The 72,089-nt window shown below is 37.5% G+C and overlaps 2 protein-coding genes across 2 annotated transcripts in view; one reads left to right on the plus strand and one right to left on the minus strand.

The window, feature by feature from the left end:
• Positions 1–4,397: 4,397 nt before the first annotated feature.
• Positions 4,398–45,329, minus strand: LOC134528948 (ionotropic receptor 21a-like). Its single transcript, XM_063362616.1, has 8 exons — positions 45,320–45,329; positions 44,049–44,133; positions 19,999–20,185; positions 16,471–16,619; positions 15,828–16,245; positions 12,245–12,519; positions 9,905–10,282; positions 4,398–5,088 (listed from the first exon to the last, which is right to left on the minus strand). The coding sequence occupies exons 1-8, from the start codon at positions 45,327–45,329 to the stop codon at positions 4,428–4,430; spliced, it is 2,163 nt and encodes a 720-aa protein (XP_063218686.1). The 3' UTR covers positions 4,398–4,427.
• An 11,132-nt stretch (positions 45,330–56,461) lies between these two features.
• Positions 56,462–72,089, plus strand: part of LOC134529572 (gamma-aminobutyric acid receptor-associated protein) — a 20,442-nt gene continuing 4,814 nt past the window's right edge. The window contains exons 1-2 of the mRNA XM_063363799.1: positions 56,462–56,718; positions 61,744–61,941. Coding sequence (XP_063219869.1) covers positions 56,629–56,718; positions 61,744–61,941 — 288 coding nt within the window. The 5' untranslated portion in view covers positions 56,462–56,628. The remainder of the gene's footprint in view (positions 56,719–61,743; positions 61,942–72,089) is intronic.

The raw sequence follows: 72,089 nt of genomic DNA on the forward strand, positions 1-72,089 counted from the left end.
TCCTGAAACGATGTGGGATGAATAATACTTTTATTTCAGTCAACACACCCCACACCCCCTGTCCTAAGGAGGTTAGACATCCCTGTGTTATGGTAGGAAAATCCTACCTAACGAGAATTCCCCAAAAGGCAGGACAACTGCAATACTCGGAGTCTAAGAGGTTGCATAACTCCTAGGCCCCAGGAAACCCGAGATTCTCAGGCGACCAAGCCCTTAGCAACAGCGCATGGAGCGCTGATTGGCTATAGATGATGTCACTTCAAGTCTGTGCTGATTGGCACTTGATGATGTCATGCTGGGTTCGCCTGGTGTAAATACGGGTGTGTTAGCAAGCAGCAAGCAGAAGGTGCCTGGCTGCCAGCCAGAGGCTTCGGCTTAACATCGCTCCGAAGAAGACCACAGATCGTCACGCTGCCGCCATCGCCCATGACGCCCGGAATGTCACGACAACACGAGGCCGACAACTTAGAAGAATCTGCTCTAGGGGCAGAAGGGAATCGCTGCTTCGTCACGAGAGACAGACACCAACCGGACTCTGCCTGTAGCAGTCGAGCTGTGAACTCCGGAGTCTATCACCTCCATCAGCAGCCGAGGTGGGACTTAGCCTAATTATTTCAACAAGCAGTAAGTGGAACTTTAACTTTTCGCACGGGACCGGGACTTAGCCGCAGACGACGTAAAAAGAAGTAACGGGCTTAGCCTCAGACGTCACGACTCGCCACTGTTACTCGCCAGGAGCGAGTAGCAACTCGCTCGACGAGTAATTTTGTGAAAAGCTGCTAGTCAAATTTGAAGTCCTCATGGGTGGGCAAATACACCCTGAAGGAAAATATTGCAGGGAGCAGACTTTTGTTTAGGGACACTCGCTCAGCGAGTGGAGAAGGAGCGAGTCGGCGCTACGAGAGTGAAAGTCAAGAACTACATCGTCCGCATACGGCAAAGAGGGGTTTATAGGTAGCGTTGACAGATGTACCCGGAATTGACTTTGTAAATAGACTAAGGAATTGATAGAGACAGGACTGACACGCCAGATAACCAGAAATAGAAAGATGACGAGTTGGCCGCGTCTCAAATAGTGTGTAGGCGAAAGCGCCACTAGGATTTGACTTCAAAGTTAAATATAATAAAAATAGAGGGCGGACAAAAACTCACGGCGTTGGATTATGTCATAGTTAAGGTTATGTTTTGAATTATGTATCAGATAAAGATTGTGTACAATCGAGGAAAGTTAAGTTTAGTTTGGAATTCAGGAAGTAACAGTAATTTAATTCAAAGAATATTGTATACCAAAAATTACATATTTTGCTGTCATAGCTAAGATAATCGCTAATTGTCAGGATTATTATTTGTTATTTCGAGATTTTTGCATCAAATTAAAAGTGTTGTAATTTATGTTCACAGAGATCGTCAGCCATTTGCAGATAACCTGTTTCAGCTATTGAAGCAAACGGTGACGAATCAAAACCAAGTTTGCATGTTTGTTGTCTGCCATATTATAACCAATAAAAGCGTCTTGTACACAAAACTGTTTAAGTTTCTTCGCAAGAAAAAAACCCACCCTATCTCCCTTGGCAACTCTTTTCGAGTCGCTGCAGGAAATAACACCTGTACCAGCTCTACTGCTACCCCCCCCCCCCCTCCAATGTTGTTGAAAACTTAAGATGTAATTTTATTATTTTTATTTTGAGTGACATTTTGCAAATCTTGACGGCGTCCGAGTGTATATATATATATATATATACACATAAAGTTTTAATGCATAATGTTGTGGTGTGTTAGATGAAAACATATTACCTGTGTAATGATAATACTGTGAAAAGTAATGTTTATATTGCATGCAAACACAAAGCCTGTATACTGCAGCTGTACAAAACATTTAGAATTCCCTATTCTATGATAAAGTAAATGAGTTACAGATTATTGTATCTGATCTCTTATGATCTTCCTTTTTGTAGACTTCAATGTTTTAATGATTTTCAAGAGTTCTCTAATATTGTTGAGATGAGCAATATTAATGTTTTGAGTAATCTGCCAATAAATCTAACATGTCTTAATACTAATTTCTTTCTTTGGTATTATTACCTTTGTACACCATTTCCCTTTTAAGTTTATGAGAAGATTAAAGCAAGGTAGTATAAACAAGATGGCACATTTTTCAATCCAAGATGTTGGGGGATCGAGTCCTTTAAAAATTTTCCTTGTGCGCACTGTGCGCATAAAGGAACATACTCTTAGGCGCATCTTACTACACATTCCATCTAAGATGGCACTTTTTCCTAATTCCAAGATGGCGAGGATGGAGTGCATTGATTGCTTTCCTAGGGCACTAGTTGCGCATAAAAGAACATGTCTTTGGGTGTATCGTGCCCAAATTTCTCCATCAAAGATAGTGGTGTACTGAATTCAATATAATGGAGAAATGTAGTGTATTTAAGGCTTGCTCGTGTACTTTGTGCATGTAAAGGAACGTATAATAGCAGATGGGAAGCCAATCCAAGATGGAACTTCCTAGCGGTTGACTCTTGCAATAAAGATGGTGGCGCCCTCTGCCAATGCTTTTTTGAAATTTCAATGTGGGGTTCTTTAGCAAATGACACTGTTACTAAAGATAGCCGACCATGGGGCTGTCTGGTAGCAATACCATGAATTAAAGATTGACTACTGTGGCACGCTCTGGCAACACCACCATAAATTAAAGATGGAAGACTGTTGCCATATATCTGTCAACTATTTTTGAAATTTAATCCTCTGGCAAAAACAACTGGAATCAAAGATAGTGCCCTCTCCAGCAATGATCAGAAATAAAGATGGCACCTTCTGGGAAACTATTTTTAACATAGCACTACCTGCCATACATCACTACTACTATTTTCTTAAATACACATTTTGGAAGCATGTATACCTTATTTATTTTTTATCCAACTGGTCTGCTAGCCGAGCGGTTAAAGGCATATGTTTTCAAACCACTACATGTTGTAGCATTCCTCAATAGAGATTTTTATAGAAAATAAAATTCATTGTTGACAGTGGTGCCACTTACCTTCAAGCATTGGAACTAAGATAACCACCAACAGACCAAAACAAGTTGGCGGCCACCAGCAGATAAAACAAGATAGTGGCTGAGGTCAAAATCTAACTTTAAAAAATCGAAGAAACGAATCACATATCCAATATGGCGGCCATAAAGAACAGTGCAACAGTGAAATCTCAATTCAAAGATGTAGAATCGGAAGTTTCGTGAAAAAACAATATGGTGGAATCAAAGATGACCCTCAAGGTCGTGGCTGATGGCATCATGCAAGAGGGCGGAATCAAATATGGCCGCGACCTCCCTGGTTCCCCATCCGTAATCAGGTGTCCCAGGACATACAAAATACACCTACTCTCTTTTCTCGTTTAAGTAAACTGTTTCGTCGGTCACATCTCATGCCCGACACTTGATTGTATGATGAAAAGATAGATTGGGGCGTGAATTTCAAGCTCTATTAACGAGTTAAGGCAACGTTACTCGCCATTAGAAACGACGAGCGGGGATATGAGGATGGAAAACTGACGGACAGTATGGGTGGGGGCAGCAGGAGTAACCCAACAAAACTCACTTGCTCGCAGAAACTTTCGCCACGTTCCCCCTCTAGTGAGAAACCAACTCCAACTGTAATTGAACTCATGTCACCTTGGTGGGACGCAAGTCACATGACCAGTCCACCACCGCAGTTCAATAGTTGACGCTGCACTGCTAGTAAATCGTAAGTAGGAAAGTCATCAAACAGACAACTTAAAGTAAAATTCAAATTGGATCCTCAAGCTTGTAGAGTTACGGCCGATTTCACAAGTAATTTTCTGAAGGAACGAACGATTCAATAACAATATTTAAATAAAAATAAACTTCGTAACATGCAAAGAAATCTTTTTGCCATTAATAAATATGTATTGATTTGTATTCAGAATTTTCACATTAAAGTTTTGTCACTCAAAGTAAATACACAGTTTAGTTTATATTGCATTAATACAGCTGGAAATTTTATATTAACATCTTGGCATTTCACTGTAAATATTTATAAGCTTTTGAATTTCTTATTTTTGTATACTAATGTAGGTAGTGATTTGAAAAGCAAGTTAAAAATGTATGCGCTAGAAGACTTTTCTTTCAAAAATTAATGATGTTTCATTATCATAGAGTTATTGACTGAAAATGGCAGAAATACAAATTAGGCTACACCGCATAATTTTTCTTCGCTATATTTGTTTTTAATGAGCATTGTATTATAAAATATATAGATGTAAATTAATGACTATTTAACATTGTCACTTTCGTTACATTTTCGAAAACAATGTTTTAATAATGTTAATACTAGCAAGCCTGTGTTTGAAGTATTACAATTTTCACATGATTTAGAGCATTCATATCTTTAATTTAGCACTAATAATTAAAATTCATTTTTCTTGTAAATATCAAACAGTGGATTATTTATTACGAAGTACATCCAGTGTATTTTCTCCGCAATCAAAGTGCCGATACCTATTGCATAACCCACTGTAATAGCTATCAAAATGCCATGTATTTTCGGGAGATCCATAAAAGCCTTTGCAGGAAAATTGTCTTCTGGTTGCTCGTTAGTCCTCAACACGTCGTGAAGCCATTTCTTAACAAGGCCTGCTTCAACAATGCTTAATAAAATATCATCAATTTTTGACTTCAATGGAGAGTTTTTTTGAAGCCCAAGAGCAACTGGCATATTTATAACGCACTGTTGCATAATGTGTAAGTTTGTACGACCACTTCTTAGTTCATTATTTTCATAAGTGGTGGTGTTTAGATGGTCTTCTTCGACTTGGTTTTGTGTGTTATGTAACTGCATTTTTTTACGAATAGCTTCTGTCAAGAAATATACATTATCGTAGTATGCAAACTGGCCTCTTGATGTTCTTTCAATTGCTTCGTTTGCGTCATTTATCACTTCAAATTTTCTTCCGATTACTTGACCAGCTCTATCAAGAGATCTGAGAAAAAAATACTTGCTTTGTAAATCCCATCCTCCACACTGCACGGGACTGCTTGCCAGCTGATATAGCGTGTCTATCGTTATTCTGGAATAAAGAAACACGACAACATTCAGTGGCTGTTTGGATATGGACATGAACACGAAATAACTTTAGAAGACATTGTTCCAGTGAGTGCTTCGCTTTAGATACTTTACGAGTTACATTTCAGGGGCCAGGAACATGGAGTTCGAATCAAGGAATGAGTTCAGATAAAAGTAAATTATTTTTCGAATATTTTCTCATTTTACTTCTAGAATGCATTAAAGGATATTAAGCTTTACTGTAGAGTTGAATTAGTGGATACGGGATAATTTTGAAATCTAGGTAAAATTGCAGAGTGGTGTTACGTCGAGAAAAATTAATTAGCTAAACTTAACATTACTTAATGCTAAACGTAAATATTACGATATTTACGCGACCTTGAATAACTTAATTCCAAATATTTATTTATAAATACACTAAAACTACTTGCAACGTAGATTTATTGACCTGAAATCTACAACAGATAAAAGGTTAATGGGTAGTATAGCCCCCTGATTATATAAAGTGACGCGACCTTCAGGGTTAATTAGAAACCCTGTGGTGAGGTGCGGCCGACCATTAAGGAACAAAATAATTGTTGAAGTTACATATTTGAGTATACTACACTTCAATATGGCTACTGGTTGATAAGTTCAGTGCTTTGTACTTCAATGTTCTGTATGCCATGCACCGAGTTGGTGGGGGAAATAGGGGGTTGGGGGCAGTGGCGCAACAACTAAATTTTCAAAGGGGAGGCAATATACCTTTTTATAAAGAATCATCGATCCCCCCTATTGAAGCGGGGGGTCCGGGGGTCCTCCCCCGGGAAAATTTGTATTTCAAGGTGGAAAATGGTGCTATTTAAGCAGTTTTATTATCTAAAAATTGATTACACAGCACTTTATTTGCCCACGTTTGCCCCCACTTCAAGGTTTCAGAGGGGGAGGGGGCAAAATACCCTTGCCCCCCCCCCTGTTGTTGCGCCCCTGGTTGGGGGGGGGGGGTTGCAGCGTGTGTGGTTTGGAGGCACAAAGTTGCTAATAGAGTAAAGAATGTTTCGAAATTCGTGATGCATACGTTAGGATGTGTTAGACCACAACTTTTATAATTTGTTTTTAATTTCTAAGTTAATTATTACGAATTTCCAAGTTAGCGGCCAATATATCTTATCATCGGTTTATTGGAGGCTGGTTAGACTAAGAATATAAGCTGCGTTTAGGATTTTTCGCCTTATTTTATTGAAATAATGTTTTTTTTTAAATCTAAAATTATGTACCTTTTATGCATTGTCCAGGGATCGAACCGTGGACGTATATCGATTGAATCAATCACTTTTTCATAAAGTAATTTTGTGATGAATTTTGGAACTTTCCTTGTATTTCTAACTTAATAAATACGCAATTTTAGATGTTGGCGAAGATGGTCGACAAGCTGGCGGATATCGTAACAGTTGACTGGTAATAAATAATACTTAACTCTAGCGGGTAAATATTAAATTAATATGGTGGCAACGTACTCTATAAGTTGGTGTGTGTACTATGTGACCTTGTATAAATTACTGAAAACAAGATCGCGCCCGCTCCCTCTGGCAGGTCACGTGTGTTAAATAGCACACCTGGTATCGTGCACTGAAAATAAAGATGGCGGCAATGCTCTCTAGTCCGAATGTGTTTTTTATATACCAGATTTAATTCTCGGCCTGCTAAATGTCTCGATGGCCGTGCGGTCGAATACATATGTTTTCCAACTTATCGGTGCTAACTGCTATGGTCCGAGCCACCTCGGTTCTATTGTATTATGTATAAAAAATTAATTTAGTGTGTTGATAAGGACCACAACAACATTGGCAGGTAACGGAACATCGACCTTACATGCATAAGACAGAACGATGCTGTTGCTCTCTAGTTAACAAATAGCAGAAGCAAATATGTCGGTATCCAAGTTGGCGGCCTCCAACAGAATTGAAAATACCAAGACGGCGTTCATAACATCATCCAATATGGCAGCCTCCAGCAGACGACAATAAGATAGCGGCTGTTTAGTCAGAATCTAAAAAAAAAAAAAAAAAAAAAAAAAAAAAAAAAAAATGTGACTTTAGATCCAAGAAGACGGACCTGTCATTAGAATTCAATATGGTGACTATTACGAAAATTGTAGGCCCTAATGTTTGTGGAGTTGGGCTCTCGATGTCAAGATGGCAGAATTCAAGTTGGCGACTGAGGTCAAAGGTGATTGTTATCAAATATGGCCGTCGTGACGTCATTATTTAAGATTGTGAACATCGGCTTCAGCTCCGGGTCCTGGACCCTGCCACATGAGGAAAATTTATATACTACTACTGTTGTGGCATATATTTCCATGACAAAAAAAATATTCCAGTGGACACCAATGAAATTAAATATTATTTGTAAAGACGTACAAAGTAATTTGCCCTTTTAACATGAGCGTTGGTCCCAAGAAGTGGGATAGTAAGTACTCTCTCTCTCTCTCTCTCTCTTGAGAGCGATTCTCATTTGTCATTACAAAACATTTTATGCAGATATTACAAACTAGCGGTTGGCTAAAGAGTTAATTTTGAATTACGAGTTCCGCTGTTCCAGTTCCTGTGCGATAACAAGTTATTAAAACCAAACCATTAACTTTTTTAAGTATAGTTTTTTTTCTTTGTATTTTCCTCATAAAAATTCTGTATAATTTACTGCATTTGTCTTGTACTTTTGTAAAAATAAAATAGTTAGCAACTGATTTCCAAAAATAAATTGTATTATAATTTTATTTTACTGCTGCGAATCCTTTCTGGCCGAGATCGCCAGCTCTGCACGCTCATGAGGCGAGGGTCGTTTGTTCTATCCAAACAACTTGGCAACCCTCATGTGTATGAGCACTGAGTCGGTACCAAGAATTTCGAATCCTATCTGTTCTTGGAAGTCCCCACACAATAAGGCTCAGTCTCACACTCAAAGTTATTTTCATTTCTTTTCATTTTATCGTCATTAGTATTATTTAAAGGCTATTTATGACATTTTAACATGGCAGGGTCTACCTCACTGGTGCGAAGTTAGTCCCCACTTTTTGAAATTTAATTTTCTAATTAAGTTGTTTGATCATCGCTGGATCAGATTTGATAAATAAAATATTTCGTTTGTACAAGCGTGTAAACTTGTGAAAAAGAATATTGTTAGTTTAAATTTATAGTTAGCCTTCACCTTCCCCCCTTTTTAAATATGTTACGAGTATACTGGAGGCGGGGCCGCGGGGTGGGCTAGCCAGCCAGCTGGCCCGTTAGTTGCGGTTGGGGCGCGGTCCATTAGTGCTACAGTCTAATTCAATTAGCAACGGCGCCTGAAAAAATAAACTCCCTCCCCCACTGCCTCTTTCATCGACGCTTTCTCTTTGAACTCTCTGCGGCTCTAGGGGGTTCGAAAGTTCTCAGAGCCCCACTTGTGTGAAGTGACGTAACTATGACGTCATTGTTGTGGGAGCTTCAGGTGTCAAGTCGACACTGATGACGCGCCACTACAAAGAGGTGCGAGATCATTCCAGAAGGGGGTGAGGGTTAAAAAGCGTGACGTCAGCCTCCGAGGCAGTGAAGTGAAAAGGGCGAGTTACCCCTTGGCGAGAGAAGGTGGACGACGAGCGACGGACTTCGTGTACGAAGACTGGTGCATCGGGGACCGAAGCATCCGGGACTGTGGTGGGTGTGCGGCGGACGAGTGAGTAGTGCGACGCAGTGTGTTGGAACGAGGTGCGAGGTAAGAGACAAGCAGTAGAGAGGGCCACTGTCGAGCCTCGCTCCAGTGGGGAGAGTAAATTGTGGATCTTATGATAGAGCGATTAATTTGTAGACAGACCATTTAATTGTTATAACTTAGTAGTGTAAATGTAATAATAAAACAGTATTTAATTAATTGATCCATTCTTTTCGAACCTGTTTTCCTCGTAATAATATGTACGATGGAAATGAAAACTCGAAGTTTCTCTCTATGTTGATTTTGAATTCATCGTAAGATCAGATTTGTTCAATTGTATAGCTATATAATTTCATGAGAAACAAACAATTAAAAGAAATATTCCTTTAAAAAATTGGTGGCTAGCCCTCCAGTTTTAAATATCTCGAACTTCTACAGAAGATCAGAATTTTTAAAATGTACATTGTTAGATCATCGTTGGATCTGGTTTGATCAGTCTTAAGTTTCGTTTTATCAATAAAAGGTATCGCGGAAAATATAACATTTTTACGAAAGTGCGAATATCCCCCCCCCCCCAACACATTTTAAATAGGTACAATTTTATAAAACATAGATCGCCTTGCATTTGTTGTTCTGGCACGAATATTTTCAACCAATAATCACCCAGTGTAATATAGTAGTGGATGTAAAAATTCGCGTAATTGTTCGTAATTATTATTACTTGCGCGCCATTTTAACCTACTATACAACACTTCGTAAATATCTGTTGATAATGTAAGTGAATGAATAACAAATTGAATCGTGTTCATATTACATAAATAGCCCTTAAATAATAGAAATGACAAAAGAATGAAAAAATTACATTTCGGTTAAGACCGGGTTAAGCCTCTGTGCATAACTGTGCGACATAAAAGCCTGTCATTTTAATATCAAAAACAACCTTGTTTTTATTTCAACAGTTAATAACATTAAGTACTTTAAATAATCAGAGTATACTAAACATTATGCTATTTTTACCTGGATATCAGTAATATTATAATGTTACGTTTCATGACACCTGAAATTTTAAGCATGTTGTGTTGTGATCATAAGTAACAACTTTTGTGAGATACTGTAAGAACGTATATTACCTCCCTCTGCGCCGTGCTTACCGGAGAGGAGGTTTCGTCAGGATGGCGGTCATGCTAGCTCTGTAAGCGACAACAATAAGAAGGCAGTAGAGGTACCACCAGCCAGTGATCATTCTCAAAGGTCCAGCCTCAGGCAGTCTCGGTAGTGAGACTAAGAGCAGCATGCTGTATGCGTACAGTAACGCCTTGTCTAGTTTCCCAAACAAGAACCTTTCCCTGGAAGGAAAACCCACCAGGTGATTTTTTATGTTCTCATAATTCATGACGATTTTCCTGTTGAAAAACAACTCTGACTTGAGATGCTTCTTACAAGCGATTTTCATATGGATTATTTCCAGTGCATAGAATGCGAGAACAGCAAGCATGAGCGTTACAAAGGTGCAAATCCACATATATGACCTGAAACATAGAGATACAGAACAACTTTATGTGTTTGTACAGCTTACATAAACTGCTGAAATGTTTACTCGCGCTTTACTTGCACCACGACTCAAATAAAGCAGTTTCCCCACAAGTAGGTTGTCTATATAATGTAGTTTATGGAAATTAATTTTAATCAAGTACTTAAAAATGTCAAAAAAAAAGCTTTAAACAGTTGTTGAAGCAGTAAAGGCTCAAAATTAAAAATTGGTAACTAAGTCTAAGAAGAAGTATTTTTTTTTTACAAATCCACGAAATAACGCAATTATTTAAAGAAACATAAATAATAGTTACAAACATTGTGAATAATCTTCATTTTAGTTTAAAGTTATTATGTGTTACAAATATTTATGCGTGTGTTGAAACACCCAAGCAAAATTAATATTAAATATTTATCTGACTTTACAAATAATGTCCATTCGCCTTACTTATTAAGAGTTTCTAAATTAAAAATAACATAAGGAAAATTAATTCTTAGCTTAGATTTTCTAAATTAAAAATAACATAAGGAAAATTAATTCTTAGCTTATTCAAATTTAATAATATTTTGCTGTTAAACTTAAAAACCAATTATTACAAGCAATGTTTGTTGCTGGAAAATTTTTTAAATCATTTTTATTTGGTTTTAATATTAATTAATTAATTTACAAAAAATTACATATAACATTAGCTAAGTAAATTTTAATGAGAACATCCTACATGTTTAAATGAACCAAGAATAATACCAATTGAATCAAAAACTGTATTATCAAGTTAACTCTGTAGACGAATCAAACCCACTATCCCCCTAATAGAAGCCGTGCATCCTACCACATGACTCAACACGCTTCTTAAACATGTTTGCATTAAAACACTAGTTTTATGGCTAAAACGTGGATATAAGTGTAAAAAACACACATAAATAAATTAATTAGATTAAATTTTCACACGTTACTAAACTATGTTCATTTGAAGCCCAGTTTATTGTTACCAGATAAACGAGAACATTAGTTATTTTATACGCTTGAATACATTTGACCAAAATTTCGCTTACTTTCCTAATTATTTTGCTTCGAAATAAACCCATTGATATATAAAAATATAAAATTCATAGTTATTTATCTTATGAATTGGAATCCTTGAAGATATAGTTTAAACCAATAAAATCGTCAAATTACCATCGAATAAAAATCGAACAATTAAAAACATAAAAACGAATAACCTCCAACAGTACTACAAATAAATTCAAATAAAACTAATAATTATATTTGCATTGATTCTTTTCTAAATACGAGTAACTAGACCAAACGTTTTATTTTAATTTGAAACACTGCTTGGATCTAACATCGTCGGATGCCAAAAAATATTAGTATATACATTGCATTTGATTAAATATAAGAATTTTGTACCTCAAAAAAATAAATGTTCATATAAGCAATGTTATTCGCTTCAATCTAACAGAAAGAAACGATGATCTTTGAACAACATTCTTCATTGAAAATGATGTACTTTTTCCTGTTTCTACGTGCTGTACTACGTTCTACCCTTCTCTCTTTTAGTGCAGCCAGCATGTAGTGCTTACTCTTAGTTCAAGACCCCTGCACGTAGAGGTCTTCTTGTGGGGTTCAAGATTATAGTGGGCATCCAATTGGCTACCAACTCCGTATTGGTAGATTTTAATCAAGCCTAGGCAAATATAAGTGGCCGAGTTCAAATACATTACAAGCACATGTGGGACCTGTCAATTACATCCACGTTCATTATCAATATCAGAAAAGTTTATCATTAAATCTCTGATGTGCCGATTATGTCCTGTGTCATTAATCATGTAACCAAATATACGTCATGTTTTACCCAAAATTATAAAATAATATAATATGCACAAAATTCCCATGGTTAACTTATTCTTTATTTCTGAAGGCACAGTACATGAACATAATTCTCACTAACGTTTGTACTCACTTGAAAGGAAGAATGAGAGTCTTCCATGAGTTATCCGTCGTTGATTCTGGCGTAATGAAGGTCAAGCAGAGAGACGCATACGGAACTGTGAGATCCAAGTAGTCAAGGTGGTGTGAAGTGTAGTACAAGTTGCCTAAAACTATGTCTGCATCATTATTTGCCAGAGCTCCAAGAACGTTACTTAACGAGCCATTTGGCAGGTTGTCATTGACCACATTGACGGTTTCGTAAATGTCAAACTCAAAGTTCATCGATTTCGCTATTGTTTGCAGAACCTGAAACCAAATCATGTGATGGTGAAATTAAGAGTGGTTTTCGGAAGTAATGGCATTTAGACACGCGATGCCACATTGCTAAACGTAAGTTAGTTGCTTGTTTGTCAAAAGTAACGGGAACTGGATGTGAGGATGGCCGGACTGGAGTCCCTCATCACTCTGCAGCACCTTCGTTCCAAGCCTAGAGCGAGGTCCGACCCCCAGTGGCCTAATATCATTTTCTTTTACTGATTCTTGCAACGGGGGATATTGATTTAAAAGGCTTTTTGACATACGCTAATGCTGTATTATATCGTTATACTTATTTAAGTATACTTATATTAATATATATTTATTATATTAACACTGTTTGAGATTAAAAAGAACTACTTCACATGTTTTGAGGATTCGTAAGGATCAAAATCTTGCAAATTTATGATGGAATTGGAATTATATTGACATTCAACTCTTAGACTTAACAAGAATATTTTTACGAGTGGAGTCAAAAGTTTTGTCATTGGACAGCAGTGACACCACTTTAAAGAAAATATCATTAACTCATCTAACATCACCATGTTTTTCGTTTGTTCACATGCAAGTTCGAACTTTATGACTGATAGTTAATTGGCAGCTTTTATTGATTGAAAATAGTAATTAATTTGAAGACCTTACGATTTCTGAATTAAGAAAAGATTATTTTATTTTAAATTGTTGTTAAAAATATATGTGTTCATTGTGAATATCCTTTTCACTTCAAGCTAAATTAATATGATTTTTTTTCTGGATGGAACTGGCATTAAAATCAAGCGTTGCTTCAGGCTCAGAGACAGAGCTTGAGTATCCAATGCAATTAGCGAGACTAGTAACCGAGACATATTTTAGCATAAAATGACAAAGGAATAATTGACTTAATTGACTAGACTTTACTTGTTAGTGAATCTTTAAGAAAACAATAAAGTATTGAAAACATAGAAAATCTGCTGACGCTATAGGAAATGGAAATATTCCCATGTTAAATAAAAAGACAATATGAAAGAAATATATACCTAGTATAAAAAAGTGCTTCATAAAAGCTGCCTTCAAAGTTTACCTAAAATTAAGTTAACAGAGAATCTTAAAGAAAAATTAGAACATTGCAGGTGACTATAAAAAGTCAGAGACCTCAGAGTCAGTTAAGAGAAATACTACATCAGAGTATTTGTCTTTGAAAACTCTAGAAATATGGTTATGAGGAAACAGTAGAAGAACGATAACAATCACGATTAAAGAACATTGCACAATCGTGAGCTTTTGACCCACAATATCACTAGCTAATTACAAAATAAAGTGAAAGTGATACGGTTGTTCGAAATCCTCTGTATTGTGCAGCTAAGTGCCCTGAATAATTCGAGAAACGTCTTATAAAAAAGGAGCGTGTTTAACTCTGTACCTACATGTGATAGAAGTAAAACTTCTTTGGCAAGTCAAACCTCGACTCGTAAGTGTATCGTAAGGCGTAATACGGCAGGGGGAGAGAGAGAGAGAGAGAGAGAGAGAGAGAGAGAGAGAGAAAGAAGACAATTTTCTAAATAAACATGAATTATCACAATTATTTCCCACTTCAAAATACCTGCTCAGGATATAAATGATTATTGATCAATCAATAACGATTAATTAACAATAAATATTACTCACTGTTGAAATAATCACACCATAAAATGTTAAATTAAGATTTTCACGACCCAGACAACAGCATTAAAACAATTATATATACAATTTATGCACGTTTTAAAAAGTAAATCGACCTCGATAAATTTTATTCTTAACCACATTTATTATATTACTTAGTATTACTCAGCAAAACCATTTATAAAATTTAATAACAAGATAAAACAGCGTGGGGTTTTTTGGCTTTAATTTCTTTTTCAAGTATTCAAGAATCCTAACTTGCTTGTATTCATTATATATTTGATTAAAATAGAAATAAATTATTAAACATTAATTAACAATACTATTATTCACTTTAAAATACAGCTCAGGATTTAAATAACTATTGATCAATCATTATTGATTAATTAACAATAAATAAACTCAATATAATACACTATATAATACAACAATAAATGCACAAAATAAATACACCGCTGAAATACTCACACCATTAAAAAATTGTTTAGTAAATATCAAAGCTAGGTTTGGTAATAATAAATTAGTTTTTAATTTGATTTCATATTATGCATATGTAAGATGTGATCGATCATTTTAATAGACTGGTTTTGTATTTCTGCAAATATAACCTTATCATTGAGTTATAGTGCAACAGATTCTGCCAATGTGGTAGATATATATACTGCAATGCTTTCATTGCATTGATAATATTCTGCCGTCGAATGAATGCACAATGACACTTGCATTAATAATATTGCATTGATATATTGCATTGATAATATTTTGCCGTCGAATGAATGCACAATGACACTTCCGCCGCTCCGCGACGTGATAACTAAACGGCACGGACCTATTTCATGGCAATTCTTTACATTATAACCATATCGCCACAAAGTGAAAATAAAAACAATTTATATTCTACGCAGGGGATATGTTTAAACTTTGTTTTAATAGTATATTCTTAGTTGGACTTAACATATTGACACACTCGTGGGCTCATAATTATAATACGGTGTGTTATTTAGTTAATCAAATAACAATTCGTGACAAATAATTACCATGTGAAACTAAAGCGTCAAAATCATTATACATGCTTATGTTATTTACACGTTTAAAACAATACTCATATAATAACACTTTTTAACAATACTGATTCCATTTTAGGTGCACAAACAATGTTTCATTAAAATTCGGCCTTGAAATTTTACTTCCATCGTGCCCAAAGAAGTTTCATTTCAATAAAATTAAATTCAAAATCTCTCATTCAGAGTGATTATGGCTGGCCGATAAGAAATGATCTCTCCACTCCCCTGTAATTACGAAGTCGTGGTCGCTAAAGACTATTGAGGCATGAAGCAGTGACGGAATGCAGAGGTGAGCAAATAAAGAGCACCCAGAGTAAAACCACCTGCTCACAGCAGCGTCTGCATTGTTTCCCACTTGCGGGATTCCGGACTTGACAAAGCAAAGAGATTGGCATCACTTCGTCTAACGAAGCTGCGCTACAATGCGGTCACAACTCTCAGTTATGAGCGAGCTATCTGATACAACACTTCCTTTCATACATACTTTTAATTTTACTTACAACTAAGACAATTGTTACATCTTGCGTGAGTACATAACACCAAATGTTATAAGTAAAATATTTTATTGTGAAAACAATAATAGGTAAGATATTTTACCTCTATTTCTAATCCTTCATAGCCGATAAGATTGTTGCCTTCAATAGTTTCAACATTTTGAAACTTAGTTGGGGATGTCTTTATGGAACCTGGCAAGTGTTCAAATAATGCGATTCGTAATTTTTGGCCACGAAGATTCGAAGTTTTTTCTGGAAAGAGTTGTGTTGCGTATCTGAAAAGTCCACGACTCCAAGTGTTCACTCGGAAAGGAACAAGACTTTGACGACTAGAAAAGGGAAATGGTAAACTTGTAAGTTCGTACCACTTGTATTTCCCATTGTCATACTGATTACTTTCCTCATTGAAAGAAACGAATATGACATTAACAATTTTCTTCCAGATGTGGTGAAGTTTTGAGTCAAATAGTTGATGATCATGTAACAAAATGAAATTTGCTCTTGTATTTAACATTCGATACCTGCAAATGATATTTAAATTTATCATATAACGTGTTTGTTGGATATCATACTTTTATAAAGTTATTAAAATAATGTAAATATATTTTTTCTCTCTTTTTTAATACTTAACGATAGTGGTGTGAATTAACAAGCATATGTTGGGTGAAATAGTTTTATAAATTGGTACTAGGTGTCTGAATATTTTTCAGCTATAATCATTTTGCATCAAACATAAAAACACTCACCTTTCGCTGAATTTTAAAAACCGGGACATCTGATTTCCATTCGACAATAAGATTATATAGATACTACAATTGCTTGAATAAATTTTTTCTACTACTCTCAGTGTAATATAATTGGGACTCAACAAATCTTCTTTCTCGTCTACAAGAACCTGGAAATAAAGAGTAGCACAATTATACCTCAAATTTAAGTTAAATTCTTGTAACGAACGTTTAAAAAAATATTAAATTTGCAACGTTTTTACTGTATAAATTAACAGCTGCTGTTCAAATAACTGTTGAACTGTATATATTATAAAAGAAAAGGAAAAATAGAATAAATTACCATTTTGGCAGTTGATGCTATTTTAAGTAATATTTTTGCATGCATGTGTTGTACATTATGACAACTATTTTGTATAAATATTTAAATATACGAAAATATTTAGTTACCGCTACACTGAAACATGGTCAATCACATGAAATGTCATACACTGCAAAGAGGTAAAATCAGGGCCTACTGAAGTTAGGAAAATATATTGAATAATCCTATATTATTGACATGATTTAGGGTAGTAAATTACATACTTTATTTGACAAAAAACCGATAAACCAACAGGCCAAAATACACATTAGAAATCTTCTACACATTTTCTGTGACAATGGTATTACATTAATCCAGTATATTCCAATGTAAGCAGGGACACTGGCACTCTTCTCACAAACCACAACTATTGTAATGATGCAAAACAATGCAATTAGTGGTTATCCCGTTTAGACTCAATGCACCTGCATCGTTCTAGAGTTTGATGGAAATTATGCTTCCCTTCCATATATGTTAATTGTTTCTGGACGATGTTGAAGAACCCGTAAGGAGCTACGAAAAACACGTAAACTGTCTTGATGCTGTATTCCGGGAATAAAGCTGTTGCCAAAATAAAGATATAATCACATTTTCCAGTAGTAAATAAAACATTGAGGTCATGTTATGTCAGCCAAGTATCAATACAGACCCAGACCAGAAAAAGTATTTACTAGAGGTACCATAACAGATTGACAAGACTGAAGCAAAAGATTTCACGAGTCTGTAACTGTATTTGCTACAATATCAATTACAAATTCTAATAAACTTCTGTATTACCAGGTTTCAGCCAAATGATGTCTTCACTTGTGCCCGGATTTTACAACAGAGATGGAATGTTGTAAACTAGACCTAAATATAAGTGAGGTGGGAAATTGGTGCTGTTCTTTGCCGGTTTTTAATGTAAAAAAAGACAATTATTTTATTTCCTCAAAGTTTTTTCACAAATCGGAGAGTAACTTCTGCGATAACCCTCAGAGAGTTATTAACAATTTGAAGATGTTTGCACACTTCCATCACTACTGTTATAGAAGACATTTTATTCTTTCGACAGATTTTGCAGTACTAGACTGGCTGTTTGATTCATGAACCCTGAAGGCAAGGCATATTGTTGTATTCAACATCTAGTTGAGTACTACTCTGGAATACAGCACATGCATGGTCGTATTCAGAACAGTGTAGAAGTCTTATCTAAACGGTTATGTGGATAAGACTGTAATCATTGAAACACCAGGAAAATAAGGTTAGTGAATCTTTAGAAGTTGGGGAGAATGAGAGTCCAGACCCTTGTGAGTGTTGAGAATTCACCTGAGCAGAGTGATGATAGAATCAGAGAAGGCCAGCTGAAGTTCCCAGGACTTTGATTTTTGCTAGAGTGTAAACAAGCATAGTGCTGACCTAATAGGAGAAAGTATCTTACCTTAGCAACTGTATGAAAAAATATTGGGTTCAGTGGGATATCCCCACTCTAAATAATAAAGTCCTCTGCAGATTTTTGAGAGAATACAGATGGGAAACAGACACAACAGCTGATATTGCCTGAAGATAGGAGACCAGATGTTTTGATGGAACACCACAATATACTGCGGCTGGTGGACATGTTGGCATCAATAAAGCCGTTAGCAAGGTCCGAATATTATTCTACTATTAAAATGGAAGGTAAGTCGTAGATAAATGGTGTCGGCTGTTTGACAATTTGGTTGTGACTAACTTAGCGTTCAAAGGTTATTTGAGGACTCACCATGGAGTCAATGAATGTGCTTGTTACAGTTAAAGAAATAACACTGATATTAATTTCAAGTTTGATTTTAAGATTCTTATTTTAGGATACTTGTAAATATACAGTGTAAACATAAAGTTATTGTTTGGTAATGTATTCTGCGGATTTGTCTTGATGGGCATTTAAAGTTGATTGCATTCCCAAACTTTAACAAAGTGTTATTTAGGTTTGCTAAGAGCGAGTTTTGTTACGCTTAATGCCTCTAAATGGTTTTAATTCATCCACAGATACAATGGAAATTAAAGATATATGCTCTTCTGATGGAGATAATTTATAGTAACAAAGTTATGTTTGTAAATAGTGTGGAGGGATTTGGTAATAATATTGTTACATACATACCAGGATGCAAGGCCGCAACATGTGCCAGGTACCGGAGTGGCCTGGCGGCTCCACACAGCCGCTGATGTCACGAGCGCATATATTCTGAAGATTAGAGAAGCCCGGTCCCACCAACCCCCCCCCCCCTTCCCCTGAGCACAATAGACCCTGGTCTTTCTTACTCGGCGCTGTTATCTATCCCCTAACGCGTGCTTAAAATTCCACGGGCCACCACATGAAGTGGCATGAATAAGCGCCGCTATTCTGGATGCATCGCGTCGGCCCAGGATGATGCAACACATCACAACCACTCCAGTCAGTTCCAGAAAGTTGGTACAAAAGCGACAGCGCCGGCCTCTATGGCAGTTCAGTTCCAACAGGCGAGTGGAGTTAAATGCGAGTTCCGGTGAGGAGGGCTTAGAGACCCTCCTTTTGCGAAGTGTGAGACCGAGTGGCGCGAGACTGTGTGTGTGGTCAGGTGTGTGGTAAGGGGTGAACCACTGTTGAGCTTAGTTCCAGTTATGAGTGTGAACTGTTGACTTGACAGATACTTAGTGATATGTGAACAGATATTAAGTGTGGTGATTTAATTAGTAATATAAATATTAGAAGCAAAAAACTGTATAAATTTAATTGGGATATCCTTACGATCCAGTTTTCCCCACACGTAAGAGTGTGTGTGTGTGTGTGTGTGTGTGTGTATATATATATATATATATATATATATAATTTTATATCGCTAGTTAAATACCCATGTGTACTTTTAGTTTTTTTGTTGTCTTGCTGCAAACATTATAATTACATATTTGTACAAAATAATTGAAGAGCATTGGCGCTTAAGAAACTTAAAAAAAAATTATTTGTGTTATTTTGTATTTAAATATTCCTGATAGTTTAGCCAAAGTAATTTCTGGCGAAAATTTAAAAATCGATAAAGTAATATATTTAGTTTGATATATGATTTATTAAATTAAGAATAATTTTATTTTATTATGGCAAATAGTAATTACATCAATTACGAATCTAAATTTTCAATATTTTAAACCGAATCTGTGTTTAAATTAAATTGAAGCTTAAGACTTCTACAACCTACCTTTAAGTAAGACAATTTTAGGTTGCCAAAAATTTTACTGGAGAAAATGTCTTGATTAGCTCGGTCAGAAATTAAAGCGGCACAGCTCCCTTCACTTTTATGAAATATTTCAGAAAACAACTCAGCCACCAGTTCTTTGATGTTCCATTTACCCTCCGATATCTGGGAATTATGCTCCAAAATGTTTCTGAAATAAGGAAAAAAATGTTCTTTAAAAGTTATTCACACACACATTCAGGCACAAGCTAACCAATTAAACATAATATTTATGTTGACTATGCCGTCAACTGGGTGAATTTGGGGAGAATTAATTAACAAAGAACAGGTGCGTTGAGCTACAAACACAATTTTATTTAATAATGTAAACAGCGTGAAAATTTCAATAACAAACATAAATCAAAGAAATGCTCTTGCTTGACAATAATTAAATTCTGGCCAAGACATGTTACGATCGCACCATACGATGGGTACTGTAACACATGGAATGTTTTCATTATTACCTAAGCAATAAAAAAATATTTATACCCACAAGTAATAAGACATATACGGAATTCAAAACTATGGGTTCTCAAAATATTTTTTAAACATTGAATTCCAAACAACTGTTACTTTTCAAAGATTATCAGTATGCATTAAAAACATTACAAAAAATACTTATACGTGTTTCAATGGTTAACAGGTTGGATTTTAATTAATAGAAATAATATTTATTACGTTCAATCAAACGAGAATTAAATTATTTATAAATTATTACATAAAACTTCAAATTTGTGTTCGAGTCACTGAGTAAACACTCACAATCATGGCTAACTTGATTTGGCCAATATTTAGCCAAATAAGCAAGAGTTTATCACCAAACTGTTTTACTCGTATAATAGTTATGCCCTTTATACACACACACACACACACACACACTTCTGTGACTCACTAAATTAAATTTTTGTGATCTTTAAACGTCACTCAAATTGTATTTTAGTAAGAAATATGTAACAATTAAAAGATAATTGTGTAAACGATTTCAAGTTTTGTAATGAATAGTTTCCGTGTTCAGAGCAGTCTGTGGAAGCCGTCAGGAACTGCCAGCCAAGCTAACGGCTGTCAAGAATACCGACGAGAGTTGCCCCAGTGTGCGTCGGTGAGCACAAGGAGGACAGATTTTCTTTCGCAGTTCTTTTTATTCATGGCAAGGAAAGGGGGCCAGAAAAAAAAATGAATATTGACGCCTATCCACTCGAGGAGTGGGTCAGCCAATTACACAGTTAGAAGGCATGGCCACCATAACTTGAAGATTATTTTGCATTTTTGATACAAAGAACATGTTTGTATTTTTTTTTCAATATGAATGTGAGTTAATGTGTTAATGCATAGTTGTACAATTTTTAAGCTAGAAAAATAACCGATTCGCAGTGGAAGCCTTCTGTGTTACTTTTACACACGCTCGTCTTCTCTCTGAGTAACTGGGTGGTGGAGCGTGCTGAAGTGAAACAACATTTAAAAACTGAACTTAATAGAGTAGACTTAGTTTCTCCTGTTGCAAGTTGGAGCTTGCGGGCCACGCTGTCTCACTGAGCATCAACCTGGGGCCTGGCGAGGACTCCACTGCCCATAGTTGTCGGCAGGCGCGACTATCGCCGTGAGACACGGCCACTCGGCAGGGCAAGCCGGACAATCGCCCAGGGCATCGCGCCTACCAGCATTTGTCATTTTGGTTTTACTTATTTTACTAGTTTTGTGTTATAAATATGAACGTTTTTAATGGAAAATGAAAAATGAAAATTTTATTAGCATGTAAATTAAAGTACCTGCTGGTCAATACCAATAATTTCAATTCATTATTTCATATTAGAAAAACTTTCAAACATTTTATTGCCACGTATAAAAACGCGACCCCATTGGAATTTCAGCGTAAGGATTTATAAAACTGACCCGAGGACAATTATTCAGAAAAGAATATTACAATGTCTTAAGATATAGGCCTATAAGCCAAACCATCGCCGAAAGTTAAGTTCCAAGTTGGCTTAAAATTTGGTTTGAAAGAGTTAATTTTTCCAATTTTTCAGGGCAGGTCCTCCAAAATATTTAATATTCCAGGGCCTTGCAAAGTCTAGACCTCCACTGCCACAAGTTGTCGTCTTCCCATGGAGAGAAACAATTTCCAGTTGCCCCGAGCCACGAAGGCTCCCGCGAGTTTTTGACAGACATAAAAGACCCTTTATTACTGTTTTCTTTCTCAACAAATGAAATTACATCTTTACAGCACAGGAAAACGTCTTGCGAGTTTTCGACGCTGGCCTGCAGACAACTTCCCGGCAAAAGACAGAAGAAACCCCATTTTGCATTAAAATTAAATAAAAATTATGCTATCTGGAACGCATTTAAAAGCGAGGGCAGGTAGTAATATTTCTGGAATAAAATTAATTAATTGGAATGATCTTTAAGAAAAAAAAATCTCAGGAAGCCAAAGATCAGAGATGAAATACCTAACAGTTTTCAACAGTTTTTCTCAAATTCGTAAAATTCATAGAATAGGTCTATAAGAGTTGATTAAGTTTGAAATGCCGGAATAGCTTCTGTTAAAGATCCTAACTTCAAAATCTGTAAGTTGATTAGAATCAGTAAACCAAATATTATGTTTTTATTATTTACATTCATATTGTTATATATTTATATTTAGAGTTTATAAAAATGATTTTATTTGTTTTATTGCAATATCTTTGTTACTTATTTACATATTTTGCAAGCAATCATAAATGAAATATTTGCCATGCTAGTTTTAATATATGAAGAATCTACTATAAAAGATAACAGTCTGGCACCTATTGATAGTTTTTGTCATATGAACAAATTGTGCGTACTCTGAAGGTTTAAATTTTAAAATCTATAGTTGCTTGATTTAAAGTTCCTAATACGGTCTAAGTTTATATATTTTAAATAATGAATACAGTAATAAAGACAAGAACCTACTACTTTCAATCTTAACATATTATTTAATTTTCTATTCACTTCGATTTCTGTCCCAGGGTTTTTAACGGAAACTCTGTAAACACATTACAAGTGTGGATGCATTTTTATGAGAATGCATTTCGTTGAGTCAATACTGCAGTTAACCATCGTTTATGTATGTGTTATAAAATAGACTACTCAGTGTCTTTTTTTGTGATATTATGTGTATTGTTTCGCTTTCAAATTTATTATAAAAGTCAGTGTTATGGGTAAACAATTAGATGTGATTAAGTTGTTTATAAATCACAATTACCGTAGTACTAAGAACGATACTGTGTCCTATTAATAATTAAAGTAAGAAATTTCACACCAATTTCTACTTTATATGGAAGAAAAATTCTGTAGCAGTTCTGCACAACATATTTAAAAAATTGTAAATTTTAAAAATAAATTTACGATCACAAAAATAAGTATAGAACATTGAGGCCCCTCACTTATAAAGCGTAAAATAAAAATGTATATACTGCAAAACTGTATTATATCAAAACAAACTAACACATACCTTGGGTATCTCGCAACTTTGTTATGACCTACGGTCTTCGTGTACCGAGGTACTTCTTTCTGCGTAGCATTCATTACTGCTGCATAAAAAAGTACAATGCCAAATATTACAGTCGTGCACCTTAATTCAGTCATTTTCCTCCGTAATAAACGTATTTTCATGAAAACCAACAGTTATAATCTGCAGCTGGACGCGAGTGCGGGCTGCTATGAGTTAAACAAAAATGCTTTCTTTCATTTACTATTCCATTAAGAAGAAAGTTCATGGACTGGTTTTAGGGTCAATAGTAGATCACGAACCTTTTAAAATAAAATAGGCTTTAGCAGACTGGCATTACTAATGGAATTAATACTGAATAAAGTAATTAAAATATATATGAGACAAACTACTCGCTTATTCATTGTTCCGTAATTGTTCTGAAAATTGTATTTACAGTAACTCTCGAAGCAGCTTTTTGTTAGCTTGTTAACGCTGTTTGAGAACGGGCCGATAGCCACTGAAAAAACTAATTCTCGACATGCACAATCTTTTTTGGTTTTATTATTTATGGGATGGATACATCGAAACAAAAATATTTTCATTGTCTAACGGTATGTATTAGGAATAGCTAATTTTAAACCTTTAACATTTATAAAATAAACATTTTGTGATCGGAAGGGCGTAGGTTTGTGTCCTCGCGGGAGCACGAAAATGCCATAACCTGCTTCTGGACTGGTACAACGTCATTTTCATACGTGAGCCATCTCCCACTAATACTTCAGTATGCCCTATATGAAAAACATAGTCAAGGGCAACATTTTGCATTCAATTTAAACTTATTTGGGAAGTTAATGCCCGTGGTTTCAAGTAATTAATAAAAACACACGTGTGCGTTGCAGCCACGAGCAGTAGAAGTGAACCTTCACAGATAGAGGGACAAGAATGTGTGCAAGTATGCAATTGCGCAAATATACAAGTGTGCTGTAACGCAAACATGCTTTAGAGTGCCCCATTCTTGAGACCTACCCCTCTCCGCCATCGAGCGCTCCAATCCTGATCGTTGCACTTTTCCGTTGTCACCTGAGCGTAACACTATCGTTACTGGCCGTAAATAAGTTTTCCATCGAAAAGCAAACGCCTACCTAAATGTAGTTCTACTAAACTGGGCTGTCGTAAAGTCGTTAATAGGCATACGTGTGGATGCGACGCGACGTGGCGAGCTTCAGCCAATCAGAGAGCTGACGCTGGCGATGACGTCGCAATCTTGGATTTGTGTCGTCACGGTGGGAATTTATTGTGTCAAATTTCCTCAAATTTCCTCTAAATTCAACGAAATTTCCCTATTTTTAGGGGAAAAAATTCCCGTTTTGAGGGAAAATTTCCCTTTTTTTTTCCTTAAAAAATCAAGAGACTTAATTTTCTTCAGAGCGGGGCAATTTTACTCAAAAAGAGGCAGTTTTCCTCGAATTGGGGCAATTTTACTCAGAGTGATTAAATTTTCATCTTAAGCAAAAAATTAAGAAAAAAATTAAAAAAATTGCTTACTTTAAATGTTTAATTACTCAATACATCCTGGTCCTCAGTTCGATTCCTAGCGAGTGTAACATTTAATTTATTAATAAAAATATTTAAAAATCCTTCATAATTACAATTTAAATAAATTTTAATGAAACATTCTTGCTGTCTTACCCGCCATCTTGGATTCTAAAACTTCCGACATTTTAATAGTGATATAATGTCCGCCATTTTAATAGTGATATAACGTCCGCCATTTTGAAATACCTAATTATAATCTGAAAAATCGGGAAATATTTTAAAATTGATTAGAAATTATATAATAAAATTTTAATAAAAATTTACTAATGTCATGGAGCCCTTGGTTCAAACACAATGAGAGAGAAAAAATGGCGTGGATCCTCCCTCCACAGAAGCCACTCGAAGACTGACCTCCCACCACTAATACTAAGGTAGATATATCACCAGAGATAGTGTGACGTCACGTCCACCATCTTCTTCTCATCTGCTGAAGGCCGTCATCTTGGATTATGACATTATATTCACAATCTTGTTTTCATCTCCTGGAGGCAGCCCTCTTTATTTTCAGTATTTGCTACTAGGAGCACTAGTTTCACGTAGTACACGCATCATTTGCCAGAGTACACTGCTGCCATTTTGTTTTCAGTACTCGATACCAGGAGCACTAATGTCAAATAGTACATATAATATCTGCTAGAGAATACCTCCACAGTATTTATTTAATTTTTACTCGATATTGTGTCCATCGGCTCACCTTCGTGGCATCCGCCATCTTGTCGACCATCTTGGCCACCATTTTGAAAAACTGTAATTATAAAGTTAAAAATTCGGAAAAAAAATATAAAATTCATCAAAATATCTGCAAATAATATATTGGTAGATTCGATCAGTTCCTGTTATTGGTTCGATACTTGCTCGAAGCAAAAATATATATATTGGGCAAAAAATAATTATTTAATAAAATATGGTGGAAAATTGGCAAAGAGGCATAACTTTTACACTGAAGTAACGGATTCAAGGAAAAAAGGAAAAAATCCAAATAAAAAAATTATTACATAAATTCTACAAGTACAAACAAGGAAATTACTAGCGTTTCTCGATTTCTAAAGTTTTTTTTAGAAGGCGAAACGAGTCCTTTGCTTGCCTTGACATGTGTTTTCAGGGAAGTTCTACATGCCAGACGATTAACCAGATAGGTTAGACAGACACATCTAGCAGGCTGGCCAGGCACATCCAGTCGGTGGTGAGTCACATGAATTTGGTTGTCTAGGAACGTTAGATAGGTTGGGCAGACAAGCACTTCCAGTCGGTTGGTTAGGCTAACACCTCAAGTTGGTGGCAAGGTACGCACAGTCAGGTGGCCAGGCACATATTTACAGTGGCCCAGGAACGAACATCCAGTAGGTGGCAAGGAATATCTAGTTGGTGGTCAGGCATGTCTATTCAGTAGCCAGGCACATAATCGGCGGCCCGGCCAGGAACATTCAGTTTGTAGGCAGACATGTCCAGGCAGCAGCCAGGCACATCCAGTTGTAGGCTAGACACGACCAGTCGGTGGCCAGACACATCTAGTCGGTGGTCAGACACATCCAGTTGTTGGCTAGACACCTCCAGTCAGTAGCCAGACACCTCCAGTCTGTGACCAGCCACGTCTTGATGTAAGCTATTCATGTCAAGTTGGTGGCCTTGCACATCATTCGGTTGGCCAGGCACGCATATCCAGTCGGCTGGTCAGGCTAACATGTCCAGTTGGTGGCAAGGTATGCCAAACTGGTGGCCAGGCACATCTATGAAGCAGCCAGTAATTCATGTGCAGTAGATGGCCAGACATATCCAGTCATTAGCCAAGAGGTATTTTTCGTCGATACTCAGAGAACATTTTAAACAGTTCATGTAAAAAACTATGTCCACTAGCCAATCATCTCCGTACAAACAAATATTATTCATCTATACAGGAAAATGTGCATTATATTTCTCTGTGTGCTCGTAATTATTCCTTCCAAAATGTTGATGGCATTCTTCATGTGATCCTTATTATTCCTATCGAGCATCAGAAAAATTGCTTAATGAAGCAACCCCAAGCAGACTCACATCCGACTGACAGGGATTTCATCATCGCCAGTGTGGGCCTAGGGGCCCGAGTGCCGCGACTTGGCATCGAACCCCGAAGCCCGTGTAGGAGTCCCAGGTCGCCTATTTGCGACCCATAACCTCCTGGTTTGTCCTATAAAATTTTTGTTGTGACATTTTTGATATTGTTTTCTAAAATATGCTGCGAAGCAGTGGTGAATGCAATTAGCCTTAAATATTTAAATTTAATTTCGTGTGGTGACTTTACTTTAATCTCGTGGTGTTGTCCATCCCTCCCTTTAAGTTAAAGTTTAAAGAGGTAAGGGGGGTGAATATTAGGTTAAGCTAAGCAGTTGGCCTTAGCTGCTCAGGTTGTCTTGATTTTATTATTATTTGTTGTTGTCGTGTTGATTTATTTCTTGCTTGTGGGCAATGGCTGGACTAATTTGCTGTATTTTCTACGTGTTGTCTGTTAGGCGAGGTTCCTAAGACCGTGGGCCACTGACCCCCTCCCTTTAACGGGAGAAAGGGCTAGGCCGGCGGAGGGGACAAGTCCCCTCTGCCCACGGCTGGCTCGCTGTGTACCTGGGGCGGCTCAGAACTGCAATTAGCATTTATGCCAACTGCAGCACTGTGCCGCATGGAATAGACTGCAGCTCAGTGCGGCCCCAGGCCCTGGGGATCTGCGGTCTGGTGTGAGCTGGTTCAGCTCCTATGTGGGCGCCCTGGATGACGAATCCGGCCCCCAGAAGTCGAGTGGCCTCTTCTGGTGTAGCAAAAGCCACTCGGTGGAAGCCGGTGGGGCGCCCTGTTGCCTGGCTTCGGATGCGCCAGCACTTGGTCGGCTTGTGGCCGGCCTCGCGCAGTGCAGACTCCACTTCTTCAGTCGGTACCCCCGGCCCCTCCGCCGCCCCGGAGGACGACAAAGTGCCAGGGCACTCTCTTCGGTTGCGGAGGCTGCTGGCGTCGATCTTCAGCAGGCTGCAGTCGTGGTTCCCGCGCAGCTGTGGCCGCCTCCCTCTTCTTGGCAGGGGCGGCCTGCGTCGCTGGGCGGGCTCTGGGCATCTGCAGCTGTTGTTGTGGTGTTGGTGCTGTGACGTCAGTGCTGGTGCCTTTCATTGCCGTTATAATGGCTGTTTGAGTGCTCGAGTGTTTCCACTTGGCTAGGGCGGGCGTCTGACACGCGATGTGTTGTAGCCTTGTTTGCAGGTCTGTCTGGGTGCTGTTGTTACGCACCTCTGTAGTAGGCTCAGGTGTCTGGAGTGAGCTGTCGTTGCTGTTTTTGTTGTTCTTGAGCCTGCTTGTTCCTTCTCATTGCACAACATCCCAGTAGGTGCACCACGCGAGGTACTCCAGCAGGTCTGGTGCCATGCAGACGACCGCATGGGTGGTATGAATGCGGTACCTAGAGTCACACACTCTTTTGAGATGGTACATGCAGGCTGCCTCTCGCAGATACACCAGCGCTTATGTGGTGCCTGGTGCGCTGTGTGTCGGTACTACATCTGTTTCTGGTTGGTGCTCTTCGTCGTCGAAATCCTCCACGTAGTGGATGATATGCTCATGCAGTCTCTCCGGCTCGATGACTGCATTCCACTTGATCTTGCAGCAGAAGGCCGGGAAACCAATGTCCGTGGGCATATGTTTCTCGTCGATGGTCTCGTAGAAGCTGACAATTCGTCCACTCTCCGATCGAATCGGCGACCAGTCAGTGTCGAAGTCAGCCTCTTGACTTGGTTCGCGCTGCTCGGGGTGCTTGAAGCCACGGTGATTTCCCCTCTTCCTTCGGTGTGGGTTCGGCATCTTGGTACTATCGAAGAGAGAGCTCGACCGACCAGGCTGGCTGCTAGAGCGCGAATGTATTCCTGTCGAGACTTCTACAGATGTTCTCAGAGTGCTTCTGATTTTTCCCGATAAATCTATCTCTGCACAATATTATTTTTAACTTAATGAGTCATGCAATTTTATTCAGAGTTACATTTAATTTGTGAATTTCTGCTACTAAATTATAACTAAAAATAAATGTATCAGGTGGAATACAAACAAAAAAAAATCCCTTACTCAGTCAAATAATATTCCTTGAGACAGCTGAGAAGCACTGTCATGCAATATGAACTTCCTTCTCCTTGACGTCTAACAAAGCCTTCTTTCTCTTGCGACCATTAGTGAGCATCCCGCTGAGCCATAAATTGTCATATTCTCCTGGCTCAACTTTAGGCTTAGTATAATTTAAATAAATATTTTAAGTATTTTTTCTGTAGCCTGTTACAGCCTATCAAAATTTTATCCCAGTATTGTACTCTCCTACTTAATTTTGTCTCCGGCCGTTTCATCCACGGGCTCCCACACCACTCAAGTCCTGATTAAGCATCGTCTCATGTCTCCCCGCTCCTCGGCACGTACGCGAGTGAAATTTCGCACCCCTTCAGTGCTCTGCGCACATCCTGCCACACGCTATCTTTGCTCCCGTCAGCCTTCCTAGGCACACCCGTAGCTCAAGCTACAGTTGACCGAAGCAACTTTGGTCAGGTTCGCCGGCACAGGTTACAGTCGGTCCCGACACGCCTCGGGAGTCCTGTAGGCGGCCTTTCCCACTAAGCAGCACTACCCCCCCCCCCCCTTCTCTTTTCCCCTCTATCCATTCCAGATCCTTCCCTCTGGATAAACCCCCTCCCTGTTTCTATAACAGACCCCAGGCCGGCGAATGGACAGCTTGCGCCATCTCCCGGTGGCACTGCGAACTAAATTACCTTCTCTTAGGCGTGGGAGCGAGCGCTCTGGCGGCCGCGACCCAACTTAATCTGAGTTCCTTTCCTCCCCGACAGAGCTCGCACCAAGAGGGCTCCATGTGGTACTACCTTTCGCTAGTTCCCCCCCCCCCCCCCCGGGACTCTTGCGTACCAACACAGAGTCAGTTCCTGTTGTCCCCAACAGAGCGCTCTGCTTTGCACCTTCTGAGGCCCTTTTAAGTTAGTCAATGAGCCCTCTTCATATTTTTTTTTTGTAGGGCGGAGCAAGTACTCCGCCGGGGTTATTCTAGCTAATCAGAGGCCACTTCTCCCACTCCCTAATACTCCGGGCATCTCGCTCGAACTTAACTTCATGTCACCCGGAAGAGCGGGGAGAATCTCCCTTCGGCGGTCACCACGATAGCATCTCGCGCCGGACTCGCATCGCCCGCGCCGTTTACGTATTCAGCCGCCGCAACCTAGCTAAGAGACGTGATCTCTCAAGTTCGGGAGTGTTCCCTAACTTTTTTTTTTATTCTTCTGGTTGGCTTTTTGCCATTAGTAGCCAAGTAGTAATTTCGCATTATGTTTCGCGACCGTTCATCGCGACTACTCGCGCCGCCTCCCTTCGGGGAGTGACTTCACTTAACTTCACTTCACTTCACTTCACTTCAACCCCAGATCGGTAAGTGGAAAAGTCAACGTCCTGTTTGAAAATTGTTGCCTCCCCGTTATCCTTTTGCCCTAACTTAATTAGTTTACTATTCTTGACCACTGGATTCCCTTTTGGTTCCAGTGGGGTTCAAGACTTGAGTCAAGAAATGTTTCAAGACTCGAGTGAAGTTTCCTATCAAGACTTAGTCTGCCAAATTTACGCTGATCCTTCGAAGATTGAAGCCCAGAACCTCCTAATTATGCTCCGCCAGTGAACAGTCCGCTATGCAACATTTTGAATATGTACTCCAGCACCAATCAAAGCAATTAATGTTTTTTATAACTATTACATTTATTAATGTTAAAACTATTATTGTTATTTTCATAGTCTCATTTATGAAATGTATCATAAAATTGTAACTAATGACTTCAAATGGCCCGGGCCCCTTTCAAATAATTAATTATTGATTCCAATAATGGTAATTTTGTAATTTCAAAGAACATCAAAATAATATAATGCAGATCTTAACTAACAATAAAAAGGGTAAATTTTAAGCAAACATAATTGTTTTTCACTTCAAATACGATCCTCCTTCCTAGTTCCCTTTGTGAGAACTAACTAATATTTTTGGTTGCTCCCTTGTGTCCTCTGAGTATACAGTTGTTACTGTTTCGCCCACTTGATGCGGGGAGCCTACGTTTCACAAAGGGTTGAGGACCAACCCGAACATGCCCGAAGACTTCACCTTCGGCCAACTTCGTGACTTTGTTTTTATTTTCATAACAGCACGGCCATGTTGGTGGATATCAAAAACACTTATTAATAATAATTGTGAGGTTAAGTGTTTAATTCATAGAAAGAAAGTGCATATTTAGTAATAATCTTAAGATTAAGGCCCTGGGCATGCTGGGACGAGTGCTCAGGGGGGGAAGCAGCAGCATACGTGACAAGGCCTATAAAACTATGGTCCGCCCCATGCTGGAGTATGCCGCAGCAGTGTGGGACCCATACACGGCAGTTCTTGAGAGGGAGCTGGGTGAAGGGCAAGTGGTGGAGAACGGACAGAGAAGGGAAGGGGAGTGCAGTACCACAGAGATGATGATAGGAATGAGATGGGAGAGATTAAAGGATAGAAGACAGAAGGAGAGATTGGTCAAGATGTACCAGGTGCTGAGTGGAGTGGGAGGATGGGGAGAGCTGGGGGGCAAAGTCAAAATGGGAATGCCTAGAAGTAGAAAGGAAAATACTAGGAGGGTTTTCAAAGAGAGGAGGAAAACAGAAAGGGGAAAAAATGCGATGGTCGTGAGGACAGTAGGGGAATGGAATAGGCTGGAGGAGGAGTGTGTGGCGGCTGCGAGTGTGGACCAGTTCAGAAGGAGAGTGAGGGGGAAGTAGGGAGAATGCTTGCCACCGGGCACTTTGTACCCAATTGCAGCTAAATTTAAAATTTAAATTAAATTAATTAAATCACTGTTATATTACAAGTATTCGTTATGTTCAGGATCTTTCAACGCACTAAATTAAAACAGCAAGCATCATGTACCTCGGGATCAAGTGAAAAACTTGGATATGCGATACTGAACTTTAACTAACTTTCAGATTTGCGTGTAAATTAAGAGATATGTATCATCATTTAGTTCATATTTTCTCTCTACAGGTTTTAAAGTTTAGCCTAGGTTGACGTAATTTTTTTCGTATCAAATTGATCCCTTGGTTTTGTGGTACAAGATGCTTGCTGTTTGAATTTGTTACGTCGAAAGAGTATGGACATAACAAATACTAGAACATCACAAGACAAACAAATTATCTCAGGTGTTGTGAAATAATTTCTTTTGTAACTGTTTTACATTCATATATAAATTGTAATAACACAAGTTAGTATGCCCATGTTCTTTCAATGTACCAAATCAAAACATCAAGCAAAATGTACCACAGGAACAATGTATACAAGATCATGCCTTCTGGATCAAGGGATGAATTTGAATATGTTATACGGAACTTTTACCAATTTCACTTTCGGGACAAGTATGTATCACAATATCATTATCACATTAATGATGACATTAACATGGCACATTTATGTCATTACCATATCTGCATTATTATGTGACTAGCATGATTATATGGGGGTTTTAGTTGGGGAGTATTCTAATGCTTGTTTTGCACAAAATATGTTTGTGTATTAAACTAGCTTTCTGGTAACGTATTTTATGCTATGGCCATGCTTATTCTAGATTTAGAACATACCTACAACAGTATATATTTTACCTGTGGTATCATATTCTATACTTAAGAACAAGCCCTACCTGTACTAGTATAATAGAACACCATACTGAAGATATATTACATTTCATTATTATTTCTCAAGATATATATCTGATGTAACAGAAGCATATGAATGTCCTCCGTCCAAAAGTTTTTTTTTCCAGTGTTTGTACTTTAAGAACGTACAGGTATGTGTGAATGCACAGGTATTATAATGTAAGCTTTAAACTTTGATTACTTGCTAACCTGTAGAAATTTAAAGTCTGTTTTCAGGATAAATTCAGGGCTATGACTAGTGTCAAAAAAAGTTTTTGTCTAATTTTTTTTTAGTTTGTGGAAAAGCCACAACGTAAGATTATTACCCACCTCTCTCCTAACAGCAAATAAAATGCACAGAGTAATTGTATTGTTTTGCGGCTTTTAAATGAATAAAGAAAAAAATTCTGAAAAACTTTTTTTCACATCCTGACATGTATCGAAATATTTCCCAAGAGAATGTTGAGGTACTTTAAGTTGTTTATCGTTTTTAAAACTGCACAAGATTTTATTAAGTTTGTTTTAATCAACAAAAGTAAGAAGAGTAAAAATTATAACTTTTTTTTTTTTTTTTACTTCCTGATATGTTTTTCAGTCATTACCCAAGAGAGCAATACTTGCAGCAAGAAACACATAACTCCATATGTGACAAAATCTGATTATGAGGCCCTTGTTTTTATTGAAGCAAGCTTTTTGCAAGCACAGCAGGGACTCGCACATGGCGGCGCTTGCGATATCGCAATCATGAATGTTAAAACTATAAAACTATTGGTAGACTGCTTGATGTAACACAGTGCTGTCTTACAAAATGATTCCAAAGCATTTCAGGAAGCAAAAGGTATTTTGTAATTTTTATTTTCTTGTTTGCAAAAAATCTGATAAACTGTAAAATTACAATGAACACAAAACACTACTATTTAATTACTATAACATTTTATAAAATCATAAAAATAAACCACCTACTTTTCTGGCTGCTTGTCTTAAGTTTACACAAAAAATATTTACTGTTCTGCCATTAATCTCACTTAGTGTTGCAGCATACAGTATCGCAAAATGCAGTCACTACTACAATCACCACACATTTATATTCTATACATCTACCTGAGAAACATTAAGAGCTAAGTGCTGTTAACTATTGTTACCACTTGTATTTATAAGCAGTAGTAGTTTTTTTTTTTTTTTTTAATTAATGTGTAAAGCAGTGGCGTCTCGTCAGGGCAAGCAAGGCAAGCAGTGCTTGCCCAGGCAGTTTCTAGACAATGTATTTTTTAAATAAATATTTTATTCAGAATAATATTTTACTTTGGCTCGTGCAGTTAGGTGTATGTATTTTTTTTACATTATCTTCTTGGGACCCAATACTGTGCACTATAAGAAAAGAACTCGTTGACACACAAAACATGCTGTTTTAGAAGCATTGCTAGGTTTAGAAGCGCTGGTAGGACCGCTTTCAGCAGGAAGGCTGCCGCAGTAGTTTCCTTTCGGAAGGGGGGTGGCATGGTACAAAGGTTCGAGGAGGGGATTGGCTGTAAAAACACGTGGTAGAAGTTACGAAGGTAGCGCTTTCTTGCCGAACTGAAGCGAACATGGCCGAAGCAGACGGTGGAATTCTTCCGCCGACTGCTTCGGCTATGTCCGCTACAGTTCGGCAGGGCAGATGGCGTGTGGCGAGCAGGGTCTCCACAGTTAGTACTTTCGTACTAGATCTAGTACTTTTATAACTTTTTTAGTGGTTTAGTACAGATCTAGTACATTTTTCTTTAATATAATAATATTATTGTAACTCCAATATGTTTTATTATTAAGCGTAATTATTTTTAAAAAACTATGGAATGTATGTGTGTGTGGTGTGATATTTAAGTTCGAGCATTACAATGTCATAATAACTTCCTAAATTGTTAAAAAACATAACAAATGATAATTTAGTACTTTTTTTTTCTAATCTAGTACTTTTTTCTCGCCTAAGTTGGTACAAAATATTTTTTCCTTGTGGACACCCTGGTGGCGAGGTGGCGTTTCAGTCGGCGGTCGTCTCTCGGGGCGCGCGCATCTCTCTCGCGGGCTGTCGGCTGGGAGTTCCCTGCGCCCTATTGGGTAACCAAAGGCTGGCAGTGCGTGGGGGATTTGTGGGCGTACGGGAGGCGGCCTAGCAGTACCAACTGCTACCGACCGCGTCCCGCGGGTGGCGGATACGGGATCCTAGCTCGAGAGTTGCAATCTCGCTGGAGTGACTGTGAATAACCACGTACCAGTTAACAGAGTTTCTGATCACGTATGAAGATAGTTTCTTTTGTGTTGGTACAAAAAATACCAACATTTAATTTTTACTATTCTAGTAAATTTTTATGAGCTTCTTCTCTTTATTTTAAGTACTTACTTTGCCATGTGTTGTCTGTTTATATATTTTGTACCAGATATCGATGATACTGCACTACCACTTAGTATATAAATAATGTAGAGTAGGTATTTTATTATCAGAATAATGTATGCCAAACATTATTATTTTTCAAAAATAGTTTATAATTTAAAAAAAAATGTCAATTTTTCTACCTCTGGAATAGTCAATGTTCAGTTAAGAAAACTACTTAAATAGCACCCTTTTGTACCTTGAAATCCATATTTTCCCGGAGGAGGGCCCCAGGACCCCCTCCCCTCCCCCCCACCGTGTTTTGGGGTGAACGGAGTTGTTGCTTTCCCCTCATATAAACCTCACGCATCGCCCCTGGTGTGTAGGTGCTAATTTTGCCATTGCATTAAATCACCAAACACTCTTTGTGATGTAGGTATACGATATTTCCAATTTTTTATGTAACTGAATGTTTGACAAATATTAAAAACAAAAAAAAAATATTGAAAGCTGTGAATACATGAAGAACAGTATACATTTAAATAAGATAGGCCTACCAAAACTATTGAGCTTATCAAATTATACATATACTTACCAAATGAAATGTGTTTACCATCTGGTGTGTATCATGTTGCCATGAATATTATTTTTCTGCTATATAGTTTCTGTTAAATACTATGTATTACTTTATTGCTCTACAGTTTCTGTTATGGACTTTGTCTCCAAATTGCCATTTATATCACTTATTCTCTACATTCTCAGTACTTGTAATTGTTTCTGTTTGTTGCAGGTATGTAAGGAAATTAGAAAATGAGCTGAAACATTAAACTCCTTGGACACTCCATAGAAAGGAAGAATTATTTTCTGTTTAATGCTAGCATGTGAAGACATTAGAACATTTTCTTGTAGATTAAATTCTTTGGACATTCAATGAAAATGAATTATTTTGTGAATTTTTGTTATAATAGTGTTTTTTTTTATTTCACTTAGAATTTTATTTCATTGCCAGTTAATTGATAGTAACTAAGAAAGTGAAATAAAAATTTTTTTTTGGAGAAATAAAGAGTATTTTTTACAACCTTATATTTCATGATTGTCTATCTTCAAAACTTACCAAACTTGGGTGATTCATATGGAAAAAATAATGCTGTCATTAAAGGAAAGAAAAGTGTAAAGATTTTTGCTGAACGTTCATAATAAATAATTTTACCTTTTGACATGTCAGTTATCTTTAAAACACATTGTAGTTATTAGTATGTACAAGAAAGAAAGTGCAAGATTTTATGCCTTTAAAATATTAGTGTTTAAATATTCAATGTGTCTTCGTTTTTTCATTCCACAGCACATAAATGAATTTTTTTTTATAAAGTGAACATATAAATTTAAATGTAACATGTAACCTTTTATGTGGTATCGCTTTCAAGATACATTCACCCACTGTGTTGGTACATATCAAGTAAACCAACGAACAATTAGGAAAGCTACAATGATAGGGTTTTTTATACAGGAATGTTACGGATAAAATAATACAATGGAAAGAGATTACTGTGGACACAAAAAAAATTAATATTTATGTTTTTTTTTCATAAAAAAATATTCTTTAGTGACAATCTAGGCTGCAAATGTCTCATACATTACTGAATTTCTATACTGAGCATTACCAACACCAGGGCCGGTGCAAGGAGTTTTTTCGGCACATGCGAGATCTGGATTTGGCGCCAATATATATATATATATATATATATATATATATATACACACACACATATTAGTGACTTCATATATTGGTGCAAACGCACATATATATATATACTTATACACACTAGCCTACTGTAGTAATAAAAACAAAGGAAATAAAGACTAAAAATTTATGATACAACTATCTTATTTTATTTACAGTTTCTTGAACAGTCAATAACAAAACAATTAATAAGGTCATCATCATCAACATACTCATAACTTCCTAACTACACTCGTTCATCAGCAGTGTTCTACTTCAGAAAACCTTTCTTTCTTGATTTAGCTTTTGCAAAATCCTTTAAAATCGTATCTGTATCTATTGTGTTCAATATTTCATTTTCAATGGCCAATGTGGCAAGACCACTAAGACGTTCTTGTGAAATGCTAGATCGAAGGTAGTTTTTTATTCTTTTTAGTTTTGAGAAGCTCCTTTCTCCACTGGCCACTGATATTGGTAATGTTAGTAGAATCCTCAACGCGATGAAAACATTTGGAAATATGTCTATTAATCTGTTTGTTGTGAGATAGCTCAGTGTTGTGTGAGGGGAGCTCTCTTCTTGTGACAACATTGGAATAATATTGATATTTCCTTAAAAAGATCTTCTGCGTTAATATCTCTTTCATCACCTGCTGTCAGTACTTCGCTCAAACGTTGACAATTTCCTTTGATAGTTTTTTCTTCACCATTTTCTAATTTTTTCAAGTCATAAAGAAATTGGAAATGTTGGCTATGGTTGTGCATAAGATCAAATCTCTCGGACAATGAACTGATGGCTGTATCGAGAATCACAAAAAAAAAATTTATTTAGAAAGAATCTTTTCCTGTCTCTGTCTTAATTGGTTCGTCGACACCTTCATACAAAAATTGACGTTTAACCTTTCTTGCCCTTACTACCGTTTCATTAGGAAACTCAGAGCTGATTCCGAGTTTATCAGCCAACTCCTTTGCGTCTGTAACAACATTATTAAATCCATTTTCTGTTCTCATTTTGACCAAAAACGACTTTACGCTTTCAATTAGGGTCATGGCACTCTGCAGGTTGACTTCTTTTGCCTGAAGGGTTTTGCTTACCAAATTTATTTTGAACAAAACCTCATACCATGTGATCAAGCAACAAAGGAACCGAAAATCTGTTATTTTTTTTGGCAATACCAGTGGCTGTATTTTTTCCAAAAACATCAATCTTGGCATCAGTAGAGGCTGCGTAAACAGCGTCGTATATTTCATCAATATGGTAGCGCAGAGGTTCAAGAGCGTCAATCCTACTTTCCCATCGGGTTTCACTTAAAGGTTTTACTGTTAAATTTGTTACGTGATGTTTCAATATGTCCCATCTATGGATGGATGCCGAAAAATAGTTATAAATCTCTTGAACGTTACTGAAAAAGTTCACGGCTACAGTACAGGAAAGAGCAGCGTCGTTTACTACTAGGTTTAGTGAGTGACTTCCACAAGGGACAAAGAAGGCTCTTGGGTTGAGGTCTAGGATCCTTTTTTGAACCCCAACATGTTTTCCCTTCATGTTAGACCCGTTATCATACCCCTGGCCTCGCATGTTGTTTAAAGCTATTCCTCTTTTTGACAACTCATCCAACAAAAGAGCTGTTAGTCCTTCTCCAGATGTATCAAACGCTTGCAGAAACCCAAGGAAGTATTCTTTGATTATTGCGTTTTCTCCTGGTATAGCGTGAACAAATCTGACTACTAGAGTCATCTGTTCTTGGTGGCTAACGTCAGGTGTACAGTCAAGAATGATGGAATAGTAGGTAGCTTTATGCAATTCACTTAAGATGAATTCATTAACTTTACGAGCAAGTACATCTATGAACTCATTTTGTATCTCTTTGCTTAAATAGTGTACATGAGTTTCTTTCGAAGTTATCCTGCGAAGATGTTCAGAGAGAACAGCGTCAAATCTGGAAATGTGCTCCACTAGTTTCAAAAAGTTTCCGTTATTTTCTTGGAAAATCTTATCATTAGTGCCACGAAAAGCTAATCCTTGAGCTCCAAGGAACTGCACTATAGTAAGAAGTCGCTTCAAAACTTCATACCAATGCTCTGTTTCTGATTTTATGATGCGTTGGTTTTCGTCGTCAATGGTTTTCCCTGACTTCAATCTCTGGGAAAGTTCTCGATAAGAAATGGCAGCTGTTATATGATGAGGTGACTTTTCGTGTTGGCGTAAGAATGTTGACATGTTTTGCCAATCAGAGTAACCCTCTGTTCCAGAAACAGATATAACTTCATTACTGAAGAGTTTACAAAAGAAACAAAATACTGAATTTTTTGATTTTGAGTACACGAGCCATTCTCTGTCGATTTCTTCTCCATTTGACAATTTTTGTTTATAATTGGCAACTGTGAAGCGTCTGCCAGATTTATGGTCAACAGGAAATTTAAAATGTTTAACCTGCACAGGGCCTTTCTCGACGAGAACTTGACAGATGTCATCGGTGATTTTAGCCGGCCATTCTCCACAGTCGTCAAGATCGTTCCTGTTTTCCTTGAGATGAAAATCCTGAAAACACATCAACACAGTGGTTAATTTCAGTGGGAACGCAACATAACGGCGTTCCCTTACCTCCCAAGAGTGCCGGAACGCAAGGGAACGCACGTAATTCGTAACTTGTAAAACTACAAATAAAAAAAAGTATATGGTTAGGATCAATTTTAGGCTTTGCTCGCGATCAGGGAGGGAAGTCAGTCATCTCGCCCGCGCTACACAATAACAAAACCAAACCCCCCGCCACTCTATTAAAACAGCTGTTTGTAAATGTTTGTTAGAAGTCTAGTCGGAAACCGAGAGGGTCAAAATCAGCACTTTAAGTATGTGTAATAATATAAAAATTGTTGTGATTTTTTTACATCGTTTTTTGATTTGGATTAACATTAATAATAAAGTTAAAAACGAATTTTGAAAAAATAATTTTTGTTCATCCTCCCTTAATTGTGTGCTATAAGCTACGATTTCATGATCGGCTACTTACCAAATATAGAAACAATTGAACAAAAAGCACCTAAAATATATTCAAATTTACCTGCAGTGTATGTTGTTCGATGTTCTCAGATTCAATTTGAACAGTTGGTCTAGATGATTTGGGTAATGGAATAACCAAAGTTTCCTCGGAATCAGAATCCTGAAACACGTGTAACACATGTTGGATACTAAATCATCCCATAGAAAATGCACAACAAAAGTTGAGAAAATTTGTAAGTAAGATGGAGAAAACTTAATTTTTCGTTTAGTTTAAAAGTACAGATAAATATAATAATTGCTCTCTTACCTGCATTGTTTGTTGTTCTGCGGTGTCGTTCTTATGAGACTCAGACTCTACGGAAGAGCCAACTTCAGATCTAACAAAAAATTTACTCATTGCTTTCGCCTGTTTTTCGTTTTCTCTTTCCATGTCCTTTTTTCTTTTTCTATAAAAAGTACCCGTAGGTTTCTTCTTGTCCGCCATGATACCACCACAATAATAATATCAAACTGGACAGTGGCGTGTGCATGCACTTGTCGAGTTGACAGATAGCACTAGCACTGAGACTGAGCGGTGCAGTGAGCAGGCACTTACGGTGGGTCGGGGGCAGCGGGAGGAGGGTGGGGAGGGCTTCACGTTGTGACAGGAAAGCAGGGAAGCACCGCGCGGCGCGCACCACCACCACATGAGTCATCGCCATCGCATCACCACCGATGCTCGCATATTGCTGTATTAGCAAACATAAACACTCTATCTTTTATAAAATTATAATCATGTTCATGGCGTTTATTTATTTATAAAACTATTTTGCTCAAATAAATTAAAAATGTTTTGTATTTTTTTTTCCGATAGCTCTGTTGGCGCCACTGCCCGCGTGGCGCCACATGCGGCCGCATGTGCCGCATGGGCCTGGCGCCGGCCCTGACCAACACAGAGCTTACACAGTAATATTTCCTCTTTACATTATACCATCAGGTGACACTACAAAGTCTCATAACATGCTATTGTTTTAAACAACCTCAGTATGTACGTTTATGGACAATTACTTTTATGGTGAGAAACAGAATGTAGTAATTTGTGCATAAAATAATTGTTTATATAATTTACTTAATAGTCATGCAGTATAGCTGCACAGTATGAACCTCACAAATATAATGAAACCAGTTTTTAGTGAATGACCACAATATTAACTCTCAGCATTTTCACACACGTCTTGAAATATTGTGGTAAATGTTTTATAGACTTCCTCACCTCTAAATCTTTTTTCTCTCGTTACCCACACATCCCTGGGTCATCTTTGCGAAGCCGGGCTTATCCCAACCGCCTTAGATTTAATCCTGCCACGTGACCACGCCGCAGGGTCGACAATTATGGAACTCGCTGACTCCAGAGGTAAGCGTTTTAATTTAATGTAGCCGTGCATATGTCTGCTGGCCCAAACAAAGACATTAAAGCACTTGTAGATTCACGGCTCGTAGAGCCTGTTCGAGTCGTAATTCAAAAACTTACGGGTATGGCCGACTCCATGCAAATCCCCAATAAGACTGCAGTTAGATGTAACGTAAGCACATAACGAAGCAATCAGAAATTTTTGTCAGGGTAAAGTATAAGGTATAACGCATAGTGTAACACCACAATGCATAGCATGCCAATAAATGCGAGAACAAATTGACAGTGATTTCCAGTGCCCCCTTACCTAAGTTAGGCATCAGCCAACCATGCTGCCTGAGGAGTGTGATACTACTTCTCTAGTTAGTAATTCAACCACTGCCACGATCCTAATGAACAAAGCTGGGGCCGACGACCCACCAAACAACTGCATAAGTTAGCCTGGCACCCTCCCGGAAAGAAAATAAAATTTTTAAGCTGTAAATATATAAAGATTTTGAATTTTCCATGAAAAACAATTGAAACATGCTATAGATACAACACTAAATACAATTATCCTGAAACATGTTGAATTCAGTTAAGTTCTGTTACATAGTTGAACAGTGACGAGATTCTGCAAGATAGGAATAGCCTCTGTCCTTAAGTATGGGTGGTGGGCCTTCACTAATCAAAATTCCCGCGCGTCTTGTTAAAAGAAAAAAAAAGTCCCGAAGTTGACCGAAGGTTAAGTCTTCGCGCATGTTCGGGTTGGTCCTCAACCCTTTGTGAAACGTAGGCTTCCCACTTGATGCAGCTTCCAGTATTTTTAAAACCATAGATAAAGTTTCTTTAACTACACAAGGGGCACACCGCACACCACATAAAAAATTAAATAATTTTTACCTCAACACAACATATGGTGACATCTGTTAGCAAGAATCGGGACTACTTACAAGAAGTTCTTTTTCATGAGATAAATTAACGATCGCTGACGAAAAAATAAAAATTCTCTTTAAGCAATGGTTCCAATTTAACAGTTTCAGTTAGCAACTGCTAATAATCTCAGTAACTAATATGGATTCCTGTTCGATGTCTGCAGCTGTATCGAAAGGACACAGGTGTAAGTTCTGCAGCAAGGAATTTATCTTGAGAAAGAATGGTAGGCAACACGAGAAGAATGGCTGTGTTAAAAATCAGCTACATAAAATTTTAAGTTGCATTCATTGTAGCAATTCGTTTACGCTTAGAGAGATCTTAAAAATACACTGCAGAACTTTTAACGCCAAGCCTACTTACAAGATAAGAGGACAAGAATGGAGCTACTTTTCTAAAGAAGAGTGTTCTGCAATACATCAATAACTTTCCTTGTCTTGAAAGAGAAAATGTTCACAGCTCTTCTAATCTCGACAAAGAACTTAAATTAAAGGACACTAATGATTTATGGAAGACTGAAGACAATGAAAGTATTCTTAACATGAAAAGTGAGAATACATTCAAGCCAAATTCAGGTAGATCCTCTGTACTTTGTAAAAATGATGGTCTCTTACAAAGGAAGCATGAAGCTGATGAAGAAGCTTCGTCGTCAACGATTTCGAATTATTACAGTAATCTGGGTGAAGATACTGACTTCTACGATGATGGCGACAGTGACTCTGAAGCTGGTGACAAAACGAAAGACTGTGATGAAGCAAGCTAGATCGAAAGCTATGGTGAAGCCCTGAGACCGAAACGATGGAAATAGTGTGATAAGATAAATTATTCTGATCAATCTGACGATGAACACTGGAACAATAGTGATCTTAAAAATATGAATAGCAGACATTACAGGAAGATGACGATAGCAAATGAGATTGATTATATGTCATGGGAAAATCCTAACATATTGGTTGATCGCCTGAGACTGTTGGTGGCATCTGTTCGTGGAGGAAACTACACGCCCATCGACGAAGTAGCCTCATTGCATGTACTGTGACGCCACTCCCGCTGCCTGTTTAAGTTTTTTGAGTAATTATTAAGTTGAAAATGATCTCAGGGGGCAAAAACGGGGATTCGGCCTCGTGGTTGCAGGCAGGAGCACGTCGCGGTTTTAAACTACCCGGGCTGTTCAGGCCACCCAGGACGCCTTATAAATAAATGGTAAACTTATTGACACGACACTGCATTTTATTAAAAACCGTTACACACGCTTGTCCAAGGACTGGCCGCGTCTGTTGTCTGACCGTCGCTGCACGAGAGTCCCTATACGTAGACGATGCGCGCGACCAGGATATATGGCAAAATTGTATGTGCGGACTTATACTGTGGCCGTTATCGTCGTGAAGGATGCGGCGAATTATCGCGGAGCTGATATGTTGCAACGGCTTATGCAGTGAATGACGTTAACATGTAAACGGCAATATATAATTGAATGTTCTTAACATTATTTGCAATCTAACCTGCTACAAGACGTTAATGTTCCGAAATGTACGTAGGCCCGGCTAGATGAGAACATAAGAGTCACAGTCACTTATTGCAGCTTAAAACAATATTATTACGTGGTTAGATTGCAAGTTAGATGTTACACAGTTAAGTAAGATAAATCGTAAATACGTAGATTAACGAGTTAGAAATCGACACACGAGGCTGGCTAGGAGCCCATGACAAATAATGATTAACTGGCTTCGAAGTCTGAAAACTGCGTAAGACTCATTCACGCTGTCCGTCTGGTCAGGACATGAAAATTACATAGTAAATAGAAATCTCCCTGTTGGAAATAAAAGCGGTAAGTTATGAGTCGCACGAAATGACGTACGACTGAGCGGGGTCGGGTGCAGAGCTGAAAAATGGATTTAATGAACTTACACTATTGCGATGACTTGGATGTGGCGCGAAATCTGCAGGCTCTGCGTTCGCGGAGTGACCGACCCCTGTGAGCTCCCGACGGCAACTGCGCGCGAGGGCGCCGCGCGACCTCGCGCCAAGACACGTGAAGCGCGGGAAAACAGCTCCGACCAGTTTTGGACTTAAATTACATATTTGACAATACATGATTATTTAACAATTGTACATAATTTTTACTTGAATTAATTATCTTTTAATTGTTATTAATTTGGTTGTTTTTTAAAATAAGTATTAATGCTTTAATTTAGCGCATTGCCACACCCGGCCGGGCGATGTCGTCGCCTTGGTTGGCGTCAACTGTGTGTCCATTGCTTCTACTGTACTGTGTGTCCAATGTGTGTACTGTGTGTCCAGTGTGCATACTGTGTGTTTACTGTGTGTCCAGTGTGTGTACTTTCGTCCAGTGTGAGAAATATGTGTTCAATGTGTGTACTGTGTGTACTGTGCATCCAGTGTTTGTACTGTGTACTGTGCGTCCAGTGCATGTCCTGTGTGTGTACTGTGCATCCAGTGTGTATTGTGTGTACTGTGTGTCCAGTGTGTGTACTGTGTGCAGGGGCGTAGCCAGGAGGGGGTTTTAGGGGTTCAAACCTCCCCCCCCCCCCCTAGCACCAAATCTTTAATTAATTTCTTATTCATCACTCAAACAAATTTCATATTAAAATTAATAAAATATTTACCATTACAATATTTAAATTTAAGTACCGAAAACTGCTAAAATAGCACTATTTTACACCTTAAAATCCAAATTTTCCCGGGGGAGGACCCCCCCCCCCCCCCCCCGTTTTAATATTGGGGGGGGGCATGCTTCTTAACACCCCCCATACACAAAGCTACGCCACTGACTGTGTGTACTGTGCATCCATTATTTGTTTACTGTGTGTCCAGTAAATGTGCTGTGTGTACTGTGTATCCATTGCATGTCCATTGTGTGTACTGTGTCTCCATTGTGTGTACTGTGTATCCAGTGTGTGTGGGCATGTGTGTATGTGTGTGTTCGTGTGTATGGGGCATACATAGCATGTGAGGTAGTTTGTTGGTTGCATTTTATTCACTGTTCCATAATATCTTACTATCCAAAGTACTGTGGTGAAATTATACAATAGTTTAATTTTGAAATATGATTCAAAAATTCAAGAGAGGAGGGAGGCATACCACCATGCCCTCTGCCCCCCCCCCCCTCACCCAACAGGCTCTAGCAATGCCACCAGTAGTAGTACTACTAGACTCACCCTGGACCATCGAACTCAAGACCCCGAATAATCACAGCCTTATACAAGGAAGTTTTAATGATAAAAACAGTTAATTTTTTTTTAAATTTTAGCCTAAGAGAATTATACCTGTTTAATAAAGCGAAAATAATTATTTTAAGTCACTGAATAATTAATTTACTCGTTCATCATTTATCCCGTGTCCTAATTTGGCTTAGCAGTAAAATTCACGGAATAAAACTGCCAAAAAAAATTTTGGGGTTGGCTGTATTGGGACAAGTTTTTAACGTGAAACATCGTACTAGGCCGCATCTGATTACTTTCGATGATGCCTGCACTCTTACTAGGCCGAACGACATCGCTGTCTTAACATTCTTCCTCTCCCTAAATAGTCTGATCTGTTCGGCACCGCTGAGTAGCACCTTTTTGGTATTGTCACTAGCTGTTATTTCCTCTAATCGTCGTTTCTTGCCATTCTGAGTGTATAAATTCGTTACGTGCCTCGACTTTGTAATTTTTTCCCACTGTTCTTCGTTAATTCGTCTCTTAAAGTTTTTCTACTATAAACATTTTGAAACCTTCCTGCGCGAAATAAATTTTGATTCAAGTTGGTTAATGCATGTGAGTAGTATGTATTGGCCGGTCCTGCGCCAGGCTTCAGGCTGTGGATTGTGATTGTCGGTCCACCATCTTGGATTGTGATGTCACGGCGGCCATCTTGGACTACAAAATTCCTCAAAATTCCACAAAATGGCTCAAAATGACTCAAAAATTCCTGTTTTGAGGAGAAATTTCCCGTTTTAGTCTATAAAAATACCAGAGGCTGAAAATGCCTAAAACTGGCTTAAGCATCCATGTCTACAGCCTCCGATAAGACTCTTTTAGGATTATGACGTCACCGTTGCAATTTCTGTTATGCCCGCCATCTTGAAAATCTTTATTTATTATCCGATTAAAATGTAAAAAATTTTAAAATTTATAAAAAATTCAAGTAATACAATTTTTAATAAAAAATATATAAAAAACATACATTTACGGCACGGAGCTCGGAGTCCTCGGTTCGAACCCGGTGAGGGCAAAAAAAATAAAAATGGCGACAAATCCTTCCCTTACTGTGGCGGCTGACAGACTGAACCCCGCCACTTATGTCAAAGTATATATCGTCACCTAGTATGACGTCATGTCCGCCATCTTGAAAATCCATAATTCTTATGTTAGAAAATCGGGAAAATATTTTAAAAAAAATAAAAAATAATTAATAGAATTAAATAATAAAAATTTAATAAAATATTACTTAAAGACCACTGTTGAACTAATGTTATGGTTGCCATATTGGATTAAATAAATGTTGCTTGTTTTATTATGCCAGCCATCTTGTTTGAGTACGATGTCATCGTTACACTTTACGTTTCGACAACCATATTGGATCCTATTAATGTTGCAATTCGCGTTACGGTCGCCATCTTGAAAATCCGTAAATTTAATGCTAGAAATTCGGGAAAAATTCTAAAATTCATCAAAAAATTCACTCATTCAAGTAATGATTAATTATAAACTTGGTTCGATCCCTGGTCGATACAAAAAAAATAATTTTATGTAAAAATACTGCAATAATGACAGGTTCGAAAATAAAACACCTCAAGTTCTTTCACAAACATAATATTTATTACATAATCTATGTTTTACTACAGGATTACTTGCGAAAGCCATCAGTCTTATAAAGATTTAGCCCTGCATAGGCGTGAAATGGATAATTCTTTGCTCCAATCGGTTTATACTAGACAGAGACCAACCAGAACCTTTACAGACATAGTCCTCCTCTTTTCTTGACAGATTTTCTGGATACCGTTTTTAACAGTTTGCTTCACGTCGTCAGAACTGTAAATTACTCAGCCGATGTCTTGAATGCACACTTCTTCACTTTGTCATCGAACGGATATGGCTTTCCATATAAACAGTCCAACCACAAGTTATACTTCAAAGGTCCGTTTGTTGCTACGTCATCAGTAAGCTGATTGATTATGTTCTGTCTGATATCGTCAAGAAAATTACAAATGTCTTTCGTCTCACTAAACGCATTTAGATAATAGTAGTCTTTCAACGTTCCACGAAATGCAGACTGCGCCAAGTAGAAGCCATTATCGTTCACTTGTAATGCTCCGTACACAGTCTTAGGTTTAGTTCCATGTTCAGACGTCATAGTAATCGGTTGCTGCGCATTTTTTTTTGTTGTACGCTTCCGTGTCTCCAATCTAAAGCGAGGAGTCGAAATGTCGGCAGGTAGTTCAGCAGTAGGAGCATAGACTACACCTTTACATTTTTCGCATGATGTCGCAAACTGTCAATTCGAGTAAACCATTTAAAGCACTCATCACAGCGAAACTTCATGCAAGAAGGATTCTTCATGCATTTGCTCCGCTCATGTCTTCATGCATCATGGGAATATGCGAACGACGTATCACAGTAGCTGCAAGGATACCGTGGTGATGAAGACGAGCCTTTCAGACATGATCCAGATACTGGCGTTGCAACAGTAGTACCATTTCCAGGCATACTTTTATGCACATCGATGCATCGTTGTTGCACCGAAACCTTTACTTTCTGCCGCACAGCAGGACCTTTGCATGTCTTCATGTGCGTTTTCAAATTATCTTTTCTGGCAAAATGCTTATGTCATTTCTCACAAACAAACATTTTACGATATAGGTTCTTGGCACATTATCTCTTCCTGTGTCGTCGAGCATTGCTGTTGTTTGAGAAAATCTTGTCGCAGTAACAGCACCGATGTTCGTTAGTTGTTGTCAAATCAGCATCCATTAAAGTCTCCATCGAGGTCGTATCGTCGATCGTCGTGGTTTCCTGCACAACCAGCTCTGTAGTCATTAAGCTCTCTTCTGCTGGTGGTATTACGTCTGTTGAAATCTCCTCTAATGTTGACGCTGTCTTTGCCAACGGGATCTGCTCCACCATCGTAGTCGCTGACGTCAAGGTTCCCGTAGACGATGGTACAACCTCCATCGAGTTCGACGTTAAAGTCGTTAAAGATGCCATCGAGTTCGCAAGAAAAGGTAATTACGCGACTTATGCACCAGATGAAATAAACTATGTGATCCTTACACCGTCGACGACAGTAACAAACTGAGCGACCTGCTGTCTAGGACTCGCTTATATACATGCACCGGATGGAATAATACGCTAGTCAAATCAAGAACAATTTACTATAATACTAGAGTCAAAACGACATTAAAAATAGAAGCACCATCAAAAAGACAGCACATTTGGAAGCACCGACAACGAAAAGGCAGCACCATCATCGAAAAGGCAGCACATTTGGAAGCACCGACAACGAAAAGGCAGTACATTTGGAAGCACCGTCAACGAAAAGGCAGCACATTTGGAAGCACCGACAACGTAAAGGAAGCACATTTGGCAGCACCAACAACGAAAAGGCAGCACCATCATCGAAAAGGCAGCACATTTGTCATTGGCTCCAATATTCATTGGCTCCAATATTCATTGTCTCCAATATTCATTGGTTCCATCAGTCTATTGATTCCATCAGTCTAGTGACTCCATCAGTCATTGGCTCCTACAGTCATTTGCTCCAACTGTCTTTTGTCTCATCAACTCCAAATATATTTGGCTAGAACATGGAACTAAACCTAAGACTGTGTTCGGAGCATTACAAGTGAACGATAATGGCTTCTACTTGGCGCAGTCTGCATTTCGTGGAACGTTGAAAGACTACTATTATCTAAATGTGTTTAGTGAGACGAAAGACATTTGTAATTTTCTTGACGATATCAGACAGAACATAATTAATCAGCGTACTGATGACGTAGCAACAAATGGATCTTTGAAGTATAACTTGTGGTTGGACTGTTTATATGGAAAGCCATATCCGTTCGATGACAAAGTGAAGAAGCGTGCATTCAAGACATTGGCTGCAGTAATTTACAGTTCTGACGATGTGAAGCAAACTGTTAAAAACGGTATCCAGAAAATCTGTCAAGAAGAGGAGGACTATGTCTGTAAAGGTTCTGGTTGGTCTCTGTCTAGTATAAACCGATTGGAGCTAAGAATTATCCATTTCACGCCTATGCAGGGCTAAATCTTTATAAGATTGATGGCTTTCGCAAGTGATCCTGTAGTAAAATATAGATTATGTAATAAATATTATGTTTGTGAAAGAACTTGAGGTGTTTTATTTTCGAACCTGTCATTATTGCAGTATTTTTACATAAAATATTTTTTGTATCGACCAGGGATCGAACCAAGTTTCTAATTAATCATTACTTGAATGAGTGAATTTTTTGATGAATTTTAGAATTTTTCCCGAATTTCTAGCATTAAATTTACGGATTTTCAAGATGGCGACCGTAACGCGAATTGCAACATTAATAGGATCCAATATGGTTGTCGAAACGTAAAGTGTAACGATGACATCGTACTCAAACAAGATGGCTGGCATAATAAAACAAGCAACATTTATTTAATCCAATATGGCAACCATAACATTAGTTCAACAGTGGTATTTAAGTAATACTTTATTAAATTTTTATTATTTAATTCTATTAATTATTTTTTTAATAATTTTTAAATTTTTTCCCATTTTCTAACATAAAAATTACAGATTTTTAAGATGGCGCACATGACGTCATACTACGTGACGATATATACTTTGACATAAGTGGTGGGGGTTAGTCTGTCAGCCGCCACAGTGAGGGAGGATTGGTCGCCATTTTTTTTTGCCCTCACCGGGTTCGAACCAAGGACTCCGAGCTCCGTGCCGTAAATGTATGTTTTTAAAATATTTTTCATTATAAATTTTATTAATTGAATTTTTTTATAAATTTTAAAAATTTTTACATTAAAATCGGATAATAAATAAAGATTTTCAAGATGGCGGGCATAACGGAAATTGCAACGGTGACGTCATAATCCTAAAAGAGTCTTATCGGAGGCTGTAGACATGGATGCTTAAGCAGGGCCGGCGCCAGGCCCATGCGGCACATGCGGCCGCATGTGGCGCCACGCGGGCAGTGGCGCCAACAGAGCTATCGGAAAAAAAAATACAAAACATTTTTAATTTATTTGAGCAAAATAGTTTTATAAATAAATAAACGCCATGAACATGATTATAATTTTATAAAAGATAGAGTGTTTATGTTTGCTAATACAGCAATATGCGAGCATCGGTGGTGATGCGATGGCGATGACTCATGTGGTGGTGGTGCGCGCCGCGCGGTGCTTCCCTGCTTTCCTGTCACAACGTGAAGCCCTCCCCACCCTCCTCCCGCTGCCCCCGACCCACCGTAAGTGCCTGCTCACTGCACCGCTCAGTCTCAGTGCTAGTGCTATCTGTCAACTCGACAAGTGCATGCACACGCCACTGTCCAGTTTGATATTATTATTGTGGTGGTATCATGGCGGACAAGAAGAAACCTACGGGTACTTTTTATAGAAAAAGAAAAAAGGACATGGAAAGAGAAAACGAAAAACAGGCGAAAGCAATGAGTAAATTTTTTGTTAGATCTGAAGTTGGCTCTTCCGTAGAGTCTGAGTCTCATAAGAACGACACCGCAGAACAACAAACAATGCAGGTAAGAGAGCAATTATTATATTTATCTGTACTTTTAAACTAAACGAAAAATTAAGTTTTCTCCATCTTACTTACAAATTTTCTCAACTTTTGTTGTGCATTTTCTATGGGATGATTTAGTATCCAACATGTGTTACACGTGTTTCAGGATTCTGATTCCGAGGAAACTTTGGTTATTCCATTACCCAAATCATCTAGACCAACTGTTCAAATTGAATCTGAGAACATCGAACAACATACACTGCAGGTAAATTTGAATATATTTTAGGTGCTTTTTGTTCAATTGTTTCTATATTTGGTAAGTAGCCGATCATGAAATCGTAGCTTATAGCACACAATTAAGGGAGGATGAACAAAAATTATTTTTTCAAAATTCGTTTTTAACTTTATTATTAATGTTAATCCAAATCAAAAAACGATGTAAAAAAATCACAACAATTTTTATATTATTACACATACTTAAAGTGCTGATTTTGACCCTCTCGGTTTCCGACTAGACTTCTAACAAACATTTACAAACAGCTGTTTTAATAGAGTGGCGGGGGGTTTGGTTTTGTTATTGTGTAGCGCGGGCGAGATGACTGACTTCCCTCCCTGATCGCGAGCAAAGCCTAAAATTGATCCTAACCATATACTTTTTTTTATTTGTAGTTTTACAAGTTACGAATTACGTGCGTTCCCTTGCGTTCCGGCACTCTTGGGAGGTAAGGGAACGCCGTTATGTTGCGTTCCCACTGAAATTAACCACTGTGTTGATGTGTTTTCAGGATTTTCATCTCAAGGAAAACAGGAACGATCTTGACGACTGTGGAGAATGGCCGGCTAAAATCACCGATGACATCTGTCAAGTTCTCGTCGAGAAAGGCCCTGTGCAGGTTAAACATTTTAAATTTCCTGTTGACCATAAATCTGGCAGACGCTTCACAGTTGCCAATTATAAACAAAAATTGTCAAATGGAGAAGAAATCGACAGAGAATGGCTCGTGTACTCAAAATCAAAAAATTCAGTATTTTGTTTCTTTTGTAAACTCTTCAGTAATGAAGTTATATCTGTTTCTGGAACAGAGGGTTACTCTGATTGGCAAAACATGTCAACATTCTTACGCCAACACGAAAAGTCACCTCATCATATAACAGCTGCCATTTCTTATCGAGAACTTTCCCAGAGATTGAAGTCAGGGAAAACCATTGACGACGAAAACCAACGCATCATAAAATCAGAAACAGAGCATTGGTATGAAGTTTTGAAGCGACTTCTTACTATAGTGCAGTTCCTTGGAGCTCAAGGATTAGCTTTTCGTGGCACTAATGATAAGATTTTCCAAGAAAATAACGGAAACTTTTTGAAACTAGTGGAGCACATTTCCAGATTTGACGCTGTTCTCTCTGAACATCTTCGCAGGATAACTTCGAAAGAAACTCATGTACACTATTTAAGCAAAGAGATACAAAATGAGTTCATAGATGTACTTGCTCGTAAAGTTAATGAATTCATCTTAAGTGAATTGCATAAAGCTACCTACTATTCCATCATTCTTGACTGTACACCTGACGTTAGCCACCAAGAACAGATGACTCTAGTAGTCAGATTTGTTCACGCTATACCAGGAGAAAACGCAATAATCAAAGAATACTTCCTTGGGTTTCTGCAAGCGTTTGATACATCTGGAGAAGGACTAACAGCTCTTTTGTTGGATGAGTTGTCAAAAAGAGGAATAGCTTTAAACAACATGCGAGGCCAGGGGTATGATAACGGGTCTAACATGAAGGGAAAACATGTTGGGGTTCAAAAAAGGATCCTAGACCTCAACCCAAGAGCCTTCTTTGTCCCTTGTGGAAGTCACTCACTAAACCTAGTAGTAAACGACGCTGCTCTTTCCTGTACTGTAGCCGTGAACTTTTTCAGTAACGTTCAAGAGATTTATAACTATTTTTCGGCATCCATCCATAGATGGGACATATTGAAACATCACGTAACAAATTTAACAGTAAAACCTTTAAGTGAAACCCGATGGGAAAGTAGGATTGACGCTCTTGAACCTCTGCGCTACCATATTGATGAAATATACGACGCTGTTTACGCAGCCTCTACTGATGCCAAGATTGATGTTTTTGGAAAAAATACAGCCACTGGTATTGCCAAAAAAATAACAGATTTTCGGTTCCTTTGTTGCTTGATCACATGGTATGAGGTTTTGTTCAAAATAAATTTGGTAAGCAAAACCCTTCAGGCAAAAGAAGTCAACCTGCAGAGTGCCATGACCCTAATTGAAAGCGTAAAGTCGTTTTTGGTCAAAATGAGAACAGAAAATGGATTTAATAATGTTGTTACAGACGCAAAGGAGTTGGCTGATAAACTCGGAATCAGCTCTGAGTTTCCTAATGAAACGGTAGTAAGGGCAAGAAAGGTTAAACGTCAATTTTTGTATGAAGGTGTCGACGAACCAATTAAGACAGAGACAGGAAAAGATTCTTTCTAAATAAATTTTTTTTTTGTGATTCTCGATACAGCCATCAGTTCATTGTCCGAGAGATTTGATCTTATGCACAACCATAGCCAACATTTCCAATTTCTTTATGACTTGAAAAAATTAGAAAATGGTGAAGAAAAAACTATCAAAGGAAATTGTCAACGTTTGAGCGAAGTACTGACAGCAGGTGATGAAAGAGATATTAACGCAGAAGATCTTTTTAAGGAAATATCAATATTATTCCAATGTTGTCACAAGAAGAGAGCTCCCCTCACACAACACTGAGCTATCTCACAACAAACAGATTAATAGACATATTTCCAAATGTTTTCATCGCGTTGAGGATTCTACTAACATTACCAATATCAGTGGCCAGTGGAGAAAGGAGCTTCTCAAAACTAAAAAGAATAAAAAACTACCTTCGATCTAGCATTTCACAAGAACGTCTTAGTGGTCTTGCCACATTGGCCATTGAAAATGAAATATTGAACACAATAGATACAGATACGATTTTAAAGGATTTTGCAAAAGCTAAATCAAGAAAGAAAGGTTTTCTGAAGTAGAACACTGCTGATGAACGAGTGTAGTTAGGAAGTTATGAGTATGTTGATGATGATGACCTTATTAATTGTTTTGTTATTGACTGTTCAAGAAACTGTAAATAAAATAAGATAGTTGTATCATAAATTTTTAGTCTTTATTTCCTTTGTTTTTATTACTACAGTAGGCTAGTGTGTATAAGTATATATATATATATATGTGCGTTTGCACCAATATATGAAGTCACTAATATGTGTGTGTGTATGTATATATATATATATATATATATATATATATATATATATATATATATATATATATATATATATATATATATATTGGCGCCAAATACAGATCTCGCATGTGCCGAAAAAACTCCTTGCACCGGCCCTGTGCTTAAGCCAGTTTTAGGCATTTTCAGCCTCTGGTATTTTTATGGACTAAAACGGGAAATTTTTCCTCAAAACGGGAATTTTTGAGGAATTTTGAAGAATTTTTGAATCTAAGATGGCCGCCGTGACGTCACAATCCAAGATGGCGGACCGATAATCACAATCCACAGCCTGAAGCCTGGCGCAGGACCGTCCAATACATACTACTCATGTGTCCAAAATTTGTTCTCACAGTAGATGAGTCACCAGGAATCGAATGGTCGAGAAACTTGCCTATTACGTGTAATGTCCTGTAAATATTTAAAAAATATACTGTTCTTCCATCACCCGTGGTTTCGGGTTCGAGACCCGAGGTGGGCCTAGTGATTACTGGGTGAATTTAAGTTGTGAATTGTCCGGGGGCACCAGGCTATCTCTGTGCGTCCAACAAAAAAAGTGGTACCGTGTTCGTCAGCCCCAGTGTGGTTCAGTAGGTTTGTTAGTTAACTAGAAGTAGCTGTTAGTATAGGATAGCCGGTCCTGGCACTGGGTCCGGGGCGTGGAGCCGGAGCCGAGCCACATCTCTGATTGTGACGTCATTTCGGCGCAAGCGTAAAATGAGCGTAATGGGACACAGCATAACGGGACACCGCATAACGGGACCAGTAGTACCATGACCTTCGACCTTGACCTTGACCCGATGGCCATTTTGGATCCGCCATCTTGGATGATGTCATTTTGTTTCTCGAACATTCCGGCATTTTGTTTTCCGCCATTTTGAATTATGAATTCACCTTTGCAATTTCCGTTACGGCCGCCATCTTAACTTTTTTATTTACTATCCGATTTTAATGGAAAAAAAATTAAAATTTATAAAAAAAAATTAAATAAAATTTTAATAAAAAATTAAAATAAACAAACATTTACGACATGGAGCTCGGAGTCCTTGGTTCGAACCTGGTGAGGGCGAAAAAATAAAAATGGTGACCGATCCTTCCCTCACTGTGGCTGCAGGCAAACTGACTCCCACCAATATTTTCAAAGCATATATATATCGCCAGTTAGCATGACGTCATGTCCGCCATCTGGAAAATCCGTAATTTTAATACTAGAGATTCGAGAAAAATTCCTAAATTCATCAAAAAAATTACTTATTAGAATACCGATTGATTAGTTCGATTCCTGTCCTTGGTTCGAAACTGCTAAGAGCAAAAAAAACAACAGATCCTTCCTCCACAGAAGCCACCTACAGACTGATCTACCACCACCAATACCAAGGTATATAGGTATATATACCATCAGCTGGTATGACGACGTGTCCGCCATCTTGACTTCATCCGCTGGAGACCATCTTTTTTTCGTCTGCTAGAGTGTGCTATACCATGTACATATAATTTTCTGTTCACCATACCATTGTCTTAAACTGTTGGCATTGAACTTTGACCTTGACCTTGAAATTTGACCTTGACCTTAAAATTTGACCTTGACCTTAAAATTTGACCTTGACCTTGAAATTTGACCTTGACCCTGAAATTTGACCTTTATCTTTAAATTTGACCTTGACCTTGATCTTTGACTTTGACCTTGACGACTATCATGGATCCGACATTTTATATTCAGTACATGCTACCAGGAGCTACCGCCTGCTAGTGGTCATTGCCACCATCTTGTTTTCGTCTGCTGGAGGACTCCATCTTGTGATAAGAGCCAGTTTCCTCGTTAGGATACACACCTGGTCTCGAACATGATAACCCGGACAGCGGCAAGATGCAAGGTTTTTTTTTGTTGTCGTTTTTTCTTAATTACTTTTGCGAGGTATTATCAAAAACAAATCTGTGCATGATCTTTAAGCTATTCCAATTTGCTGAGAAAGTACTCTTTCCCCTACTCTATTTGATATACCTTTCTTTCTCTACCTCTTTTTTCTCTATGTCCTTCTTTTTTCTATCTCTTTTTACTCTATTTACATCGAACTCTTTTTGTCTAATTACCTATCTCCTTTTTTCTCTATCTTTTTACTCTACCTCATTTTCCCCTATGTAAACCTCTTTTTCTCTATGTACTTCTTTTTTCTCTATCTTTTTCTCTAGTTCAATTTTCGCTATTTACCTTTTTTTTCTCTAGTACTTCTTGTTTCTCTGCCTTTTTTTTTCCCTCTACCTTTGTTTTCTCTTACAATAGATATGTACTGCCGAAGTTGCACGAATGAGTAGCCAACTTCGGAACTGTTCGTATCATGGATTTGAGTGATATGAACCTTAGACTTCCGTTAAAAAGTAGAGACGTAGTGTTGTCTGGACTTGTGATTGTTGGGAGTATATATTAGAGATTCTGAAAAGTGTAAAAATGAAGTTCCAGTACAAAGAAGAACATGCTTTTGAAAAAAGGAAAGCGGAGGGTGAGAAAATAAGGCGGAAATATCCGGATAGAGTTCCTGTAAGTTTCGCCGTTTGTTTAGTTGTGTTTTGGCAGTAAGTCCATTGATTTTAGTTCTTAGTGTTTTAGAAAAAAAAAATCATTTAAAAATAGTTATTGTGATTTTCCTGTTTGTAACAAGTAATACCGTAGTAATTTTTAAGCTATACTGATGTAAAAATTTTTAGTAACCTTTGAAATGCACAATTTGTAACAAGACAATAGAATGCTTTTAACAATTTTACGCCTAGGAACTACAATAATTGAGTGTTAAATAATTGTACACCTAAAAACGTTGTTACTTGGCACAACCATGCTAGTGTGGTAGCTTTTCAAACATTCAAGCAGTGTAAACTTTCAGTTTGTAAACACCCATTGTTTCTTGAATTATTTCAAGGCTACAACCACATTGGCTTACCTATTAGAGGGATACGTATCAGAAAAACAATTGTGTGTCCATATTTGCAAATTAAACTTTCATGTTGGCCAAAACCCGTTTTTGATTGCATTGTAAATGTATTGTTTAGTCAAACGGCTTTGCTAACAAAAAATGTTAAACATTTTGAAAATTGTGATTTTGGGTTAAACATTTTTCAGTTTATTTGTGTTTTCACATTTGTTAATTATCGGACATCGTGGCTTTTTAGAACATAAAAAAAAAAAAAAACAGGAAAATATGGTTTTCACTCACTACACACATCCCAAAATTTACTCCGAAGGGATGGTTTTGTAATTCCTACTAAATGGTGAAAAAAATTAAATTAAAGGCCTATCTAAAATTACAATACCAGTGCTTTTACACCGTCGCTGTCATTCATTGTTTACCCACAAAAAATAGGAATGTATGTTTTCCATATACTTGAGACATTCCTGAATTAACCCTGAAATGAAGGTTTCTTAATTCTGACTGGTTTGTGAAAAAATGACAGTTTACAGCTTACATTACAATATACCTATATATTCACGCAATTGTCAACATTCATTGTTTACCCCTGTGGGTTTTTTAAAAAAAAATTTGGTACCATTAGTCAGTATAGGTGGTGTTGTAATAATGAAATTTGATTCAATAATGACTATTGCAATTGTAAGGAATTTTTAATACTTATATTTCATGTTTGTTGTTTTAATAGAATAAGTAATTGTATTATGAAATGTCTGTTTTGTTGTATTGCATTTAAATAATATACTATTTTGAGTCATGTTGCAACGGATGAGTCTAATGGGAGGCAAAATATTTAATAGAATTGGTAATGTCGTTCATTTTCTTGAGGGTTACTTGTTGGTGTACTGAAGTAGCTGACACATTGATTTTTGCAGTCTTTCCAAGGAATTCTTTGATTACAGCCATCGTATATTCTGTGTTTGATATAGCTGGTGTTTCCTGTATCCCAGTTTATCCCTGGATCCTGATGGCATGATCCTGTTGGCTTGATCCTGTGGTACATGATGCCTGCTGTTTTAATTAAGTACTTCGGAAGATCCTGTACATGATAGGAATTATGAAATAATAAAGAATTATGATTGTAGGCTAAAAAAATCCTTTCTATTTGACTTACGATCATAATTTATTATATGACAATATTTTTTTATGTACATGATCTTCTGACGTACTTAATTAAAACAGCAATCATCATGTGCCACAGAATCAAGCCATCGGGATAATGCTATCAGGATCAAGTCTTAGATCCAGGGATAAAATTCAGTGTATGAAACTGAAGAATTAGTGTATTTTTATTCCTCCATAGTTAGCTACAGTTGTGTTAAACAAAGAGATACACGATCGTGGGTAAATAATGAATGGCGGTGACAGTGTGGAAACACAGGTAGTCTAATGTAAGCTTTAAACTGATTTTTCACGAACCAGTAGGAATTAAGAAACCAGCCCTTCAGGGTAAATTTAGGGACGTGTGTAGTGTGTGAAAACAATGTTTTCCGTTTTTTTTTTTTCCTTTTCGTTCTTAAAAACAGCAATGTCCGATAATTACCTTACATTTTCAATTGCAAAATAATGCCACACTGCTTTTCCGGAGCATAAGCAGATCACACGCGAGGGCAAACATGTCTACCTGGAGTCTTTTTTGTGTTATTTTAAATAATAAACTAAAATTAAACCACAAATGCTGCAGGTAGATAAGTGTGTCCTCCATGCTTGCTCTGCTCATGCTCCAGAAAGCTGAGGTGTTTAGATTTGCTAACTGCGATAATTTTTCCTTATTGTGTATTCAGATTATATCAAAGTTTTATAATTCATATTCAAAATAAAATATATTGTGGCTCTGGTATAGTTTTGCATCAGTCATATTTAATGGCTTAATTTATTTTAATATTTTAAGTTAAATAAAATTATATACGTTATACTGCACAATTGCTCCAAGGAACAATGTGTCTCAGTGTTTTGTCCATATATTTAAAATCAAACACAATCAATTAAAATACAACTGGATACCTATGCAAAAAGAAATAATTGCCTGGAAACTAAATAAACCAAAAATATTTTTGTTAGCTTCTACAACCAACACTTTGCTACTTTCTAGGGACAGTGTGATATTACAAGTGGTTATTTATCTGTAAATTTTTATATTTTTGACATATTGATATTTATACTGGGTATATAATCCCTAATTTTAGTGTATTGTTTGTTTTGTGCTCACTTATCAAGAAGGTATCAATGGTAAATGTGTAGTCTCATAGCTTCTAGGAAATAAGAACAATAATAACAAAAGTAAATAGTTTTGAATGGGACCTAAACCACATTTTATTTTAGCACTAGCTGCCCAACCCGGCTTCGCACGGCTATACTAATGGAAAAAAAATTAAGCCACATCTCCCATTTACAGTAATGGTAAATTTAAAAAAATCCAGTGAAAATTTATTACAATGCTGTATAATGTACCGGAGAGAAAATGAATAGCACCGATGGTTTCCCGACTCGTGCACGCATCGTACAACTGATGTACCCGTACTTCGCTACGGCAGTCTACAGGCAGATCACTCTTGCGCCGCTCATTATACATGCCCCTCCTTGTGGGTACGCCACTGCCGCGCGATGCCCGTTGCCATGGAGACGCAGAAGGCATGAACAATGCAAAATCCTGTTCTCATGCAGACAAAGTACCCACTGTTGCCTGGTTTTAACCACCCATGGGATCTAATTTTCGGAAAATGTCATCCTGTGTAACATAAGGAACATTTCTGTGATGTTTCAAGTATGTAAAATATATATACTTGAAAAAAAGGGCAATAAAAAAACAAATTAAACACAGAGAGAGAGGGAAAAAAACAATAGTTTAGGTTTGCGATTTAAAGTGATAAAAAGTATTTAAATACTAATTGAACTCTTATGAGGGTACTGATTGCTTCGTTGTTAATATCACACGGGTGTTTTTTACTTGAATGGGAAAATTAAGAATGATAAGGCATTGGTAAATATGTAGTCGCGGTATATGCAAAAAAAAATGCTAAAAATCCAAAAATACTTTTATTCTATGCTCTTTCACTTTTTTCAAATCAATCGGCGGAGATAAGAAATTCCAAATACTTTAGGAGATATCAAATTTTTTAATTTTCATCACAATACCTGTGTATTCATGCGGCGATCAACATTGTTTCTGGTTTACGAGTATCTATTATGTTTCTTATTGGACAATTTTGTCACGTGACAGTTCCGTGATTGGCCAGTATTCAAATGAACCAATACGTGATTATTTATTTATTAATGTTCCGTCGGAGGTATCGCGATGTAGGTGAACGACTACATCATTTGCTTCTAATGGCAAAGGAAATGTACCCGCCTCCAACTTAGGTGGGTTTTTAACGTTTCTAATTTAAAGTCTTATTTTTTATTTGGATATTGTTTCGCAAGTAATAAGTAACAAAAAAAATTACGTGAGTTAATGTTCATCATTTGTCCGGGTTTGTTAGGTCAGGTCAGTTACATTATAAATACTTTAAAACTAAAGAACCATTGAAATTAAATCATATTATTTTTAATGTACGCTTAGTTTGAAAGTATTCATAATGTAACTGACCTGACCTAATCGACCATTTTATTTATTACGCATTCACGAACACACAGCAAAATAACAAAAATGGCGACGTTCAAATGGTTGTACAGGTGTTGTATTGCAAAATTAAAAAATTTGATATCTCCTAAAGTATTTGGAATTTCTTATCTCCGCCGGTTTTAATGAAAAGAGGGAGTGAAAGAGCATATAATAAAAGGAATTTCAGATTTTTAGAATTTTTTTTTCGAGAATACCGCTACTCTACATGTTCAAAATTAAAAAAATTGATATCTCCTAAAGTATTTGGAATTTCTTATCTCCGCCTGTTGATTTGAAAAGAGGAAGTGAAAGAGCATAGAATAAAAGTATTTTCAGATTTTTAGCATTTTTTTTTTTTCGCATATACCGCTACTCTACATATTTACCAAGGCATGTAGTGCGTGGCAACAATGTTAATAGGCAATAGCGCCTGCGGCATTAACACACACACTTTGTACGTGTACTGCATGTTGTATCTAACCCCCTCCAACGATTTGATTCTAAATTGGACTTTTAGTAAGGATCCCTAATGTTATTGATAATATAATATAGCCTATAGCCTTCCTCGATAAATGTACTATCCAACACTGAAAGAATTTTTCAAATCGGACCAGTGGTTCCTGAGATTAGCGCGTACAAACAAACAAACAAACTCTTCAGCTTTATAATATTAGTATAGATTAAAATAATGTGAATATTTTTACTTATTATTAATGTAGCTAACCAAACCAACTCTCTCTGTGTGTGTGTATTTGCAGATTTTAATTTAATCTTTTTTGCTTCGTATTTGAAAGGTTTTTTTTTTTTGGAGGGGGGGGAATATTAGTACTTTTGCTACTGGTTCTCTGTATGTGTTAGTTAGACTTTAAATTATCATCCATGGTCATTTTTCAGATACTTAGGAACAGTTGATTGACCGTGATTTGTTCAAACATGTTTGTTGCATATCACATTGAATCGAAACAGATCCTGATATTTATCGTAGGTATGTTATTATTTTCAGGTTATTGTTGAGAAAGCACCAAAAGCAAGGATTGGTGACTTAGATAAGAAAAAGTACTTGGTCCCATCAGATTTGACTGTTGGGCAATTTTATTTTTTGATCAGGAAACGTATTCATCTCCGACCTGAAGATGCTCTTTTCTTTTTTGTGAACAATGTAATTCCACCAACAAGTGCAACAATGGGATCGCTTTACCAGGTAAGTAATAACGTTAGTTATTCAGTTAATTTTCTTGCTATGAAGATTATTCAAATTTTTTTGTTGAGCTTGTTGATTTCTTGTTTGCATCATTTTTTATTTTTTTAAGAAAATACTTATTTTAAACTCATTTTAAAAAGTCAATTTGGATCGTAACATCTTAAGAAATGTTGCTTCACAGGTAAGAGTTTTTGAATTTAGATAGTGCTTTAATGTCTCTCACTGTCAGATTGCAGTGTGTAGAGTTATAGGCAATACAGAATGTCTACCATCAGTGTTTTTTTTTAATTGGAAACTAAAATTTTTCACATATTTTCGTCTTGTAGTAATAATGTAAGTCCTCTTTAATGGAAAATATCCTTCAGTTAACCAAATTTTAGCATAAGGAACAATGTTAAATACATAGAGTTTTGTTTTTGACTTTAAAACTCGTCAACATTTTGCAATACTACTCAAAAATGGATCAAAACTCTTACTCGAAAATAGATCAGTGAAGGCAAAATAATGCTGATGATAGTTGTTGGCAACGAGATTATTAAAAAAAAAGTCTGTATAAGATTTTACATATATCTTACAGTAGGTATGTACTGTGAAAAAATAAACAATTTTTTTGCAAAACATTTTCCCTGAACATCAGTTTGTCTTGTACATGTTCAAATGACAAAAATCAGGTTATTCAACACAATAAATAAATTGCTTAAAACATTTAAAAAAAATTAATCTTCAAAGGAACTTTCATCCGTCAAATTCATGACCGAGATAACAACTTCCACTTCTGAAAAACACCACAGCAAGTAGCAGCAGCAAAAATTGGCAATGTTTTGTTGCAGTTCATTTTTTTTCCAAGAAGCATTTATGAGAATCTTCAATCACATCTTTTTTTTGTGGATTGCATTAAATTTGGTCAGCTAAAGGATGTAAAAAAAAAACCTTATCTCGACGTGATGATGAATGGACCACGTTAATTTTTTCTACCACAACTAATTACGAAATTCCCTACTCTTTTGTATACTAAATGCATGTCTGCCATTATTTCTATTAGTGCATTTGCCACTAGCACATCATAGTAGGTGCGAGATAAACTAGCTCTGAAAGATTCTAGCTTTACACGCCAGAGATGCTGCTGACTTGCTGGATGGCGTAAAATAAATGTTGGCTGAACACATGTACATCGTTGGAGATAAATATGCAGTGTAGAAAGCGCATAACTACTAAGGAAAGAGTAAAATATTGTTTGTTGATACGTCACGTTAATTCATTGCATTATATTTAATGCTTCACAAGTGCTATTTTACTCACATGGGAATAACTATTTCCCTAAAAGTAAATGTTGCTCCGAATTTATGACGGTGCTACTCCAAATTGTTACGTAATTTATTGGCGTGGTTACTTCAAAACAGCATTAATTGAACAGTGTTACTTCGAGGGGTGGGTGTATTATACATAAGAACTGCTCTCCACAACTGCTGTAAAGTATGTTACAGGGCGTGCAGTGGATGCTCTTCCCATGATGCAACACCACCTTTTAACAATCATTTATGAGTATTTAGTACTAAACAAATAACATAATTTGTTTATAGAGTGCCTTAGCTGCATTTACTTAAACCTTTAATGCAATAACAGTGGGCCCTTGCAAAGACTCTACATTAAACTTGTCCCACTAGGTAATTAAGGACAGGTTACACATATTAAATTGACATACCACTTTCTAAACTTGTGTACTCCGGAATACCAGAAACGTAACTAAATTTATGGCACAAAATTATCGAAGCTCTGTTCATTAACTTGACGTAGTGAACAAATACTGAAGTTCTGCTGCTAAATTCACTCTCTCAGTTTAAGTTCGTGTAGCGTAATGCCACCGAGTGATGTAAAAATCAGGATATGGGACTTTCCTTAATCGTGAATATCCATATACTTGCTAGGGGAGTACTAGCACTGAGTAGTGGGTTTATCCCTCTGGGCAAGGGCTTCTTGGAACACTCATCCTTCCTCGTACCCGCTCACTGTCCAGTGAACCAGTCATCAGACTAGCTCCAGTAGTTGGACAAACTCCACTCGCCATGGAAGCAAACGAGTAAGGACGCTGTATTGTCCTTTGGGTCTATAAAATATTTAGTGAAATATAATAATAAACTTATAATAATTTACCTTGGAAGTGACTGGGATTTAAAAGAAGAAACAGGTTAATAAAACATGGAAACCCCAGAGGCAACACTAAGGCCAAACAAAAAAAAAGATAATGCCTCCCTATAAACACTGTGGAGACTAGATCGGTAACTTTTTATTAATAAATAAATTCAGTTTCATCTATAGGCATGCTTCAATTTATTTTACTTCATATGTCTGAATTATTACAAAAGGAAACAAACAACATTTTGATAATAATAAGCAATCTTTAAAATAACTTAAATAAGTTAAATTTATAATAGGGTAACTTCATAATAACAATCACAATGAGTTAACTTTATGACAGGGTTAAAATTATAATAGGGATGGGCTGAAAATGATTATACAAATACATTAAGACATAATTAAAAATAAAACGTACCGTATTTACTTGAATAATCGTCGCACCCATTGTTTGAGGTAATGAATTTGGTATTTAAGATTCTCCCCATAATCGTCACACCCTAATTTATTGACTGCGACTGAGGCGCCAATGGAACAGCCTGCTTTCATGTGGCGTGTGGCGCTTATCATTGGTCCAACCTTTGAGCGGCAAGTCCTAATTGGCCGTGTGGGAGGAAGGCATGTGTGTGGAAGATAAAATGCTGTGATGCCATTGTTTTATCTCGTTTGCGTTGGAGTGGAAAGTACCGGTAATTGCAGAGTTTGAGAAAGTTCATTTTGTGAGAATATGGGTAAATACAATTTGTATACTGCCGCTTTCAAGTTGCGCGTAATCACATTTGCAGAAGAGCGCGTAAATCGGGCCGCGGAAAGAGAATTTTCAGTAAGGGAAAAACTTGTTCGTGACTGGCGAAAACAAAAAGACAACTTGAATAACACAAGTTCATCCAGGCGAGCTCTCAGAGGGCCTAAGCGTGGGACGTTTCCTGAAGTGGATGCGCAAGTGACTGAGTACATTCGTGAGTTAAGGAACAACGCGTGCATTGTTTCTCTAGAAATTATCATGTGCAAGGGTAGAGACGAAGCACGTGCACGGGGCATACCGCACGCCCAGTTCAAGACCAGTCGTGGGTGGGCGATGAGATTTATGCGACGTGAAAATTTTTCACTCCGGCGGAGGACATCCCTTTACCAGAAGTTGCCGAAGGACTTTGACAACAAAGTGTTCGAGCTCCAGCATTTCGTTCTGCGGATGCGGCAAACAAATGACTATCTCCTCTCGCAGATAGCTAATGCAGATCAGACGCCGGTCTATTTTGACATGCCGCAGAACACCACTGTCAACGAGAAGGGGCAGTCAAGCATAATTATACGCACTACTGGGAATGAGCGGATGCATTGCACAGTAATGCTTGCAGTGACGGCCGACGGGCGGAAGTTGCCGCCTTACGTAATTTTCAAGCGGAAGAGGTTGCCTAAGAAAAGTTTCCTCCAGGCGTACATGTCCGTGCTCAAGAAAAGGGTTGGATGGACGCTGAGCTCGTTAAGGACTGGGTAAAGACTGTGTGGGAGCGACGGCCAGGGTGTGTCCTGAAACAAAAGGCCTTGTTGGTGTGGGACAGCTTCCGTGCTCATTTGGTTGAGGAAGTAAAGCGAAGTTTGTAAGAGTCGAGGACTGATATTGCTACCATCCCAGGTGGCCTGACATCGATGCTGCAACCTTTAGATGTCTCCGTGAACAAGCCGTTCAAGGGACATCTCTGTCGCCTGTATGGGTGTGGACGGCCAGTGGGATGCAAGAACTGACGAAAGGGAATAAGCTGAAGCGACCATCATTGCTCTTGGTTTGCAGACATGCCAACCTTTACGGATCTTCCGTAAAATGTACGGAAAGTGCTTGGTTTTTACGGTTTTACGGGAGCTGTTTATATTTTACGTTTTTTTTATGTCATTTTGAGATTGAACAATTTTCCGCGCTGTACTAGCGATTTCAATAAATTGTGCGCTTGTGGTAACATACTGATGGTACGCATATCGTACTTGTAACCAAAGTATTGTGTCTGGTTTAATAACGTAAGCTTTAGGTACCATAGCAATTACTAACTAGCGTACGAGATATGTATTCATTCTACCTGTACCACATTTGTTCACGTCGCACGAACGTAGCCGAACCGACCGGCGGTTCATGATTCGACAGTCGGTTGCTAAAATGGTGGAACTGTGTCACAATGCATAGGCTTGATAAAGGAAGTTGTTTTGTTCAATGGACGGTACAAAGCCTAGAAGCAGCCATGCATTTTTCGCACGATTGGTTTGTTTTTCAAGTGTTGTGTTCTGCTTCATTTGATTTATAAGTACCTATTTGGTTGTTTGCATTCGGCGCAGTGTTCTTACGTTTGCTGTTCAGCAGTTGCAGATAAAATGTCCGTTGGTGCTAAAAAGAAGCAGTATTTTCAAGTGTTCCGTGATGAATATAGTAAAAACTTTCTGTGTATTTTGAAGTCGGACAAAGGGCAGAAGTTCGCATTTTGCTCAATATGCAGGTGTGATATGAACATCGCTCACGGTGGGAAAAATGATATTACTAATCACCTGAATTGCTCGAAACACGTGGAAAATGTGAAAAGTGGTGAAAGAAATAAAAAATCAGTAACTTTTTTGTTGGTGAAAGTTCTGGCAGTGACGTAATACGCACAGAATGTTTGTTTACATTCTTTTTAGTTGAACATAACCTTCCGATGAGTGTAGGATACCACACCGGTGCATTGTTCCGAAAAATGTTCCCCAAGTCGGATGTGGCAAAAAAGTATGGATGTGGGAGAACGAAATCTACTGCCATTATGCAAGAGATGGCTGCAGATGCAACCCAGTGCATTGTAAGTATTTTACAAACTTTGCCTTTTTCTGTATCTACGGATGGCAGTAATGATTCTGATACTAAACGCTATCCTATTGTCGTAACATTTTACGACCCATCCCTACAAAAAATAGTTTCAAAGCTTCTTTCTTTGCCAGCTTTGCAAGGTGATGCCACAGGAAAGAACATTGGTAGTTTGCTTTTTACATGTACCCATTGAGCATCTTGTAGCTTTTTCTGCTGATAATGCAGCAGTGATGTTAGGCAGTAAAAATGGTGTGGCTGCAGTTCTGAAGGAGAAACAAGAAGAGCTTGTTATTGTTGGTTGCCCATGCCATTTAATTAACCTGGCAGCTGGAAAAGCAGCAGCTGTTCTACCCTGCAGTGCTGGGGATATTCTCATTGATATATATTATTATCTTGAGAAAAGTGCCAAATGTAAGGAAAAGCTCCAGAAATTTCAAGAGTTGTACAATAGTGAAGCAAGGAGCATTTTGAAACACATTTGTACTAGGTGGTTATCACTAGAATGTAGTTTGCCTAGGCTCATAGACAACTGGGACCCTTTGCAAAGATTTTTCAAGGATGAGGTGACTACGCAGAAGCAGCAGCCATCTGCAATGCCATTCAAAATCCCAAAAGTTGAAGACAGAATTGGTTCTGTAGGCTTAGTAAGTAAACATGAGGCAACACAAGATTTTTCTACTTCATGTTGTAAACATTCAGCCAACAAATCAGTACCAAGCACGTCCAGTTCTGTTAACATGCCTGTTAAGTCACCATGTAGGCCTATGCTTGCCTCAAATGTAGTTCAAAAACTCAGTACACCTAGGCTTGTTGTAGGTCACTCAACTGTTACAACTGTTAAGAATAATAAAATACATTTAAACTTGCCTTATAGTAGGCAAATGAATAAATATAAATTCAGTTCCAGTTCTGTAGAAGCAAAGGCTAGCCTGAAAAACCAATATTTGAATCTGTCCCGTGAAGAAAAATTATTCATGTTCCTTTCTTCTTCTTGGAACAAAGCATTTTGTCTATTTTTGCTTTACATGACACCTTGTTTTGAGACAACAAACACTATTGCAGTCTGCCTCTCCTCAAATTCACATTTTGAGAAGGTTACTATGTGATCTTCTGCAAGAATTGCTGGTAAAATTTGTGAAACCATTTGCTATAAAGTATGTAGAGTTCCATCAAGTGAGTTACCACTCCACTGAGAATCAGCGTGAAGACTCTGAATTAGTTATTGGTAGTAAGACATCTCAGGTTGTTGAAAAACTTGAAGAAAATGACAAAAAGATATTTTTTACTGCAGTAAGAAACAACTTTGTAACTGCATGTGATTATATCATCACTAAGTTCCCTCTGAAAAATGAAGTACTGGAGAAAGCAAAAGTTGCAGTGATTGAGAAAATAGAAAATTCCAAGTTTTCTGATGTAACTTTTTTCACTAAAAGATTTCCATTCATTTTGCCAGTTAATGATAATGAAACGAGAGACATTGCAGTTGATGAACTTCAAAAACGGTTCTCTTTACTTCAGCTGGAAAATACTTCATCTCTCTACAAGAAAGAAGATTCAGTTGATGTAAAGTGGAGTACTGTGGGGAATATTGTAGGTGTAGATGGCCATAAAAAGTTTGACAGACTGTCAAAAGTAATGTTATCGGTATTGACGATTCCCCACAGTAATGCTGAAGGCGAGCGTGTTTTCAGTCTTGTTACTAAAAATAAAACCAAGTTCAGATCACAAATGTCAACCAAAACATTAGAGAGCATGTGTGTTATGAAATGCAACCAGTCAGGAGTTTGCTATGAACAAAACTTTTCTGAAACTTTTCTAGTGAAAGCCAAAAAAGCAACCGCAGCCTCTTTAACGAAAGAATAACTTATGTGGATATTTGTGACAGTGTAAATATTTTTTCCTTGTTTTCCAGTGATTTATTTTAACTATGTTGCAAAGATTATGTTAGTTTTTTCAATATGTACAGTGGTTGAACTGTCCAATCAAACTCTTCAGCCATCTACTAGCCATCTTGCTCCAAGAAAAAGGAAAGTAGGTGAGTGTGTGTATGGTTCAATACTTAAATGAAGAAAATGATCTTGTTGTGTATCTTCTGAACCTTAAATAGCACTGTTGTAGACATATATGGTTTTAATTAGAATTTTAGGCCTAGGTTAAATGTACACAAAAATTTGCCGCTTGGATTTCACGCAATGTTTTTAGCATTTCTGGATTTTTCTGATAGGTCTTTTAAAAAGTTGGCATGTCTGGGTTTGCGAGTGGATAATGCGAAGTTGGGGTCTCATCACTCATGAGATAATCGTGAAGAGTTTTAAGAAGACTGGCATCTCGTGCGCGCTAGACGGTACGGAGGATGACACGATCTGGCACCAGAACAGTGACGACAGCGGCGACGAAGATGACGTTGACGTACCGGCAAATGAATCTGATGCATCAGAATCTAGTTCAGACAATGAATAGATAAACTTGGTGAGTGTTCAGACTGAATGTGTTTTAGAAATGTATTTTGTTTATTGATTTTTTTCGCAATTTTGTGTTTATACTATATTTTTATTTTGCCAAACTTCTCGTAACCAAAAGTTGTTTTGTTTATTTTGCGCGTATTGTAAATAAATATTATGTATAGGTACCATGTACCTAGATATTAACTTCTTTAATTTAGCATTTTCAAGCGATTACTAAAAAATTTTACTTAAAATTTTTTTTTTTATTTTTCCTTACACAATGGTCGCACCTCACTTTTTTTTTCATAAAATTTGGTAAAATTGCTGCAATGATTATGCGAGTAAATACGGTGATACAATATGTTAACATATATATATATATATATATATATATATATATATATATATATATATATAAAATTTACACTCTTTTGTTTGTTAGCTAAGTAATTGTAAAAATGTGGTGGTATTTAAATTTTGCTTCTTTGCTTGACTTGCTAACATCCTGACTTGCGGAAATGGTCCTGAGTCATCGTGAAGAATTTGGAAGTTGAAATTCCATAGCTGTTGGATCTGGAGTGGTTATTTCTTAGGATGCCAGGAAGACCATTTGGCCGCAATCTTGCTTTGGTTCTTGGACCCTCTCTGCAAACAAGCCAAATCCAAAGAAATCAGACCTAGTCTGCAGACAGTTGTAAATAGGCACAGATGCTCGCAAAAAAAAAGGGGGGGGGAATTATCGGGGAAGAGAATGGGTATCGATAACTCACCAAAACAGGGTGTTGCTCCTTGAAATCGGGAGGTGTCTGGTTAAGTTGCCCACAAAACTCGGCTTGAAACTAGCACGGTGGATGCGGAAGCACTCATAATTAAAAAATTAACAAACTATAAACTATAACATTGACTGTCATAAAAAGGTAACTTAAAACTATATTTGGGAAAACATCCCTTGACGAGGAAACTACATCTTAGTTGAAGTAGTGAAGTCTAATCTAGCTGAGGGTTGGCCGAGAACGATGCAGTCAGTCGGAAGTTGCGCCAAGAAGTTCCTGGTATGGCACCTGTGTTGTTTAATTAAATTCGGCACTTCGCTTTGAAAGAAAGAGGGGATACTTCAGCTTCAGGGCCGAAAGGTTCTGAAGACGTCCGAGGGAGGGCTTGAGAAAGACAGGCTTTGAGAGCTTGATGCTGCAGTTGGCGCCTGATCGCAGTGCTATCTACTGGGGAGTGGCCAAAACAGAGACGAAGTCTACTCACACATCTTGAACAAGACTACTTCAGAAGCAAGCTAAATAGACACATTAACATTGAACAGAAAAATTTGTGTTATTAAAGTTGTAATCTCAGTCCAGAACTCTCTCTTCGGACTCCGGCTTGCTCGTTCAACTCAACTCGTGTCTCCAAACTCCAGGCGAGTACCAGGTACAGCACTCGTTCACAATGTCCAGGAAGCAGTGACTAGACTGCTGTCCCAACAGCACTCCATGGCTCATTCATGTCATGTTTATTTGTTCAATATGACTTCAGAGTGTGTCTGCATTTTGTTATTATTTCCTGCCTGACTTACATTAGAAAACTGTCTTAGTGTGAATGATAAAGTTGAAGGTTTTCACCTGTTTCCTGTTCTTACATCTGGTGTCTTTTTTCAGCATTTTGATTTCTGAACTTGTTCCATCAAATTTTGAAACTGTTTGCCTATGGTTGCAATACTCTTTTATAGTTCTAGTTCACGTACTTGACATACCCTCTTGCTTGTTGTGACTTGAGCCACTTTCGCACTTGATTGCCACGTCCAGACTGAGTCTTGCCTATTCCTTTCATAGTATGTACCAGCCTCAGTATTTTTTAAATTTTTAATTAACTGATCTATTTTTTTGTTTTCCCAACAAGTTTTTTTTTTTTTTTTTTTTTGACTGGTCGTAACCCACGCAAGATGTATTTAATTTTTTTGTTCGCCCATTTTTGTGTGTGTAATTTTGTGCTCAGACTCATCCGTCCCTTGAATTTGAATTTGCAGCCGCGTCTCTAAGTCATTTGTTTTTCCTATTCTTACAAATGCTTTCTGTAATGCTCTAGCAAAAGCTTCAAAATCACCAAGCTCATCTGCTTTTTTCCCCAAGTGTCATACCACTTATCTGCAGCTCCACGCATAAAAATCAGTAAAAACTTTGTGCACTTTTCGTGATCCCACATATGTACTAAATGCTGCACTCCTGAAGTTTTTTGAATATTCACCCACGTCCTCTGTGTCCTTCCCATAAAATATATAATCCGGAGTAAAATGACTATTGGTTTGCTTTTCAAAAGTTTCTGTGGACACACCAGCTTCACTGTTACCATCAGAACTGTTTAGTGATTTTCATACTCCAAGCTCATCCACTTGTTCTAATACAGTAGAATCCGTTTATTATGACTCTGCCTATATTGACGAACCGCCTATTATCACGTAATAACACAATGAAATTTGGTTTTCGTATAAAATTCTTTGTAAATAAGTAGGATATAATGACTTTGGTTACAGTGACATGTTGCTTATTGTGACCCATTTTTAATAAATTATGTCCGTTTATAATGACTGACATGATTATTTACACCTTCGGAAATGTTCGTTAATTCCCGATAATGTGGCACATGGCTCGTTTTTGTTTTGAACCTCGGTGAGTAATTGACAGTTGAAGGTCACGCATTGTTGTTTGTGATATCCTGTGGAAAAAATGTCATCTCAACGCTGTAAAGCATTTACGATT

This window comes from Bacillus rossius, chromosome 2, assembly GCF_032445375.1.
Source record: "Bacillus rossius redtenbacheri isolate Brsri chromosome 2, Brsri_v3, whole genome shotgun sequence".
Classification (NCBI taxonomy): domain Eukaryota; kingdom Metazoa; phylum Arthropoda; class Insecta; order Phasmatodea; family Bacillidae; genus Bacillus; species Bacillus rossius.

Excerpts from the sequence above, each read along its gene's own strand:
- LOC134528948 (XM_063362616.1), bottom strand. Across the intron at positions 16,620-19,998 it reads TAAAATTGTCTTACTTAAAG|GTTCTTGTAGACGAGAAAGA; the intron begins GTAGGTTGTAGA and ends CTTTATTTCCAG. Across the intron at positions 5,089-9,904 it reads CTGACGAAACCTCCTCTCCG|AATAACGATAGACACGCTAT; the intron begins GTAAGCACGGCG and ends TCTTTATTCCAG.